At 36.9% G+C, this 72089-nt stretch overlaps 1 protein-coding gene across 3 annotated transcripts; it reads left to right on the forward strand.

Annotated features, from left to right (window-relative positions):
- The first annotated feature begins 18847 nt into the window (after positions 1 to 18847).
- Positions 18848 to 33310, forward strand: LOC149549254 (protein MALE DISCOVERER 2-like). Of its 3 annotated transcripts, none has more exons than XM_089792667.1 (14): positions 18848 to 19270; positions 20059 to 20592; positions 20781 to 20913; positions 22390 to 22461; positions 25529 to 25672; positions 25777 to 25920; positions 26821 to 26916; positions 27044 to 27108; positions 29334 to 29858; positions 31366 to 31556; positions 31782 to 31914; positions 32100 to 32257; positions 32373 to 32591; positions 32695 to 33310. In XM_089792667.1, exons 2-14 carry the CDS (start codon positions 20484 to 20486, stop codon positions 32953 to 32955), a joined length of 2250 nt encoding a protein of 749 aa, XP_089648793.1. In that variant the 5' UTR covers positions 18848 to 19270; positions 20059 to 20483; the 3' UTR covers positions 32956 to 33310. The 3 variants fall into 3 exon arrangements, with proteins under 3 accessions (XP_089648793.1, XP_089648794.1, XP_089648795.1); XM_089792668.1 differs by having other exon boundaries at positions 18855 to 19270; positions 26827 to 26916; XM_089792669.1 differs by lacking the exon at positions 18848 to 19270 and adding an exon at positions 19598 to 19706 and having other exon boundaries at positions 26827 to 26916.
- Positions 33311 to 72089: the final 38779 nt, after the last annotated feature.

Genomic DNA, 72089 nt, shown 5'->3' on the forward strand with positions numbered 1-72089 from the left:
ATGTTCATAACTCCTAATAAATTTAGTCTACATGAATAGCAGGGTTCATTATTTGTATTGTCATCAAATAAGACTTGGAAGGATGAGGACCATTGTTCTTTGAAAGGTAAATGCATACCTATTATTAAGTTGATACTAATTGTTACATCATATTTAAGGTTGCTAAAGGTAAGGTGGACTTCTAATAAGACATAACAAGTGTCAAGGGATATTTGAAATACGAACTATTAATTTTTTTTGTTCCTTGAAAGCACTAAATGAAGTAAATTATGTGGGTGTACTAAGTTATTGTTTAGATGCGTGGGATACATTCGTTGTTAACAATGATGATTTTGATGCACTTTCAATTCCCAGATTTGATTGTGTATAGTTTTTTATCATAAACATTTTGGATCATACTACATTATCCATCATCTTATGTTCTTTTCTCTCTAGCATCCTGATGATGGATTATGTAGTATGATCCGAAATGTTGATGATAAAAAACTATATACAATCAAATCCAAAAATTGAAAGTGCATTATCATGGATTGTGGAAATCTAATAGATCTCATGATGATTTTGATTCTATGCGAGTGTATAGGGTTTGGGGAAAATGATATAATGGAGATTATTTATTGAGTATGCCTCTAATATACTGAATACATTTATGAATCTAAGGGTTTATTTGGGTTAAATGATTGATCCTCATGGTTGATATGTGGATTGAAGGTTAACTCCATGTTTCTTTGCATAACTTTCATTTTTCTTGTAATTATACTACATTTGGGTCATGAATTCAATACAATACTTGACCATCCTTGATGTACATGATTTATCATATTCACATGCTAATCCAAAATAGTGGATCCATTATGTGATCTTTTGTGTTATGTGTTCATTTCTCTTTAACTTTCCTATGTATGGGGCATCTCACCATTGTGATGTACTTGTCTTTTTGGATGTACTTGTCTTTTTTAACATATATATGCTACCTCTACCTTAAAGTCATTGTTCCTAGTAAGGCATACACAATCACCTTAAACTTATAGGCATACACTCTGCTATATACCTACACTTTTCACACTAATCACAAGGTTTGGTTTTTACATTTTGATCACACATCATGATATGTTTTTAGTTAAGTTTTTAAAACACTTTACAAGTTAAAGCTTTTTATAATATTTGTGTTTGATGTGCACCATCTATACCCTTTTGTAGACACTTTTTCCATATTATTTGGAAAACTGAGGTTTTGTTTTATAATCTCTAGATTTTACTCTTATTTAACACACTTTGTTAGACTAATTTGACTCTTATGTTGCTAATGTAACTCGTAGTAAGGATCACCTTAGTAGGCCAAGAAATTGTGTCCCTTTCCTTCTCTTCACACATGGCTCATATAAAGAAGAACCTTACTAGCTCAAGAAGACATATTAAATCTTTTCTCTTGTATGATCCATGTGTGTAACATATTTTGATCATGTTGCCTATTTATCCATATGTGTGTAACATATGTTGATCATGTTGCCTTTTTTCAGTTATGTTGAATAAAAGAGATAATTTTAGTTATGAGGTCTTGTGAGATTTATATGCATGAATCTACCCTTCCATAAACCTATTCAAATTCCCCAATCTACTCATGAGATGCTTACAAATACATCAATATATGAGTGGTTGTCCCAACTAAACCTTGTATCGAACATGGACACCTTCTTTACACATTACTCTAAAATTATAGTGATAGGAAAATGCATGGCACCTTTGAGGTAGCAAGTTGCAGATAATTGAATCTCAATCCATATGCATGGACAACATGTGGAGCTGAAAAAACACAAATTTCTTGGACAGGTATGCATGTTTGTTAGAGATGTATGTAGGTTTTTAATGTTATGGCATTATTTGCATGAGAAAAATGTCTATTAAGCATTGGGTCTATTAATGGGGCTTACAAGAAAAACCAAATTTCTTTGACTTGTTTGCTCAAAGGTACCATGCAATTTTCTTCAACCATTAGAGAATGAAACTCCAAAATAAAATATAAATCCTCACATGAAAATATTCATCCATTAGCATCTTAGTAAGAAACTACCATGCCAAACCACTCCCCTATAAAAAAAAAAAAATTACACATTACATAAACTAATGATGGAAAAAGCTCTTACAAGTCCACTATGTAACTATGTAGGGGAAAACGTGAATCAAGGAAAGCAAGCCTAAGTTCATCACATATACACAAGAAAGGAGGAGAGAGTCCTAGAATTTGATCCCTTCAATCCCAATTCTAAGGTAACTAGGTCAAGTAAGAGTAGTGTCAACCAAGTGATAAAGAAACACTAATGCAAGTCAATATCTAGTCATCATAGAATTAGAGAAGGGATGCAAGAATCCTTGAGACCTTAAATGTAGAAAGAGATATGAAAATAAGATTTTAGATGCAGAAAATAGATGTACTAAATTAATGAAGGAAACTAAAAGACTCACCTTAGGAAGGAGAAACTTTGAAGCTAATATTCTAATTTTTGTGCAACTCTAATCAATGAATAATATAAGCCCCAAACCTGTAATTGCAAGATCTCTAAAACCCAAAAATTGTTTAGTCATTTGGTAGAGTCAACTTTTCTTAGTAGGGATGACTTTACCCTATGAAAGGAAGAACTACGACCCTAAAGTGTTATATGAACCCAATTCTAATTTTACACCTCCAAAGTTCTGCAAAAAGGGTATTGGGATCTACAACCTATTCACATTTCCAAGATCTGCAACCTGCAAGAAAAATGATTTTTTTTTTTTAATGGGGGGGGGGTTTCTTGGTCAAATCCCAGTTTAGGAATTAACCTTGAATTGAAATAATTGAAAAGTTGAAATGTAAAGCAAATGCATGAATTCACCTTACAATACTAGGATTTCTCAAATCAGATGCAATGAGCTCACTTCACCAATTTAATTAGATCAAGAGGAATGAATAATGGGTGTGGAAGATGCAAAAAAGGACCTTGAATGGACTGAGGGAGATATCGAATGCTAGATTAAAAAAAATCCTTCAATTTCTTAAATGCTTGAATCCTTGATCTTCAATGGAGGAATTGTTTGAATGCTTGAGTACTTGAGAAAGTGAATTCTTGAGTTCTTGAGTGCTAGTGTGTGTGTGATTGATAGATGCAAAATGGAGCAAATGGATGGCTTTATAAAGGTGTGAGAATTAAATTTCTCCCATAGGCCTAATAGACATAAAAATCAGCTCCTCAAATCAACTTGGACACGAGACCTAAAGAGCATGCCCAATATAGGGCACAAGTAGGGATGTACTACATCCCTGATTGGCCTATCAAGAATGCATTCTTGATTGGGTAGGGATGCACTATGTCCTTGCTAACCAAGGCCCAAAACCGTCAAGATTCCTTTAAGGTCCCATAATAGGTCCAACATCCTAGAAATTAGGTGTAGAATTTGAGATATACCTATTATGGTGTAGCAAATGGATTTTGAGTGATTGGATGAAGACAAGGGAGGACCTAGGTGGTTAGACCCTTCCTTCAACTTTACTCTATGAAAATAGGAGTGTTAAAGAGGATCTATTAGGTCCTACCCTAATTCTTCCTAGGAGAAATGAGAAGAAAAGGTAATAAACGGGGAGAGACACAAATGAATGATGATCTTACATTAAATAGGTGTTAAACCATCATTAAATTGAAATGCTTCCAATTTAAGATGATACATTTAGCCCCATCTTTAGCGACAATGTGGAATCAATCCAAACTCTTGGTAATGTAGAGCACAAGACATAAGATAAATCCTATCGTGATTAAGGAGACATGTATGAAGGATTTTGTAGAAGAGTTTATGCAAAATTTTCATGTGAATGTAACTCAAGTTCATGGAAAGATTTTTCAAGTCAACATAATAATAATTTGTCAATTGTCAAGAATTTTAGCTGAAGGTGAAATTATCACAAAGAGGACATCAAACTTGGAAGAACTTGTTGACCAGTTCTACAATGAGCAAGACGATGAGAGCATCCAAAAATGGTTTAAATTAATGGTAATACAAAGGGTATTAACAAATTTTCATTGCCAGAATCCTAGAAAACTTTAATGGTTTGGTAAATGAAGTATTTTACATGTGATGGGTAGTATGCTATGATACTAGGCCCTAGTTTGAAAATATTATGCCATATCCACTATGGAGAGCAAAGGCCAGAGATGGGGATAAATCTTCTAGAGTTTCTATTTCATCAATTGCCAACAATATTCCAAAATGCTATGACAAAAAGAAGAGGTATGGTATCATGTGCTCATGCACTTAATTTTGACATTTCATTTTCTACATAATAGTGAAGGAAGGGAATCTTGGTTCATATTTTAACTAAAAATAGAATTTTATAAAATTAAGTGGTTATAAGTGTCATTTTTCATCACTAGTCTTGACAAAAATCATGCCCAATATTCAATAAATAAAATTTTATGCATAAATTATCACTTGTATGATATAAATTGTGATTAATTTTATTTATAGCTTTTTTATGGATGAGGTCTGAATTTCCTTCTAGTATCCTATGGCATTTTCCAAAGTGGATCAATTTTCTAAATGTGTAAGGTGGAGACTCATTTCAGACAACTTGTAGTAGATGAACATCATCCCATGCAATATGTTTGACAAAAAAATTGAGCAATTCTAGGTAATTTTAAATAGACATGAGCAAAAATATATATAACAATTTTGTCATGGTAAGATAATTACAATATTAAAAAAAAATTATTGTCTTTGACATAATGTACTATCTTGTATTTTGTAGTGCATTTGCATTTACAAAACAATGGAGTGGAGAAAAACACTAGGAACAACTTTCACAAATTGTAAAAGAAAATTAAACCTATCCTACACATTTTCTCCACGCCCACCTTTGCAATATTTGGTAGAGACTCCAATTGCTCTAAAACTATTATTTATGTTGTGGTGGGGATCATTAAAAATAAATATAATTAATCTTTAATCTACTATATTTTTCATCTTCAAATATTCATCGTCCCTTACATCCCACCCTCTATCAAAATTAGCATGTCAACACTAAGTCTATAACTCAAATTCTGAATGAAAAATAGTGTTATTAATCAATAAGTACGTTGCCTTCCCTAAATACAATATTACTCAGGTTGAGAAGTTTTGTAATCATCATCAATGGATTTGCAAACTCGTTAATTAATGAAGTCAATAACTCTAAAAGAGGACAGATCAATCTTTTATATATGGTTGTGTTTACAAAGGATATGTTCATAATTGATGCCATAGCAAGTAATTTGATACATTTGTCTTATTTTGTAGGTAACAATCACCATTCTCTCTCTATTAATGGTGCTTTTGGAGCTGTCTGAAGCTATTTCTTTTTCATTTTGATTTAATGCTATTTGCAAAAAAATTGCATTGCACCCTACATAATCTGATCTTATCATCGTATAAAGCAAGAGAGGATTATGTGAAGGTATGATGAAGGGCCAAACCACCCATACCAACTCACAACCAAAAATGCAATAATATGGAGACAAGAGAGATGACAAAATGCTTCATGAAAATTCCATTAATACTTGAAATTCATTAGAAGAGATTACATTTGAAGAGCTTACAATTCAAAAACTTGATTACAAATGATAATAAGCCTTTCTTAAATAGGCACTTACCACCCAAGGCATGATTTATCCACAACATTCTAGAATCTCCACAACCTTCTACAATATCTACAACCTTCTAGAATTTCCACCTAAATACAACTAAGCACCACTATGTGGCCCAATTAGAAAATTACATTTCTTTTGTGGATCACAACAAATATTAAATGCATGATGCCACCTACACACCTCAATTAATGGAATAACAGCTATTTTTATTATTTTTCTATGCATGATGCCACCTACACACCTCTATTAATAGAATAACAGCTATTTTTATTATTTTCCTATGCATGATGCCACCTACACACCTCAATTAATGGAATAACAACTATTTATATTATTTTTCTATTTATGCCACCCATGCACCTTGAAAATAGAGATTCTTCTTTTCTCCACTTTTCCTATTTTCTATTTTTAATTATTTTCCTTCCATTTTCGTCACTTTCTCTCTCCTCCACAAATTTTTTTTTTTTTTTTTTTTTTTTCTTTTTTTTTTTTTTTCTAATAATTTAATTTTCCCATGCAAGATGCTCCTGCATCAGACTCCCCCGGTAAATAGAAAAGTGTGTCCCACACTTTGATGTCAAAAGAGAGATATAGAACCATCTTCATCTTCACCACAAGCTTCCACCTCAATAGGGACAAGAAAACCAACATGCAAATCTTCGACATTTTTTTTTTTTTTTTTTTTTTTTTTTGCTGATGCATGATGCTCCTGCATCCAACTCCCATGGTAGGAAAAATTTTGTGAATATGGATTCACAAAATGAAGTAGCCACTGTTGACAGATTTTTTTCCTCTTCCTCCAACACATAGCTGGAACAAGTATTCGGTGCCGATATATTTCCTTCTTTCTTCTTTTCCAACAACTAGCTGGAACAATTGTTTGCTGCTGAAAATGCTCCCTCGCAATGAACTCTATCCAAGTATAACTCTCATCCTCATCCAATCTTGTTGAATTAATCACACCTGTACTAAATCCAGCAACACCATACCAATCTTCCTTTGCATCACAAACAAGATCCTCATGCAAACCATCATTAATATCTTTTAAACTCATATCAAAGACAACATCCCATGATTCATAAAAATTTACCTCTTTGACATATTCATTTGTGCTTGCCTCTTTCATGTCGTCAACAATGCATGTAACTACTTCACTTGCTTGATCTCCAACGAAGGCACTATATTCTTCCTCCATTGCTGCAATCTTAAAATCATCTTGATCTATTTCAGGTTCATTAATCTTGCCATCTTCATTCTCTTCCTCTTCTCTTTCATCTTCTTCAACTTTAGGTTCGCAAATGATTTCCTCTTCATCCACTTGCTCTTCCACTGGATCATCTTTCTTTTCCACATCCAAGGAATTATCAACATCTCTTTTCTGGTGACATGCTCTTCTCTTCTGCAACTCAGCTTCTAATTCATTCACTTGCTTCTGCAAATCAACTAGCAATAATTGTTGATTTCTTGCTCTAAATTTCTCAAGTCGAGGAATCCTCAGAATCCATCCAATCACAAAAGTCATCTTCTTCTTTCTCTTCTGCATAATCAAGTCTTCAGAAGACAAATCTCATGCAACACAAGAACCTTGTGCAAACTGCCTCACACTCGGCGATCTATCTACACAATCAAGAACTTCTTCACAAACTTCACCCAACTCAAGGTCCTGGTGCAAACTGCCTCACATTCGGCGATCTGTCCGCACGCTCAGGAACTCCTGCTCTGATACATTTCCAAGCTATTTTAAGTTCATCCAAATGCATTATTTTTAAGCTAATTATAATTTTATTTATAATGTTACATGCTTTTTGAACACTTAGAACATTCCACAATAGAAATCAAATCTCTCTACTTCTGAGTTTTGGGTGTGACAAAATCCAATTTATGCATGTACATTTTTCCAAAACATATCATGCCACATTTTCTCTGAGTTATCTTTATTACTCCTAATTATTTCTTAGCTACAACCAAACTTTTAACAATGATCTCAGCACTCAAGATAACACAGAGTTCAAATCCACTCAAGGGAAGTTAGTCACATCTTTTTTGCACCCTTTTGTTGGCCCTTAACAATACTATTGTCGTGGTAAATGGCTTAAATAATTATCCACAACACTTTATCTATATGTTGCCCCATGAATGAAATGTTCACATGATTGAATGAATGAATGTCCTCTTTTCCTTTCATGTAACTATTGTTTGCTCTTTTAAGCCACTTGATTTACATCACAAAAATACAAAACACAAATTTAGGACACTCTATTGGCCCAATTATATTGATCAAAGACCTTTTTGAATCAATTATTTTTAAAAATAAAATAAAATCAAAAATTCATCACATGTACTCTATAGCCTTGTATTAATCTCCTAATGATATTCCAATTCCAATAGTCTCGACACATGTCCTCTATATCCTTGTATTAGAAATCATATCAAATCCACATATGTAATTTATTTGTAAATGTGATGGTATAGGACTTTTATCATAAAAAACATTGAAGTTCGTTGTGTAAGTATATTTTAGAGGAACCAAAGGGATGAATAAACAGAGAAGGATGGATCCTTGTATTATAATACACAACTTTACTAACATTTTTCATGTCCAACTAATAAAGTCCTTTTGTATTGTGTTATTGGGTCAGGAAGAAGTGTCTTTCTTATCTAAAGTTATATTTTTACTAATTTTAATGTTTGGTGACATGTCATTAAGTAAATGCATAGCATCATCTTGTCTCAAAATATGTTTATGATTAAGATAAGCTCTAGGGGAATAAGAAGGATCCACAATGATAGATGTTTTAAGAGTTTGATTGACAATGTTTAAAGTGTATCCCTATTGAACCAAAGTAGCATTGTGGGAAGATTGTTCATCATTAGTTTTCAATGTATACTCTAGGAGACATACAAGCATTATTCATCTCATCATAATTCATCAAAGGATTATCAAAGGTACCATATAAAACATTCATTATATCTGATGAAGTGTTCTCCCCTTAATACCACAATCACACAACATAAATAGAGAAACAATAAAATTTTGCAAAAATAGAAAATGGGCTTCTTATTATCTCCAAAAGTATGGAATTAGAAATTTTATAAATACATGCCAAGCCACATGTGTGTTTTCCTTACAATATTCTATAAGAAAAAGCTACAAACAACTACCCAGAACTACCTTAGATAACCCTACAAGCCTTCCTTATCCAAGCAATTTTCCACCACCTAGAAAGGTTCTAGAAATTTATTTGAACCCCTTAAGGTTGAATAACCCTAAAATTAATTTAATTTCCATATTTATTATATAGAGTTGGTTCAAACTAGTTTCAAATTATAATTTCAGGTAGCCCAATTTTAGAAGGTCATAACTTTTTTAACTATATACTCGATTGACTATTATAACCACTTTTTAGAAATGACACTTCCTAATCTAAAATGCCTAATTGTGAAAGCGTTTGTCAAATGGGCTTTGACCTAGTTTTAGAGCCTCTAAAGCCTTCAAAATTGAGCTTAAAGCTTCTATACCAAAAATTCCCAATAACTTCACCAATACATATTATATGAAACTAAAACTCAATTGGCAAGCTAATATATCTAAAATGAACCCCCACCTATGGAATACGAATATTCTGAGCTTGTATAACCAACTTACTAAAAATAGTAACTTTCTGCAAGTAGAAACTCTGCACTAAAATAACCCTTATCGAAATGATAAAAACAATTTTTTTTGGGGGTAATGCAAGATTTCTCTAACATTCAAGATGCTCCTGCATCAACATCTTGTATGAGATCCAAATATTCGATAAACATCTTTACAAATAACATCATGTAACAACATGAAATCTTTTAGAAATGAAGTAAGTATTAGAACCATCTTTGAAATCCTCATTATGCAACAAATTAAAGTGATACAAGTTAATGTAACCAATATGAAGTCAATAAGCCACCTTTCAACATAAGATTTTGATTGTGGTAACTAATGATAAATGTAATCACATGTGAAAGTATAAACCAATTAGATTGTGTAAGTTCCATAATGAAAATATATTATAAAAACTCTCTGTCAAATTTATGTTAAATGCAAGTGACATCATGTTCACCAAAATGAGAAGGATGATATACTGATGTTTAGAAGTCTAAACATGCAAACTAGGAATCAGTTTCAACCCCTTCATTTATTAGAGAACAATCAACTAGACTCAACTTTAGTCATTTATGAGAGTTTGGCACATTTGGTTGATTGTACTATTTTTTGATTTGATATGATTCAATAAGTTGAAGACAAGAAATGATGCAAGAACTAGGTAAAGAACTAGGAAATTGACTAGAATTAGCATAACCATAAAGTTATACAACTAGAACCTGTAATTACAATATAGCTTTCAAAGTGTCAATATGCTAGAAATTAAAGTCCACAAGATAACTAAGAGGGGGGGAGAGGGGTGAATTAGTTATCCAATCAAAACAACTTTTATTAACCTTATTAAATTTGAAACATGTAATCAACAAGTGCAATAACCACAAGAAGATAACCATACACAATAACACTAGATTTTTTAACTAGGGAAACCCTTGATTAGAGAGAAAACCTCAGTGGGGATGGTACCCACAAAATGATGTAGTAATATATAAGTTCCTTGCAAAATGATGGACCTTGTTAGGAGTAAATGAAATACATTCAATGTATATCAGTCATGTTAGGAGACTTTGAATCCTTATAGGAGATTCCAACCTTGTTAGGACTTATGTCAATCCTATTAGGAGTTGTGGAAGGAAGAAGGACCCATTGTCCAAATAGCTTCAGGAGCAAGACCACCGAACTCACTGTCCAACTAGCTTTGTATTATTCCTTTCAAAATAATACTAAATAATCAACAGGCCTTTAGCACTCTTTTTCCAAATCTGATCACTTTGCTCTTTCACTATGCCTCTACTACACTAAACACTTCTCAGATCTCAATACTAGATCCACATACTTACATCACACAAATCCCTTAGATTGCTCACTTGCATGTAATTCACACTTACAATTCACTTACATTCACTTACATCATTCTTATCATCATTATTACTTAACCACAAGGAAAAAAACTCTCCTTTATACCAAGTCCTCAATTTAATTTATTGAGTTGGCCTTGACGCTTTTTCAAATTAGAATTACAATAGGACCTCATTAAGATAAAATAGTACATGTTACATTATATCTTTTCATAATTACATAACACTTTTGACTCATAGTCTTCAAAAAATTTCACATGTGCAACCTGAGACTTTGCCCACTCAACCAAGTTGTCATCGTGATGTCTTCTACCTCTATCTATCTGTGCTTAACCAGATTCTATCCATGTTAGGAGATATAATCTAATTACCACAAATCACTTCTCAGGAACTTTGTCTATGTACTCTCTTTAGTAAATATCAAATAACTGTCACCTATCATTTGACTTTATGCATGTGCTCATCGCCTCATTATTAAGATACTTTATAGAACATCTAGTTAAGTGCACATAACCTCATCTTCAATTGTCTCACCACACAATCTCTATCTCTATCTACTCCCCTTTTATTCTTTACAGAATTACTAGTATGTCAACATTAATAACAAACATTGCCATGAATGCAACGTATAATCATGCTAACAATCTCCCAAATGCTTTAGCAATGCTATGATACTCCCCAATAAGAATATCATTAGATTTCATGCTAACAATCTCCCCCTTTAGCATTGATCGCAACATAGATGAAAAACATCTAAGTTCTAAGAATACCAAACATGTAACTTTGTCGATGTACTCTTTCTTTTCAAATCATCTTCATCAATCAAATCTGAATCTCATGAACGACTCTCCATTAGTTTTTTTTTCTCCCCCATAGGTATGCTTCCCTTATTAACATCAATGCTCTTTACTTTGTCTCCATATTCTCCCTCTTATCAAGTACATCTTATCCCCCATTTCAATGTGCCATGAGATATTTTTCATGTACATCTTCTCCCCCATTGACATCAATGACAAAGGCATCATTATGTCAATTTTGCTACAAAAATATTTTATCAAGCTCAAGTGTCCAAAGACACTATTAAATACCAACTACCAAGAGTCCTTTCATAACTCATCTCAAACATAGATACTCCCCCATAGAGGAAGTGTCCATCATCTAGTCCAAATGAATAATGATGCTTTATACCACTAGACTAATGCAATCTCTACATCATCTACTCAAAAGTAGGTAGGGACATAACCCCAAGCATACCTCTCAAATATTCAAATGCATCCTTCAAAAAAGGCTTTGTAAATATCTCTACTATTGGATCCTTTGTACTGATATACTCTAGTCGGATCTCTTTCTCTCTCAAAACATGATACTTAATAGATATGTGCTTTGTCTTAAAATGTAACACATGTTTCTTAGACATACTCATTGTACTTTTGTTATCATAATGTATTATAATAGGCTCTATAAGCTTAACTCCAATATCCTTCAACATATGCTTCATCCACATGATCTGATTGCAATTATTATTGCTACTACATACTTTGTTTCAATTGTGCTTTGTGAAATACAATCTCGTTTCTTGCTTAGCTAAGAAACCAAACTTCCTCCTAAGAAAAATGCTCTAGCACCTATACTTTTTCTATCATCCATATTGCCTGCCCAATTTGCATCAGTATATGCACATAAGGTAAATTCATTTGATCTGTCATTCCATAATCCAAAATTAGGTGTACCCTTCAAATATATGAAAATCTTCTTTGCTGCTGCATAATGTGATTCTTTAGGATCAACTTGAAATCTTGCAACAATGCCTACTACATTTTCTATATCTAGTCTTGTATGAGTCAAATATTGCAAACCTCAAATCATAGATCTATACTTATTTTGCTCAATAGTAGGTGTCTTGTCTTTTGTAGATAACTTATTGCTAGTTACCATAAGTGTATCAATAGTTTTACAACTTTCCAAACCAAATATTTTCAACAAGTATTTCAATACTTATTTTTTGATAAGAAAATACCATCACTGTTCTACACAATTTGCAAACCCAAGAAATACTTCATCTCACCAATCATGCTCATCTTAAATTCCTTCTTCATTTCACCAGCAAATTTTTTACTTACTTCATCATCACCTCCGAATGTTACAATATGTCATCCACAAACACTTCAACAATTAGCAAATCATTCTCAATTTCCTTCAAATATAGGTTACTATCTATAGTACCTTTAGCGAATCCAAATTTTGCCAAATATTTATCCAATCTCGCATATCAGGCTCTAGGTGTTTGTTTTAATCCATATCATGAATTCTTCAACTTGTAGATCATATCTCCTCCTTTTGTTAAAGGGAATCCTTCAAGTTTCTCAATGTAAACTTCTTCTTTAAGTTCTCCATTTAGAATGTTAATTTCACATCCATCTAATACACTTTGAATTTCCTATTAGCCGCATATGCCAAAAATATTCTAACTACTTCTATTCTAGCAATGGGTGCAAATGTTTACTCATAATCAATGCCTTCTTGTTGTGAATAACCTTTACAAACCAGTCTTGCTTTATTTATCACAACCTCACCTTGTTCATTCATCTTATTTGTGAAAACCCACTTAGTTCCTATAACATTTTTGTCCTTAGGTCTAGGAACCAATTCCCATGTATCATTCTTCTCAATTTGATCTAATTATTCTCTCATAACTTGAATCCAAAACTCATCTTTACTAGCTTCATCCACACTTTTAGGCTCTACTTGAGAAATTAAACATAGTTCTCATCATTACTCTTTTGTCCTTGCTACCAATAATCTGATCAATTGGATGTTTCTTTATTAGATTCCTATTAGGTGTTAATGTCTCAACTCTTACTTTAGCTCTAGGTTAACTCCTTGGTTTTTCTCTTTGTTCCACAATTTGTATGTCATTCTACAATTCTGAGTCATTTTTATAAAATACCTGAACATTCTCTTGGTTAGCCTTTGGATTATTTTCTTTATCACAATCATAATCAAGTATTCTTTCATGAATTCCAAAATTCTCATCAACTCTAGCATTTGTGCTTCAACAATACTATTAGTTCTTTGATTAAAATATTTGTATGCTTTACTCTTCGATGAATAACCAAGAAACATACCTTCATCACATCTCGCATCAAACTTACCAATATCATCTTCTCTCTTAATGTAACACTTACTTCCAAAAATTCTGAAATACTTAATTGAGGGTGCATGTCCAAACCAAAGCTCATAAGGGGTCTTACTAGTACCTTGTCTGATATGAACTTTGTTAATTGTATATACTATTGTGTTAACCGCTTCGCTCCAAACTGTCTTTCAAACATTGTTCTCAAACATTGTAGCTCTTGTTACCTTTGTTACTAGTCTGTTTCTCCTTTCTGCTATACCATTATGCTCAGGTGTCTTAGAAAGTTGTCACTTAATGTCATTTACTTCACAAAAACTAGTAAACTCATTTGAAGTAAACTTTCCACCTCTATCATATCTTAAACACTTAATCTTCAATCCAAATTCATTTTCAACTATGTTCTTAAACACCTTGAACTTCTCAAATGCTTCAAATTTCTCTTTAAGTAATGCTACCCACATCATCCTAGTAAAATCATCAACAATAATTACGAAGTACCTTTCACCATAGAATGATCTTGTCTTTATAGGACCACTCAAGTCTCTGTGTACTATCTCCAACTTTGCTAATGTAGTAAACTTCTTGCTTGAAAAAAAACTTTTCTTCTACTTTTCCATAACACATTCCTTGCATACTGTGTTAGTAGGCTTCACTATTATAGGCAAATCTCTAACAATAAGTGTAGTTCTCACTTTCACAATGTTATCAAAATTTATACGAAAAACCTCTTGTGTCATAACCAACTGTTATCTACTTTAGCAACCAAGCATGTCATCTATGTAGGGTTCAACTGTAAAACATTACCTCTTGATCTTGTGCTAATACCAATTAACTTACCATCTTTATCCTTGATAATACATGTTCTCTCTGTGAACTGCAACTGATATCCTTGGTCAACTAGCTGTCAAACACTTAGAAGATTATGTTTTAAACCATCAGCATAATAAACATCATCAGTGCCAGTATTACCATCAAGAGTAATAGATCCTATTCCCTTTGCATTGTTTCCAACTCTAGCAATTCCTCCATCACAACTGTTGAACTCAACAAATTTATTCATATCACTAGTCATATGATGTGAACAACCACTATCTATGATCCAATCAGATTTCTTCTTTTCAAATTGTGACACTAATGCCTTTTCTTCTCTAACTTCTTCTTTTTCAGCACTTTCATCTTTAATTGCAACAAATCCTAGTTCATCACTTTCATTATCACTTAAATACTCAAGAATCTTTCCACACTAGCTTCTAGATCTTCATTATTTGCATAAAGACATTCTCTAGGCCTCCTAGACTTGAAATTCCTTTTGTACTTCTTTACTCTCTTAGGGAATTTAGAAGAAAAATGACCATACTCATTACAAGTCCAACATTTAAAGACTTTCTTACCTTTAGGTTCTCTTTTCACAAGTAGGGCAATTCCTTCTTCAATCTTTCTATCTTCCTTTTTTGTTGCTAGCATAATCTCCACTAATACTCACGCTCCTTGTCAATGTAGGTCGAACACTTAGTGTACTCGATGTAGTCTCAATTCTAGGAAAATCTTCACTTTGTCTTAGGCTTATCTCTATTGATGCATCTTCCAAGAAAGGTCTCCCTTGTGGACTTCTATGCGCAAGGTATAACTTGTTCAATCATCTACATTGTCTACTTATATGCAAGTGTCAAAGTTTTCAAGATCTTCCATACAATTTCATCTTCATCATTTGTTCCATCACAAGCCTTAATTCCTGCAATAAATTTTGATATTCTACCCAAATAACTTCTTATAGATTCATCTTCCATCATTTTAGCTTCTTGAAATAAACATATCCAATTCTGCAATCTAACCTTCTTAGCATGCTTATCACTTTCATTAGTAAATTCCAAAGCTTTCCAAATTTCATATAATAATCTTAAAGATTTTACATATTTGTACTGATTTTCAAGAAGTGTTGTCAAAAGTGCTTCCCTAGCAAGCGTGTTACACATGAATAATTCTCTATGTCTTTCAGTACAATCTTAAAGCTTTTCTTCTTCAATCACTAATTTCTCATTCTTCATAATCAACCAATATCTTGGACCCATGCATAACAAATGTGTCTTCATCTTTTCTTTCCAACTGTCATAGTTGGTTCCATCAAATTTCAAACTATCCTTTTTGAAATGACTCTCCATAGATCTCCTTAATTTGTTAAGCTTTTCCTTAAAGGACTTGATGCTTTGATACCAACTGTTATAGAGAAAAGCCCACCAAGACAACTGAGAGGGTGGGGGGGTGTTGAATCAATTATCCAATCAAAAAAACTTTTATTAACTTTATTAAATCTAAAACATGTAATCAATAAGTGCAATAACCACAAGAAGATATACATACACAATATCACTAGGTTTGTTAACTAGGGAGACCCTTGATTATAGGGAAAACCCCAGTGGGGATGGTACCCACACAATGATGTACTAAAATATAAGTTCCTTGCAAAAGGATGGACCCTGTTAGGAGTCAATGAAATACATTCAGTACATATCAGTCCTTGTTAGGAGACTTTGAATCCCTGTGAGGAGATTCTAACCCTTTTAGGAGTTGTGGAAGGTAGAAGGACCCACTATCCAAATAGCTTCAGGGGTAAGACCATTGAACTCATTGTCCAACTGGCCTTTGTTATATTTCTTTCAGAAAAATACCAAATGATCAAATGTCCACTAGCATTGTCTGCCAAATATAACCACTTCACTCTTTCACTATGCCTCTACTATACCAAACATTTCTTAGATCTCAATACTAGATCCGCATACTCGCATCACACAAAACCCCTTAGATCGCTCACTCGCATGTAATTCACACTTACAATTCGCTTACATTCACTTACATCATTCTTATCATTATTATTACTTAACCACAAGGAAAACAACTTTCCTTTATACCAAGTCTTCACATTAATTTATTGAGTCGACTTGAGGCTTTCTCAAATTATAATTACAATAGGACCTCATTAAGATAAAACAATACATGTTGCATTACATCTTTTCATAACTACATAACATTGTTGACTCACAATCTTCACAAATCTTCACACGTGCAACCTTGGACTTTGCGCACTCAACCACATCATCATCATGATGTCTTCTACCTTTTTTAGCCACACTTAACCAGATTTTGTCCCTATTAGGAGATATAATCGAATTACTAGAAATTGCTTCTCAAGAACTCTGTCTGTATATTGTCTTTAGTAAACCTCAAATAACTGTCACCAGTCGTTGATTTTCTACATGCACTCATAGCCTCATCATCAAGACACTTCATATAACATCTAACTAAGTGTGCATAACCTCATCTTCAATTGTCTAACCACATAATCTCAATCTCTGTTTGTTGTTCTATTACTCTTCACAGAATTACCAGTATGTTGACATTAATGACAAACATTGCCATGAATACAACATATAATCATGCGTTACAATCTCCCAAATGCTCCAACAATGCTAGGATACTCCCCCATAGGAATATCATCAACATTCATGCTAACACAATCACAAGAGTTAGGATCCCTAGACTTGAAGGTGTCTTTGTTAGTTGAAAACTGTGAATCATAGATCAAGATCCTTACTAGATTATTCTCCCAAAATCATGTCAACAAGGTGTCAATTGACACAATGACTCTCCTTAGACTAAGAAATTTTGCCTAGTCAAAATCTAGTACTGTATATGTTAGTTTTCTCTCTACAACTCTATAACTTTTGGCCATCAAACTAGAACTCAGACATAGAAAAGATGGGAAGTGTTTTGTTGTATAGTGGCTTGCCTAAGTCAAACCCTAGGTAGGAATTAACATCCATTGCAACAATGATGATTATGAAGAGAGCTTACTCTTGGTAAAGTAAAGGTTGAAAATCTTAAGAAAATGTTAAAATGATATTACCTTAAGCTTGATAATGGTGGTGATGTAATGATCTTCGGACAAGAACCTCAAGGGGTTGATACAATTAAATGTCATGAAAAGCCATAAAAGACTTAATCATGACAACACACTTACATATAGGTTGTTGTAGCTTGCTGCTCCATAATGTTTAGATTTGAAGAAACTTGCTGAATAATGCTCTCTCTAGGAAGTGAACTTAATAATGCTTAGGTTTTATGATGAAAATGAATAAAGATGACAAGTTTATACATGGATCACAAGGTATTTCATATTTTAGGTAAGCTTCCAAGGGTCATATCTCAATATTGAGATCAAATAACAAATTGTGGGAACTCACACTACATCATGTTTTGATTTGGATCCATTTCTGGAGGGACTAAGACACTAGGTACCTTAGTCCACCCAAAAAAGGATGAAATGAGGGCAAATGTAGATGTGAGAGTCCCAAGTCATATGACCTATCATCAAATGAGCATATAGTGACAATCGATAGTGACAAAGCCAAAAATAGGCTTGCAATGAGCTAGGCGAAGGCATATTAAAGCAATGACCCAAAATGAATCTTTACTATATTAAAATAGATTTATTGTCCAAAGTTAGTTTTAGATCGATATAATAAAACATAAATTCTTTCACTAAAATTAAAAAACCTAAAAGTATGATGAAGCCAAATTAAATTTTGGTAACACGATGGAGTTCTCCTAGCTTTTCACAACTTACCAAAAAACTAACACTTCGCTTAGATACTCTACTCTCACCATCTTGTCATAATCCACTAAGATAATAACATCTGTTGGTAGAAAACAAGGTGTTAATGAGTTGGATTAAAATTGTATGAACTTTGGAATCATTAAACAGTTAAAAGAGTTCTTTCCAAGTGCTTCACGACAACACTTCTTCAAATAAAAAAATAAAATAATCAAAGAAGGCTAAATCAAAGGTCAATGAACCATAAATCTGTGCAACTGAGTATAGGAATTTAAAAAAGGCCAGAAAAGGGAGAAAATAATTTAAAAAACTTAAAGAGAAAAATAGTTTAATTGATACGCGTCCTTTTTTCATGGCACCATTCGTCGCCCGCGTAATCGGCAGGCCCGACGTCGACGGGTTCAGGGAGGTCGGAAATTTTAAAAACATCTGGAGATAAAAGGGGAAAAGGGGAATCTTGTTCCCCGGAATTCACAGGAGGCGGCGATGAAAAATGAAAGTCAGAGAATGCAATCGAAAAGGGCGAGGAATGCTTCAAAGGGAGGGAGAATATTGTGACGATGACGATAATGTCGTTTCCTGGAAGCTGCTTAACCTCACTTATCACTACTTCTGATCACCTAACTTGTGGGAATCGAATTTATATACTGTGGACCATTCAAGAACACGGTTTTGGCAATTTTCAGCTCACATTTGGGCGTCTCGCACAGGTTTCTTTACTCTTGTTGAACAAGGAAAAAATTTGCGCGTAGAGGTTTCACGCGAGTTTGAAGAAGCAGGATTTTGTGCAATTACGTCTAGTGGATTTGGTGCTGAGCCTTCTTTATGCCGTCTGTGACCGGATTCCTGAAAAATTTCGGCTTGACTTTATTTTCTTGATCGGTAAGATTTTTGTTTCTTTTTCAAGATTAGAGGGTCTAAAATGATTTTACCAGAAACTGTCGCGATGAGTTATGTCCAAGTTTTCTGTGGATCAGAGCCTTTCAAGTGGGTGTGATGTTCTTGTTGAGTTTCTATTTGGTTTTGGACAAGATTCGCGTAGAGTGGTGGTTTGAATCGGGGCTTTCATGAATGAGGTCATTGCTTTTTTTTAAGCTTAGTTTTTATGGCCCTTTAGATTAAGTGTCTGAATCGATGCTTCCATGGTTGTTGGAACTCTAAATCAACATCTTGTCGCTGGCAGTAGATTGTAAATGGATGTTTAAATAGTGTAACTTGATGCCATTGAATCAAATGCTATAGTCATTGGTTCGTGATAGTGAGTATAGTTTGACACGGAGTGTTTCGCTTCAAGCTGGAGTTAATTGCTTTCGTCCGCGTAAAAAATATAGGCCTTTTGTAGTGTTTGAGTTTTTTGAATCTTTACCTTATTTAGGCAATCTTATGCGGTCGGATATTGCAGCGGCAATCTTTGATTGAATCTTTATTTTCACTAAATTGTGGTTCCATCTCACAATTAAATTAAAGATTTCCGAATCTGGGATTCCGCTATATTATATGCAGCTTTCAGATTTATATCTAAATTTTCGCTTTCGACTGTGGCATTATTTCTGATCATGCCCAGGGCGCTCCTGCAGTTTGCGGTTGTTTTGCTAAGTTTCGATTATTAACGCGCAGGTAGAGCATGTGGATTTAAATAATTACTAATTTTTTTTGCATTTCTTGGACAGGAATGCGATCTTTAGCAGAGCCTTCGTATAGATCCCTTGGGCAGCACAGATATGGTGTAATGGTGTATTAATTTTGTGATATCAAACGAAGATTTTGAAGCAACAAGCTTTCATCCTGTTTATTGAGTTGTACTGGATTATATATGGGAGATCTCAGATTTGGATATTGGATATATTATAACAGCTTCGAGTTTGCGGCACTTCCTCGGCTGAAACATATCTAGAGGATAGAGAATGTGAAGAAGACCGGGAAAAATAAAGTAGTGCTTCCTGTGCTTCCTGTTCTTATATAAAGGCATCAGACGCACCGCAGCACTCCTATAACAGTGAAGCCAACTGGTTTTAAGGAATCGTTGAGGTCTTGTTTACTATAGAGGCATTTACAGATTCCAACAGGTAGGCGTGGAGATTATTCAAACAAGAAAATGGAATGTATATGGAGAAGTTCTTTCAGATTTCAGCTTTGCCAAGTATTTTATATGGCGGTACTATTGCATTTGGCTGTTCAGAAATGTTGGTCTCTGAATTTTGAAGGTATGCTATATATAACAAAGGCGCACTTTTGGCTGACTGTTATTATTTTAGGATAGGAAATCAGTAGTACTTCTTCAAGAAGGCATCTGGCACGAGTTTGCTGTAATTTAACAATGTTTTTATTAATGGCCTCTTAGCTCCTAGCTTTCCTCTTGCATGAAAAACTCATCAGAGGATAATGGATGCAGGCCTAGCATTGTTGGCATTTCGGGGTCGTTTGGACAGGGATCCATACACCGCCTTGTCAGATTGGAATCCTTATGATGAAGATCCTTGCAAGTGGTATGGAGTGCATTGTGTGGATGGGAAAGTCGTCTCCCTGTAAGTTCATATAAAAAACTTAATCAGCTGAACATTATTTGTACTGTAGTTACAATCGCAAGTACCTAATTACTATCATTCATAAAGAATATCATTTCATAATTTCCACAGATTTTAGCATTCAGGACCTCTCTTCACGTGGAGTTCAATAATAAAATTTTGCAGTTGATTCCATTGAGAATTAAGATTACCGTGCTTCTTAAAGCTGGTAGGAAACATCATGGTGTGATATATCTTCCATTGCATGCATCAGAGTCCATCCCAGAATTCAAAACAAACTTTTTTTAGGAGCTTCAATAAATGCTCACAGAAGGGCGAGAATTGTCAAAGAATGCAAAGTTGAAACTCTTGCTCTTTAGTTGTTCACCCATTTGTGTGATTTAATATTGCTTTCATTTTTACGCAGATTGAGCCACTTCACTGCTTTTTTTTCTGAATTATATAGATCATTTTCTTAAGAGCTCAAATTGATTCTTTGCAGAGGGGTCTTAGAATTACTTTAGGATGCTTTTTAGAAAGGTTTATTCTTCAGTTCTTCATTGATTTATGTGATTTAAGGAATTTTATCAAAGCAGACTGGGCTATTTCACTGTTTTCTGGCAGAATTTGGTTTGGTTGGTACTGTTCTAATCCCTGAATAATTTTAAGATAAGTGTGACTATGGATGCCACAGACTGGTACTCTATTATTACTTTTGGTTTACTTTTCAGATCTAGGGATAAATATTTTTGAACTTGGAATATTAACTAGAGCACGGAGGTTGGTTCTATGTCCTTTTATTGGGATGCGTTGGGCTGTTCTTTTGTAAAACCTGGAAGGCATCCTTTCTAGATCTTTACTCTCCTGACCAAATAGTCCATTTTAGGATTAGGGATCTTATCATGTATTCTCCTTTTGAGATGAAACTTGAAAGTTCTATAAGAATCACAGTGGTCAGCTTTACACTACTTACAATTTTGTATATGCAGAAGTATTGATTTCATATGTTTTCATTACATCCCCTTTGGAATTGTGGTGTCTGAAAAACAATCTTGAACAAAATCCTGCTCAAAGATTCAAAGATTTGGTCACCAGAGTATATTGGCCATTTGGTCACCAGCACACTTTGTGAAACCCATGTTTTATAGGATTCTGTCGTTACAGGAGCACGAGTCTCTTGTCACGGCTGACATCTCTTAGAAGTGCTTTTGGAGATTGTTTGTCTTTGGTGCATATAGAAATAGTACCAGGTAGAGAGTTCCATTAATAAATAGATTCTCATTAAATAATGTTTTTGTTGTCTTTGTAAAAGAAAATTGGATTCATTATTAATTTCTACTTGCAATAGCTGATGAAAATACTAGATTTCAAGTATTAATGAAGTCCAAACCTGTTCTTCAATGGATGTATGAAGTTTGTTTATGATAGTGCAAATGAAAACCTTATGCCAAGCTAGTTTTGTACATGACTGTCATGTATTAATCTCTGTGGTTGCAGTGAGTTGCCAGAGCTATCACTTCAAGGAATTTTGGCTCCTGAGCTTGGGCAGCTCATCCACCTTCAAAAGCTGTAAGCACTTGAGAAACTGACTGAATTTTAATCTGCTTTCTGGAGTAATTATTTTTTTGTCTTCAAGCTTTTGGTTTGCTTAAAAAAAAAGTAGGCAAATTTGTACAATCATTTGTGATTCCTTTTCATGGGTAAAACATTATAATAATTGTCTTTTTCTTGAATTGTATTATTCGTTGGAAATTCATTAGCTTATGCCCTAGTGTACTTTTTTCTCCCAATGTTTTTGTAAACCATGTATGTGTAGGTGTGTACATGTGTAGATGCACTCGCCTACCCAGGCACACACACACATTTGATAAATCATACATAGAATAATGACCTGTTGATAAAACGTAAGAGAACTGCATTTTGTCCTTTAAGAGCACGAGTTTAGCCAAGGACCAAAAGGCAATATAAATATTAGCTGTGATGAAATGCTAAAAATGCTTTTCGTCTTGTAAGGGCAAGGGGGCAACCAAGAACCAGAAGGCAGCATTAGACACACTTTTGTGGGCAAAGAGAAATATGTTAAGTTCTGCTCAAATTGAGCTAGTGAAACTTTGGCCACTTGGTTTGAGACTTGTAGGGTCCCAATACCATGTAAAGATCATTTGCTTCAGAAAAATAAACATGCATTGAAATCAAATTTCATCTTATTGGACTATTCATGCACCCCTTGGCACATTTCTGGAGGCATGCTATTGCAATTAGTACAGACTATAGAGCTACCAAAAATTCACATCCGATTCCATGCTGGTTATACTGGTACCAATGATCTAAACTTTGTTTCATCGGCAATCACACTTATCATGGCAAATATACAAGAATAGAATAAGTCAAATATAAAAATGGTTGCAATCTTAAAATTGTTTTAAATAAACAAAGTGGACTTATTGATGGTGAATAAATCTTGCACAGGCCAAATATACAGCTGGACTATGATGTTGAATAATACAAGTACAGATCAAAGTACAACGGGACCGTGCCATCCTATCCTCTCATTACACCCTTACATATTAGGAAGTCACAAAGTCTGGAATTATTATTTTCGTTTTAAATGTCTTTTGTATTAGAGATCATATACAGAACAGGTACAATATAATTTTCTGATGTTAGAAATACCTCTTTATCATACTGAGGTCCTTCAAGTTTTATGTAATCATTCCATTTACATATAAGTCATGCACATTGTGTCAATGTATAATAAAGGAACAATTGATTTGCAATATCTTTCAATTTTACATTTAAAATATTCAAAATGTAGCAAATGAAATGACTTATCCCAACAGAAGCACAAATGAAATGATTTACCCCAAACAGAAACACAAATGAGAGGCTGTGCCTGGTTTGCAAACAGCAGAGTGTAATCATAAAGGAGAACCTGATATGTTTGAAAGCTTAAAAAAATGCTTTAGAACTTAGAAACATAATAGTCAACAAAATGTTCTGTTGATATTAGGCATTAAATGCCAAGGTGAAAGGTAGGATGTATTACAGAATCTGCAGAACAGATTAGAGCTGAATCTGGGACCCAGAATTTATTTTCCCTTTGAAGATTTAGCCTCTTTAATAGATTAACTAAAATATCTGTCATCTGCGCATCGTCAAAAGTATACTGCAAAATAGCACAATCTCTAGCAGAAGGGTACAAAGATGATGTAAAGTTAAACAATGCCAAGAGACAACACCTTTGCCGCAAAATATATGAAATGAAGTCCCTTTCAAAGTCACTACTGTTGTTCAACACTTGCTGTTTAAATATATTAAAAGACAAAATGGTGAGTTTGATTACTTAAAGCAAGAAATACAGAATTGAGCAGTGACACAAATGTGGGCACCAATCAACAGAGGCAGAAACAAACAGTGAAATACCTTTAGAAACTTGATTCCATTCTTTTCATTTTAGATTAAATTGTACATAAAATGGTTACAGATAGAATTTTAGACATTTGTATAAAGCAGAGGAGATCAAGTTATAGAGGCCTTGGTTGTTGATTGAGCAGCATGGAGATGCCAAGATGATCTGACATGTTCCTCAAAATCATGAAAGCATGCCCCATGGCGAGGCAGAATGTCTGTTTTGTAATATCCCCTTTTGTAAATGCCCTAATGTTTGCCCTAAATCACAAATCCCAGCAGAACAAGTAGAATATCAACATCATGTACCTGGTTGAGATCCTGCAACATGTTAGGAAATCATCAAAACATAATCCACAATATATTTTCCTTATTAATTATTACTTATTAGAGACAGTATATAATAAAAACATAGATCATTTCAACTAGGGTTAGGTACTTTAATTTACTCATTAGATATATATAATTCCTTTTGGCCTCTGGTGGCCTTTGCCATCCATATGAGGGGCTGTACCTAGTGCAAAATTTATAGCCTGTCAACCCTCCACCGTAGGCCCAAGAGTGGATACATCCATCTTGGCCTCATGTGGCCCTTGCCATCCATATGAGGGCATGTACCTACTGAGGAATCCATAGCGAATCAACCCTCTACCCTGGGCCCAAGAGTGGATACCATCCCTCTTGGCCTCATGTGGCCCTTGCCATCCATATGAGGGGGTGAACCTAGTGAGGAATCATTAGCAATAAATCATAAATAAGATTCACTATGCTGCTTATTATAAGAAATGATACTTAACACCAATTTGTAGATAAATATTCAGATTCTCAATACTTGAGTAATATAGGAATAAGAATCCTTTTGCATTGCATGTTGGTAACAAATTTAGATATTTAGTGACCATTTTATTTAATTAGTCTGCTCAGCATAATAAAATCGAAAAGGGTATAATGTTATGTAACATGGTTTGGTTTATGAATAGTCTTTAAGTATTTTCATTCAATGATTGTTAAAGTGTGCAAAGTAGGCTAACAGAGATTAGATTTTCAAAAACTAGTATTAGTCAAATTCTGTGTTTTGCAATTATAGAAGAGTTAAGTGCATAGTTGAAAATAGCATTTCTTTAGTTATAGAGGAGAAGCTTACCAAATTTATGTTTTATATATAATGATTGATTTTATACGCTGATGTTTATCAAAACATTTACACTGTTTTTTTGTCATGACACAGTATACTATTCCGTAACAATTTTTATGGGACCATTCCAAAAGAGCTTGGAGAATTAGAAAACCTGGAGGAGTTAGATTTAGGTCACAATTGTTTGTTTGGGAAGATCCCATCTGAAATTGGAAATATATGGACCCTTAGAAGCCTGTAAGTTGGTGGCTAACATCAATTGTGATATAATTTTGCAAGTAGACATTGTTACATGATCTCACAGCATTTTGAATTGTGGTTGTTTTTTATTGTATTTGCAGTCTTCTGAGTAACAATGAACTTGAAGGCACAATTCCACCTGAGCTTGGCAATCTTAACTTACTCAGTGAGTTACATCTAGAGAGAAACCAATTATCTGGAGTTATACCGGGATTTCACCAAAGAAACCAAAAACTTGGCAAAAGGTATGAAGTTGTTGCAGGATATGCAATCCCTATCTTGAAAATTTTGCGTTCATGAAGTAGATATTGTAAGCTGTAAACATTTTGTGATACATTTGTCCATGCCACTAATGAGCTTCTACTTGTCTGAATGGTCAAACTTTTACCTATTCTCAATATACTGATTCATATATCTTAATCTAACAGAAATAGAGCTGGGCAAAGTCTTTTGCATTAAGTAGTCAAAGGAATATATTTGTGTTAACATGGCATGTATAAGCAGATTTGTTGCTTTTGTAAATCTCAATTTTATTTATACCATGAAGCGTATTCCCTTATTAAAAACCTTCCCTTCACATAGGGATGAGGCATTATCTTGAGTCAACCACAGGGTCCCCTGACCAATAGGTTTTTCTGAGGCCTCATTTGGTTAAATGGTTTATTAATATTTAATACCCTTTAATTAATTGGATATCTTCTTGATTGGTTGGTTAAGCAATTTTTTCCCATATGTTGAAGTATGATGTGCTTTGAAAAATCTAGGAAATTATATTTTAGAAGACTACGGTGCTCAGGTTTTCTCTCAGATTGGATTTGTTGTTAGATATCTGATTTTTAAGGTTTTGTGCAACTATATACTGAAAACACATTTTTGTGGTGCACAAGCTTTAACAATCTGCAAGAATGTGCTAACTTTGCTTTGTAGTTTCTGTTTTTCTGTTTATGTCTTGTGGTTAACACTCACCCTTACAAATTGCATATTTTGTACACTTTAGGCTTAGAATGTCCAAATAACTCTAATTGGTAGTAAGGATTTGGGAATGACGAAATGAGATTTATGCTATTCTCAGGAAAAACAGTGCCGTGAGTGCAGTTAGTTGAGTATCAACACAATTCAGTTAATGATGTTTTATGGTTTTGTAGCATCAGTCTGTGTGACCTGAAGCACCTTAAGAAAGTTGATTTTTCATTCAACTACATTGGAGGGGAGGTTCCTGCTTGCCTAGATCACTTAGGCTGGTGAGCATTCAAAGCTTTTTGTCAAAGTCTTACTGGTTTGATAGTAGATAGATATTTCTTTGTCAAATGATACTTGTGGAATAATTTCCTGGGCAAGTACTGTTCTTACACAATTTTCTATTTTCAGCTCAAGTTTCAAATGGAATTGCTTCTACACTCAAACATCAAAGCAGCGCCCTCAGCAAGAATGTGGTATGTACAGTGATTTCCTATTATACTGTTCTGTGGTTTGTGCTTACCTTTGGATTGCATCATGTTCAAAAGTCAAAGTACTTGAAACTCTTGTGAAGAAACAATTAGTTAATCAAGCATGTGTAAGTAGAATCAAACTTAACTTCTTTTGAGGGTGCAAGAGGAATACCTAATGTACCAATGACGTGGGATCATTGGTCTCCATTAAAACAACGTTAAGAAGAATGTTTATTCAACTGATCTAACTCTTGTGTAAATTTCTTTCTTGAATTGAACATCCTTTTGCATTGTAGCTTCTTAAGTTAAATTAAATTTTTTTTCTTCAATTGAAAATCCAGTTTGCATTGTTCCATTTTATGTACACTCGGTATAGAGTATTATACCTAGTTGTAGCTAATGCAATAAATATTATGAAACATATTGTTTGGTTTATTTCAATTGCTTCCATGAAAATGCATGCAAAGGAAATGTAGTATGCCTTATAGTAATAGTTCAGGAATGTTTCAATCATGTCTAAATTCTGGAGTGACCCGCAGCAACTGGAAACTGAGTTGGCTTGTAAAGGGCCAGCTAAATATCTAAAACACCACTAACTTAAATGGCCTGCATGACTAAGTTAACACAAACAGGTCGAGCAAGTTATCATTTTCATTGTTCAAACATCCACAGAATTGGTAGGGAGGATAGTCTATTCTTATATATATATATTTTAAGAATTTTAAAAATTCTCTCTATGTCGTAGCTTTCTTTAAGTCAACTTGTGGATTTTGAAGCCCTGGCAAATAGATCTCTTGTGCCATATGATATTTTGGGTTTGTTTGTTTCTGCTATCCTGTTTAAGATTCACATTTAAATTGTTCACAAGGACGACATTGGTCAGATTGGATTTATTTTCATTTAAGGGTAGTTCAAAGTTTCTGCTTCATTCAAAAGGTGCGATATATTACAAGAGAAATGAAAATGGAAAACCTGACAAAGGTATATATCTGGCCACAAGAAAGAGATTAAGACCGTTCTAGATGCTTTAGAGAATAACAAGCTGTTATGAGAAACAAAGGGAAGGACTTGAAGTCTAGAGTTGTGAGGCCTGTAAGGATTGGTGGGGTTCTTTCATTAAGGACAAGAGGAAACCAGATGCTGAGCCTATGATTTTTCCTTCGGTTGTGCTTGGATCTTCTTCTAAAAAAGGCCAAGATTTGACTCTTCTTAAATGTTCTTTGGTGAAGTTTGGTTCCAAACTTCAATGATTGTTGTTTTGGCTGGCCCTTTATTCTGAGTTGGTTGTTTGCTTTCTTGGGGACCTTTTGGTTTTAAGGCTATTTGCATTGTAGATTCTGGTCTCATGTTGATTCAAGCTCTTTACTGTTGTACAAGATACAGGTCCTCTCAAATCCCTCTTCTGGTTAATAGTGTTGACTGGGGTTTATGCACTCTTCAACACATAATATTAAATAATATACACTGAATATCTTATTCTCTCGTGAAAGGAGACCCTATCTAATGACACAAATACTATTGCACCAAGGTTCTAGAAGTGAGTTCTTGGCTGCTTTGGATAATATAGTGAATCTATGTGATTTCACTGGTATCACAAGGGGACTTACACGTGAAAGTCGAGATTATGTTCCTGCAAGATTTCTCAGAGAATCCCAAGATCTAAAATCTCAATATCATCAGTTTTAGAAATAAAAGTGTATGCATTTTGACTTGAGTTCATTCCAAAATATACTCTATTTTAACCAAATAACGGTTAATTCAAATTGTATCAATACGTACATAAACATGCCAAATCCTGAACTAATATATCGAGTGTGAGTTACTTATTCTGTACTTATCCTAGAATTATGTCCTACTTATTCAAGAGTGACATGAAGGCCTGGGTGATGGCTGTGTATTTTCTCAAATCTATAAGCATTTTTCAAAATTGACACGTGGTAGAAAATGAAGACTCCGTAGAGACAAGGATATGGTGACAAAAAAATTGTATTAAATTTAGTATGAATTTTTAATCATGATACTTATTTTGGAATTGTTTGGATTCGTTTTAGCTTGGAGTAGAAATTGCTTATGTAAGGGGAATGAATGATTTGGTAGAAATTCATTCATTATAGACATGTTACCAATTCCAGCATTATTTAAATTTTTATCTAATATTTCTTTGAATTTTTCTCCTAATGAATGCTCTCACTGAATTGACAAAGACAATGTTTTAATCTGCTCTACAGGTAATAGAGGACTGCATTCACATCAAAGGGAATGGAGATTTACCATAGAAAGATCTGGAGCATTGACAGCTTTGGAAAATAAGCATACCCCAAATCGTAAAGCACTACAAGTGACTCTTTCTAGTGGTAGTGGTAATGGACCTGCTGAGGAAGCAAATGTGCCGTCTTTTTCTCCATCCTCATCCCCATCCCCATCCCCATCCCCATCCCTGGAATCACCATCCTTAACACCCCTTCCTTCACCATCTGAACCTTTGGTTGCACCTTCACAATCACCTTCAATGTCGCCTCATTATTTCTCTTTTGATGAACCAGCACCTCTTCCTTCACCACCTACATCATCTGGTTCATCACCCTCCAGCAGAAAATCAATGACATTTATGTTTCATATTGGGATTCCTGTGGTGGCATCTCTTCTCATAACTTCTGTCATTTTAATATGTATTTTTCGCAACCGCAATGTGGCTACAATAAGGCCTTGGAGAACTGGTATAAGCTGTCAGCTGCAGAAAGCATTTGTTACAGGTCAGTTCAAGTTATTTCCAAGGGTATGATTGTAACTTTTAGTCTATTGAGTATAATTACTATCACATGTGAAAGTGAAAACTTAGATTTTGGTATCATTGGTTCCCTTATATCACCCAAGAATAAAGAATCAAAATTGAAAATTTTCGCTGCACATATAGAGATGACAAATTCTTATTTTCTCAGAAGCAGTTTTGGCAAGTGGAAGATTATGTACCCACGCCGTTCTTGGTTATTATTTGTAAATTTATTGTAGCACGGTGGAAAACTTAAAATTAAGGCTGTCTTTATCTTTATTATGTTGGAATTCAATTTTAAACACTTTCTTTATGGGCACCATCAAGCTCCTGATTTCTAACAAGTATTCACAACCCGGGATCATCTTCAGTATGGCAGAGTCTTGCATGTTTAGTGATTTGTGCTATTAAGTCTGAGCCATTTATTGTGGGACTAGTTTTTGGCATTGCAAAATTATAAAAATATCCATGGCCCTCTGCAGCAGTTGTTTTTGGGGTGTTTTGTGGCTTTGGTGACTAAATCTAGTGATTACATATTGAAATATTGGATAGTTTGATTTATATGTCATAGGGTGATAGCTGCAACAAATTTCTTAATGCATCTTTATGATCTTTGTTTAGGACTGCTATTGTTAGTTTTAGCCTTTGAACATTTGATTACTATAAGAATCTCAACTAAACTGGTTTTTTCCTCTCATGGATTAATATGCTGCATTTTATATGCTTTTATGATTTTGCATTAGTACCCCTTCCTAAAATAACTTTGAAGTATCTCGGTGATAAATGGGAATCCTTTATTTGAACTGATATTTTCCCGATGAAGTCTCATAGTGGTGATTTAAGAGGATAGTTAGATTTACTGATGTTTGTCTGCTCATCATCGATCGGAAGAAACCCAAAAAAATACATGAAGTTTTGGTCTCTGTTATGTTTGTTTCCAGAAGAGGCTAGTGCCTCTATCTATACCTTAATGATTATTCCATGATAGCTTTCTTTCAAACAAAATTCAGCCATTTCCTTATCATTGTTCAAGATGCCTTTCTCCTGTTTCACTTATTTAAAACATTAGCTAACCTTTATGTTTGTTTCCAGAAGAGGCTAGTGCCTTTATCTATACCTTATGAGTATTCCATGATAGCTTTCTTGCAAATAAAATTCAGCCATTTCCCAATCATTGTTCAAGATGCCTTTCTCCTGTTTCACTTATTTAAAGCATTGGCTTATGTATGTTTCCAGAAGAGGCTAGTGCCTTTATCTATTCCTTATGATTATTCCATGATAGCTTTCTTGCTAACAAAATTCAGTCGTTTTCCTATCATTGTTTGAGATGCTTTGCTCCTGTTTCCCTAATTTAAAACATTAGTTAAACATGTCATTCAAGGGTGCTTGTGTTGCACTGTGCAACTTTGCATTAACAAGTCTTACTTTTTAAAAGTTAAATCATAATCTAGGTGAAGATTAAATGATGGTATGGATTCTCTCTTCTACAGGCGTTCCTAAACTAAACCGACAAGATTTAGAAGCAGCTTGTGAAGAGTTCAGTAATGTCATTGGTTCCTCACCTGATGGGATGATATTCAAAGGGACTCTTTCTAATGGTGTTGAAATTGCTGTAACATCTACCACAATATCATCTGCAAAGGATTGGTCACCTCGCTCAGAATATTATTTCAGGCAAAAGGTATCAACATGCTTCGTGGATTGAAAAAAATCTCTTTGCCCTGTCTCCTTTTTTCTGCTTATATTTTTATCTTTATGCCATCTACTACCTGAATAATACCTCAATTTTTAACACTTAATGCGATAAATTGTATGAAGAGCAATATCTTTCGCTGGTCCATTCGTTTAAGATTGCGTGTCTATTCTGAAAGTTCTAGTTTAATCCTTTCCCTTATGGTTACTGCAGATTGAGATACTTTCTAAGATCAACCACAAAAACTTTGTTAATCTTGTTGGGTATTGTGAGGAAGAGGAGCCATTTATAAGAATGATGGTTTTTGAATATGCTCCAAATGGTACCCTGTTTGAACATCTTCACAGTAAGTACTTCTTACTAAAGCATCATTGCAATTTGTTTGGTGCCGCAGTTGTAAAACTTTGTTTGATTAGTATAACTAAATGTTTAGATTATCTCCATGCCCTCTTTTAATGTTCTCTAAACATAAGTTCAAAGAATATTTGAAATTCATGCAAACCAAAATTTGAAATTTTATTTTTTCAACAGATAAAGAAGCTGAACATTTGGATTGGGCAGCAAGAATGAGAATTATAATGGGTGTAGCATACTGTCTTCAATATATGCATCATGACCTGAATCCCCCTGTTACTCATCCTAGCCTACATTCTAATGCAATCTACTTAACTGATGATTACGCATCTAAGGTATGTGAAGTTTGGCAGCATGATATGCTATGTTAAGCCTATATGCTAAATTGTGTGTGTGTGTAAAGTGGTGGTATCACAAATCCTCTTTAACATTTGAGAATGTTTCTTTCAGCTTTCAGACCTTGATTTGTGGAAAGAGGCTGCCTTTAAGGATGAACAAATGAAGTTATCTAGTGACAATGAAGGTCTTAATAGCTATGATGATATAGAGCTCTCGGACAGGCATTCACTAGATAGTGACAGCAACGTATTTTGCTTTGGAGTTCTATTGCTTGAAATTATTTCTGGAAAGCTCCCTTATACCCAAGATCAAGGCCTGCTCGTCAACTGGGTATAGTCTTCATTTTTTGTATTTAGCAAGTATATTCCTTCAAATAAAAAGTGTTAAAAATCTTTATTTAATTGTTTCTGATTAATTTACCTAGTATTTGCAGGCTATGGAATACCTTCTGAACAAAGACATGATGAATGACATGATAGATCCTTCGTTGACATCTTTCCAGAACAATGAGTTACAATTAATATGTGAGATTGCAAAGTCTTGTATTCACCCAGACCCTCAAGAGAGACCAACGATGAAGGAAATTGTTTTGAAATTAAGAGATGTTCTATCAATCTCACCAAATGCAGCAAGTCCAAAATTATCCCCCCTGTGGTGGGCAGAACTTGAAATTCTTTCCCAAGATGGTAGCTAAGAATATCTTTTAGATCACAATCCCTGTAGTTTGTGAAGTCAAGACGTGTGCTTAACATATGTAAAGAAGGATTTCATTGAGCTTTCTAGTTTTCTTATACTGTTTTATGCCTATCTAGTTGTTGTATTGCTCAAGGATTCTTGTTGCAATAAGCAAGGCTAGCTTTTATCGAAATTGTCCTGTATAGTCTTATATTGCGCTACCCTACCAATTTTTCAATGATTAATTCCATTTACAAGTTGGAAAACCTTACTAGAAGGTTTCCTGGGCTCTGACATATGTAGTTACTCTATAGTATCAATATGGTACATATTTGTAATCATTTTTGGTAATGTGAATGAAGATATTCATATTAGCTGTGTGCTTGCTCTTTCAACACATTTCTATATGAGGGCTTGGTGTTGGCTCTTTTGAAAAATCAACCTTTCTATTAATCAGAAGGCTACTGCTTTTGTGTAACTTAATATGTAAACTATTTAAAGGTACCCCGACATGCAGAGGCTCATAAGGACACCTGCTACTCTTTGTAAATTAGTCTCAATATTTGAGTAAATTTTTACAAACGAGCATGAGAAGTTGCAAGAAAAGCAGTTTTTGGAGCTTATGGCTAACTAGTAAGACGTGCGTGCTTTCAATGCAGTAATCTATGTCACAGATCATTTATCATTCTATTATTTTGATGCCAGCTGGATTGCAATGGGTGATTGCCAAACTATTTGTTGGCCACATATTTTAGCATGATAAGTTTGGAGAAGGATAATTTCCTTAATAACATCTTGCAAGGAACTCCCTGATTATAAAATGACCCAATCGTCAAAGGCAAAATCTATTGCTCTATTTATCCCTTGATTTATCTTCTTACACAAGTCCCAGAACTGCCTCAGTTATGCATATTGTGTGATGATTCTGTAAACTATTTTTCATTGCTGTTAAAAGTTTTATTGTAGTTTCACTTTTTGTGATGGTTGTTATGATGTATTATATTAGTATTGCATGCGAAGAAGTAGCTTCATTCAACAAGTAGATAGCAATTATGGCAAGCATTGATATTAATGTGGTTGTATAGTTTCTACTTGTTTTGCACTCGAAACTTTATTTTAAATACAATTAGACAGCCTTACATAAATTCTAAGCGATTACAGTAGGTGTTATAGCTGCTGACGTTGAAGATGGAACAGTAATTAGTGTAACTGATGGTTCCGTAAGGCATAAACTAATAACGAAAGAATCCGTAGGGATACGAAATTACAGTGAGTCTAAAATTTAAGATAAACAAGAGCTTCTTGGGAGATGGAGTCCTGCCTTTAGTTTAGAATGAGAAAATGTTATATTTTTTGAAAAGACATTTTGCAATTGGAGTGTTAATTGTAAGTCAATGCAAGTGTTCAATCAGGCTGCAGATGCAAAGAGAGATCATATACAACTCTAAAGTTACCAAGAACATTTTTGTATAAAACAAAATTTAACATGTATATCAACAAATCATAATTATTAGTACTGTAATATCTGTATGAGAAATTGAGAATGCATCTGCAATGAGTGCACAATTTTATGAAATGACATTACTATCTACAATATCATTGACATGTATAGTGCAAGTGAATAATTTGCACCAAAATCAAAGAGAAATTTATGTTATAGTTTAAATTACATCTTTAACAAAAATAATAATAATCAAACTCAATACTATAGATCTTAAAAACTTAAAATATGTTTGTCACCAACATCTAGAAATAAATTTAATTTCAAAATTTTAGAAAACTGTCACAATTTAACTACACTCAAAATCTACATCCATTTCAATTCATTTAAAGTCTTATTCCTTTAATTTTGAGATAATTTGGTTTAATCATGAAGTTGTGTGTGTTTAACATAATAATATTATAAATAATAAAAAAATTAAAAATTAAAATATACCATCTTGAAATAAAATAGATTTAACCAATTCATAAATAATTTTAAATCAACAAAATATTATTTAAGAAATGTAAAATATTATAAATTGAAGAGTTTGAAAAATTATAATAAAATAAATCTTAAAGAATTTAAAAAATCTGAAATATATCATTTTCAATAAAATAAATTTAACTAATTGTTAGATAATTTTAAACTATTAAACTAATATATTAATTGTTCAAACTAACAAAATAACAAATCTTAAATAAAAGAACATAAATTTATTAGCATAGTTCAACGAAAAAGATTTTTCCTCATTTGTAAATACAGATGTTTCTCACTGCAGTCTGTTAAACCCATTCTAATCTTGTTGTTGTTAGACACGTAAAAGACAATCTCTGACAATATTAAATGCATTTTAATCTTCCTGACTTTTGGAAAAAGGATTAATGCCCAAGAAATTCACCTCTAACTTATTACAAATTCAATTTTTTTTTAAAAACTAAAAGAGGGGTAAAATTTTTATTGAATATCAAAGAGAGCTGAACAACACAAAAAACAAAGAGAACTACATAGCTTTATCCCGATCCACAAGTTGAACCAGCATCTGAGATAAATCAAGGGGAAGCATCCTATGATCAAGAATATTCCAAGCTGGCCCCTACTACGAGGCCCATTTAGCCAGACAATCAGCCACACCGTTCCACTTACGAGGGATATGCATAAAAGACACAGAATTCAGAGAATTGCATAACTGAATGATTTGCTGAATAACTAGACCCAAATGCCAATCCACATGCACAAGGTTCCTATTATGCAATAAGTTCACAACCACCTGCGAGTCAGTCTCACAAATGATTCTTTTCCAGCCATGTTGACAACACTGTTCCACTACAACCAAGATAGCTAGGGCTTCCATGAGGTTATTAGTATGGCGACCCTTGTATATAGAAAACAGAAATTGAATATCACCAGAACTATCTCGCCCAACTCCCTCAATCCCAGCCGGACCAGGATTTCCCTGAGAAGAACCATCAGTGTTAATTTTAAGAGTGCTCACCTCAGGAGGAGACCAACGTCCCTGACGATTAACACGCTGAGAGTGTTGCTTAGCTCTATTCCTAGAGCGGGTGTGGGGGACCGAGGGAGTGCAACCCTGAAGAGGAAAGGAGAGATGAGAGTAAATACCAGCATTAGTAGGATCCAAACCCCCACCGTTGTCACATTTAGCTAGGAGTGTTTCTTGAAGAGAATTAAGAATTTCCCCCCACAAGTGCTTGATCTCAAACTGCAAATCATGAAAGATCCTCCTATTCCTCTCAGGCCAAACATGCCATAAAATAAGGGAAGGGCCGATAGTCCAAGTGTAATGGTCACCCCTGGATGTCCCAAAAAACTAAACCAATTTGCTGAAAGGAATTTTGTCAAACAGTTTGCATTCAACCTCTTATTTCTCCGTTTAATGTTTTAAACCCCTTATAACTCCAGAAATCAAACGTTTATTTGTTTGTTGTGTTTTGTGCATGGAATTGGTATCATACAACATAAACAAGAAAGAAACTACAATAATATGCAAAGTTGAAATGAATTGCTGCTAATAAAATGTTATTTTCAGAATTCATAAAACCAAATACATGGCAGATTTATCAACTCACTAATTACTTCAGTAGTATTGACATAATACTCCAGCCCATGCTTTCGAACTTGCTGCTACAGTGCTTTGCCCTTCAATCAGTCCACTACCTTCGTAATATCATTCCCTCAAAGCGGCATAAGCGTCGGAAAAGTAGTGAAGAAGATATGAGCAAAATACCAAATCTGCCTGTAGCTGGAAATGCAACTAAATTGCCTGATAATGAAGCCAATAACAAAGAATTCCAAAGGCCAAACCCCAAGGGGATGACGTCTAGAATGTTACAAGAGAGGATAGACGTCCTCAAATGCCAAGAACGGAGCTGCAACTCACACACCAATTTCTTCTCATATTCAACCTGGCTAATGAAACCACAAATGCTTCCTTTTATTCTATTTCCAAGGGTCCGCTCAACTCATATGGGCAATGTGGGATAAAAGATGTGCAGTATATAAAACATATATTAAAATGCCCCTCATGTCTCCCTTGGGTACACATCCCCATAAAATAAATATTAAAGTAACACTTTAATATTTTACAATTAAATTAGACGTTACTTTAATAAAACTTCAGGCATTAAAATGTATTAGCAATCGGACTCCGAATAATGCGAGTGATAGCTCATCAGAAAGCTCTCACTGAGGAGTATCAAATCCAATCACCAAAATTGACCTGCACTGTGTCCCACCGACTTACTAAAAATAGTAAGTATGCCTGAAATTGAGTAAATCAACTTCGTTTTGGCCCAAACTGGAAATGACTAGGCCAAAACACTCCAGTATCCCATTAAACCCTTCGTTAGCCCTCGGGACCATGTAGAACAAGGCTAACACACACACACTTGGTCAACTGCTAAAATGGGGACATTACAGTCTGCCCCCCTTGAAATTGCTTGTCCTCAAGTAATCTCAGTCCAGCCTGCTGAATAACTTGCTCACTCTCCCATGTAGAATCTTCCTCCGGCAGGTCTCTCCATCTGACCAAATACTCCTTCACTATCCTGTTTCTAAGCTTCCTCTCTCTGGTGTCCAGAATAGCCTCGGGTACTAACACAAGCTTCCCCTCCTCATCCAAAGGGGGTAAATTTGCAGAAGGCACTACATTCTGACCAATGGCTTTCTTAAGCCTAGACACATGAAACACATTGTGCACTCGATTGCCCTCTGGAAGCTCAAGCTCATAGGCGACTTTGCCCACTTTGCGAATCACCCTATAGGGACCATAAAATCTAGGTTTCAACTTTTCAGCTCCGCTCTTCTTGAGCGATGACTGTCTATATGGTTGTAGCCTCAAGTAAACCATATCCCCTACCTCGAAGCTACGCTCTATTTAGTGCTGATCAGCATACAATTTCTGTTGATTCTGGGCTTGTTGTATATTCTCTTTGAGCACTTTCAGGATGTCCTGACTATCCTGCAATAAGTTTTTGGCTTTGGGCACTCTACTGTCCCCCAAAACTAAATCCATGAAGCTAGGTGCTTCATAACCATAGAGTGCCATGAAAGGAGTCATCTTGATGGACATATGATAAGTGGTGTTATAACAATACTCTCCCATATGCAACCATCTGATCCAAGCCTTTTGTTCTGCAGTTACATAGTTCCTCAAATATCCTTCCACCCATTTATTCACAATCTCTGTTTGCCCATCTGTTTGTGGATGATAACTAGTGCTAGGTGTAAGATCTATACCACACAACCTAAACAACTCTTGCCAAAAAATAGTCATAAACTTATTATCTGGTCACTGACAATGAATCCGGGTAGCCCATGTAACCTGAATATCTCTCTAAAGAAAAGATCTGCCACCTGTGCTGCTGTGTAAGTGGACAGAATAGCAAAGAAGTGAGCAAACTTCGTCAAGCGGTCCACCACCACATAGATGCAATCTCTTCCCTGCACTCGTGGTAAACCAGTGATGAAGTCCATCGAAATACTTTCCCATTTCCTATCAGGAATGGGCAAGGGCTGTAATAAACCTACACGAAATGTGTGCTCTTTCTTATTCTGTTGACAAACCACACACTCCCTGACATACCTCTGAACATCATCCTTGAGCCCTTTCCATGAAAACCGCTCTTGGATCTGCCTATAAGTCTTGAAGACCCCCGGATGTCCAGCTGTGGGTGCATCATGAAATGCCTTCAGTATCGCCTCTCTCAAATGTGATGACGGAATCAAATAAACCCTGTCTTGAACTCTGATCAATCCATCTATCACCTCATAGTGATCATCCTGTATGGTACCTGAAATCAATCGAGAAGCCCAAGCATCTTCGACATACTCTGCTATAATCCAATCTCTCCAATCTCCTGAAATCTCTGCCAGAGCACATAAGTGAGGTCTTTGAGATAAGGCATCAACCACCACATTTTTCTTACCTTTGACAAACTCTATGTCAAAGTCATAAGCCTGCGATTTAGTCACCCATTTTTGTTGCCAGTCATTAAGATCATGCTGGCTCATGAAGTATTTAATACTGCTGTGATCAGTCTTGATCACAAAACGTCCACCTACGAAATATGATCAAAATTTGGCCAATGCATGCATTATGGCCAACATCTCCCAGTCATAGACAGAATAACTCTTCTCAACTCCCCGGAGCTTCCTACTCTCGAATGCAATGGGATGCTTCTCCTGCATCAATACTGCTCCAATCCCATCACCTGATGCATCACAATGAAGCTCAAAAGGCTTCGTGAAATTCGGTAGAGCTAGAACTGGACATGAAGACATTACCTGCTTGAAATGCTCAAAAAACCTCTGTGCTGCCCCTGTCCACACGAAGGCTCCTTTCCTGGTAAGATTTGTCAAGAGTGTAGCAATCTGTGAGAATCCCTTAACAAACCTCCTATAAAAACCACATAAACCAAAGAATCTCTTAAGTTGTGTAAGGTTTGTGGGAGTAGGCCACTCTACAATAGCTCTAATCTTTTCGGGATCAACCCGAACACCATCTGCACTAATGATATGCCCAAGGTAAAGGAGCTCAATCATGCCAAACTCACATTTAGATTCCTTGGCATACAATGACTCTCTCTCTAGAATAGATAACACCTCCTCCAGATGATGTAAGTGCTCCTCCCAAGTCTTACTGAAGACCAAGATGTCATCAAAGAAGATCAAGACAAATCTCCTTAGCTGCTTCCTAAATACCTGGTTCATACAACTTTGAAATGTAGCAGGTGCATTGGTTAGACCAAATGGCATAACCATGAACTCAAAGTGGCCATAGTGACATCGAAAGGCTATTTTCTCAATGTCCTTTGCTCTCATCTTGATTTGATGGTATCCGGATCGTAAATCAATTTTGGTGAAGAAGCATGCCCCATGCAACTCATCAATCAGCTCATTAATCCTAGGAATGGGATACCTGTTTTTAATTGTTTTCTTATTCAGTGCCCTATAATCAACACACATGCGCATCGTCCCATCCTTCTTCTTTACCAATACTATTGCTGAAGCAAAGGGGCTCTTACTAGGCCTGATATGCCCCATCTCCAACAAATCCTTAATCGCCTTCTCTATCTCATCCTTGTGTTTCTTAGGATGACGATAAGGAGTAATCATAACTGGTTTGGCTCCCTCCTCGAGCTCAATAACATGTTCCATCCCTCTGTCAGGAGGAAACCCATGAGGAATATCGCTAAATACTTTAGCATGTCTATCAAGTATCTTCTGGATATTTGGTGGATGACTCTTTTCTTGTGGCTCTGGTGAAGTTGGCATAATGTAGCACTCTACCGCCCACTCTATGTCATCATGACGAAAAAGTCTCTGCATTCTCCTCAAGGACACTACTCTGCAACCTCCATCTGAAAGACCTCTAAGTACCACAATTTTGCCCTCATGCTGGAATCTCATCTCCAATTTCGCTAGGTTCAGTGTGAACTCCACTAGTGAAGCCATCCATGTCATGCCGAGGATGACATCATAATCTCCCATGTCCACAACATAGAACTCATCCTTCAACTCGTAGCCATCTCCAAACTTTATGTGAAGATTAGATATCTTCCGAGTGCATAATAATTTATCACCGTTAGCCACCATGACTCTAAACCCATCACGCTCCTCTATCTGTAACCCTCTCCTGGCTACCAACTATGCATCTATGAAGTTATGTGTAGCCCCAGTTTCAATAAGAGATATCACTTTCTGCCCCTGGATAGTACCCCTGACCTTAAATGTGATTGCCTTTTGGGCCCCTGTCAAGCGTGTCAACGATCTATCATCCTTAGGAATGTTGCTCTCCTCTATAGTGTTACCCTCATTTGAATCGGAGTGCTGATCCTCCCCCTCTAACTCTGAATCTTCTACTGAAAAATACTCCATTTGATTTTCCTTAGCCTTGAGAGAACATTTATGAGATAAGTCCCAAGGCTCTCTACAATGGAAGCATAGCTTCTTCTTTTGAAGTTCATTCAAGGTTTCATTGTCTAGTCCTTTTGATCCTTCTTTGGGTTTGCTATAGTCTTTTTGAAACAATTTTTTGTCTTTGTCCTTGCGGTAGGAAGAATCTGTTGAATGGTTTTTTCCTTTGTATATCGAAGGGGCTAAATCTCGTGCCTTTTTAGTTGCTTCAGCTAAGGTGAGTGGATCATGTCCCTTCACCCAACCTCGTAATGGATCAGCAAGACCATCACAAAATAACATGACCAATCTCCTAGGAGAGATATCAGTAACAAGTATAGACAAGCACTGAAACTCAGCAATGTAAGCATCCACAGAACCTGACTGTTTTAACTATGCTAGTTCCTTGAAATGTAACTCGGGATCCCTAGTGTCAAATCTCTCAATCAATGTTTTAGTGAATTCCTCATAGGATGTAATCTGATTATGCCCCAAAGTCACCATGCCATGATGCCACCATTCATGTGCAACGCCATCCAAGTGCATAGCCGCATACTTGATAGCCTCCTCCTCAGGCATAGGATTTCGCTGCAAGTATGTATCTACCTTCTGTACCCAAGCTCGTGCAGTCATCTTCCCTGAAGCATCATAATAAGGTAAGGAAAGTTTTCCAACTTTCTTTCTCAGCTCAAAGTTTTGATTCCTCCCTCCTGCTCTAGGCATGTGTCTCATCCTCAAGTCCATATAATCTCTGAGGAAAATATCCGCCTGAAACTCCGATCCACTAGCCTCCCAGTCCCTCCTGAACTGATCCTATAACTCGGTAATTTGGGGTTCATTTACTGGTTGAACCGGATCTCTGGGTGGGAAGGTGGGTAGAAGAGGTCTCGAGCTCACAGTCCGCGCTGGGTGTGCAACGTGTCTAAAGTTATCAGCCTCATTCCCATTGTTACCGTGTCCATTATTACCATTAATGTTATTCTTAGGACCATTGTTGTTGCCTTGGCCTCCATGGTTATTGTTTCCCCCATTGTTATTGTTTCTGTTTTCGGCATCACCTGGATTAATATTGACACCCATCTGTCTAGCCATGAGCTGCAACATCATGTCCATTCGCCTATTCTGCTCCTACTACATACGCTGCCCCTGCTCTAATGTATCCAGTAATTGTCTGAACATTACGTCCCCCTGATCTGGATCGAAATTCCCGCCTCCGCCTAATCCTGTATTCCTGTCATCTCGATCACCCATATTGTTTTCCTGATCAAAGAATATCTCCTCTGTGTCTGTATGGCTAGATTCAATGTCCCCCTGCACGGATGTACTAGACTATTTGCTTTGCAAGTCTGAAATCCTATTTTGTCTTGCTCTGGTATCGCGAAAATTATAAGGCCCCTGTCGCATGCTTAAACATAAATTCTTAGCCTGTGTTTTTTTTAATTTCTAATTTTAGTGTTTTGACATTTCGTCAAACACTTTTCCCTCTATCCGACTGTTGATACCACTGTAATGGTCACCCCTAGATGTCCCAAAAAAAAAACCAATTTGCTGAAAGAAATTTTGTCAAACAGTTTGCATTCAACCTCTTATTTCTCCATTTAATGTTTTAAACCCCTTATAACTCCAGAAATCAAACGTTTATTTGTTTTTTGTGTTTTGTGCATGAAATTGATATCATACAACATAAATAAGAAAGAAACTACAATAATATGCAAAGTGGAAATGAACTGTTGCTAATAAAATGTTATTTTTAGAATTCATAAAACCAAATACATGGTAGATTTATCAACTCACTAATTACTTCAGCAGTATTGAACTTGCTGCTATAGTGCTTTGTGTTAGGATAAACCACGGACAGAAATAAAAACTACATGCAAATATAACCAATAACAGAAAATAATAGAACACATAGAAATGAACACAAGGCACCAAGATTTAACGTGGTTCACCCAATCCCTGGGCTACGTCCACCAAACAGCAAGTCCGATCTTATTACAATCCAGTGATTACAACCTGATTACAATCCGTAATGCCTTACAGCCCAATACCGCCGCAAGAACCAATTTCGTATCACCACATATCAAAAATACCCAACCCTAAGCCCTTTTTATACAAGTATTAAACCGCTTTAGGGTTATAACAGTACTTTCCTGATCAGTCACCACAATCTAACAATCTCCCACTTGGGGACTGATCAGGCTCCACACTAAACAACAATCTCCCACTTGGAGACTGATCCTGTAGCAATACAACTACCGCATGGGGCTCCCACTGGATCAAACCACCCTGGACTCTGCTGTTCTTTTATTCACATTTAGTCTAAAAGACCAACTGAAGCTGAAGAGGAGTTCAGCTTCTCCCTTGTGACAACCTTTGTCAACATATCTGCTGGATTTTCATTGGTATGTATCTTCTCCAGCTTTAACTGTCCATCCTCCAAAACTGACCGAATGAAATGGTACCGCAACTGTATGTGTTTGGTCTTAGAATGCAGAGCTGAATTCTTAGCAAGATGAATGGCACTCTGACTATCTGTGAACAAAAAATTATCCTTCTGAGGATGTCCCAATTCTTCCAAGAAGAACTGAAGCCATATCATCTCTTTGGCGGCCTCTGTAGCAGCAACATACTCTGCCTCTGTAGTGGAGAGAGCATTAATCTTCTGGAGCCTAGAAACCTAGCTCACGGCTGCCCCACCAACAGTAAAGACATAACCTGTAGTACTCCGCCTGGTATCAATATCCCCAGCCAAATCTGAGTCAACATAGCCCTGTAAATCAGTAGTAGAGCCCCCAAAGTGTAAACACTTATTGGATGTTCCTCTCAAATATCTGAGAATCCACTTGACAGCATTCCAATGCTCAAAACCTGGATGACTCATATACCTGCTAACGACTCCCACTGCATGTGCAATATTTAGCCTAGTGCATACCATAGCATACATCAAACTTCCTACAGCTGAAGCATAGGGTACCTTGGACATCTTATCCTCCTCTTCCTGTGTCTTGGGACACATCTCCTTAGTCAATTTCAAATGACCAGGTAAAGGTGTGCTGACAGCTTTAGCATTCTCCATAGAGAAACGTTGCAACACCTTCTCAACATAATCAGCTTGAGATAGCGTCAATGTTCTGTTCTTCCTATCTCTACAAATCTTCATACCAAGGATTTGTTTTGCTGCCCCCAAATCCTTCATAGCAAATGCATGTGCTAATTGGCGTTTCAGCCCCTTAATATGATCCATGTTAGACCCAGCTATAAGCATATCATCAACATATAAACATAAAATAATGTAGCTATCATCATCCAACCTCTTAAAATAAACACAGTAATCTGAATGACACCTATTATATCCATGCTCATGCATAAAACTGTCAAATTTCAGATACCATTGCCGAGGTGCTTGCTTCAGGCCATATAAACTTTTCTTCAATTTGCACACTAAGTTCTCCTTACCTTTGACCTCAAAACCCTGTGGCTAAGCCATATATATTTCTTCATCCAAATCACCATGAAGAAAGGCTGTTTTAACATCCATCTGCTCTAAATGCAAATCTTCAGTAGCCACAAGACTTAAAACAGTACGAATAGAAGTCATTTTAACAACAGGAGAAAATATTTCATCAAAATCAATTCCTTTTTTCTGTGCAAATCCTTTTACAACTAACCTGGCCTTAAATCTTTTCTGACCTCCTTCCTCTTCTTTCAACCTGTAAACCCATTTATTCTGTAAAACCTTTTTACCTGCAAGCAACTTGCACAAATCCCATGTCTTATTTTTCAGCAAAGAGTCCATTTCATCTTTCATTGCAGACTCCCACTGAATCTTAGTATCCACCTGCACAGCTTCATCATAACTTTCAGGTTCACCAGCATCAGTAAGTAAAATAGAATACAAAGAGGGAGAAAACCTTTGTGGAGGTCTAATTGGCCTTGTTGACCGTCTAACATTCACTAGTGTATGTGGTATTTGTTGTTGCAGTTGTTGCACATCATGAGGAATGGCTGGAACATCAGCTTTTGGAGTATCATCCAGCACTACATAATCATCTTCTTTCTTCTCATGTTGCTGCAACAGATCTTTGTACAACACTTTTTCATTGAATATGACATCCCGGCTTCTTATAATTTTATGATTTTCAAAATCCCAAAGCCTATAACCAAATTCATTAATGCCATATCCAACAAAGACACATTTCTTTGATTTAGCTTCTAGCTTGGTTCTATTTTCAGAGTCTATATGAGCAAAAGCTTCACAACCGAAGGTCTTGAGAAAAGAATAACTCACCTTCTTACCAGTCCATGCTTCCTCTGGAATACCACAGCCCAAAGGAGTAGAGGGACCTCTATTAATCAAATATACTGCAGTATTGACAGCCTCCGCCCACATGTGTAAGGGCAACCCAACATGCAACCTCATGCTCCTTGCGCGCTCCATTATAGTCCTGTTCATGCGTTCAGCCACTCCATTTTCCTGTGGAGTCCTTGGAACAGTTTTTTGTCTACGAATACCATTAGTGGAGCAATAATCTTCAAATTCATGACTGCAATACTCACCACCATTATCAGATATGAGACATTTTAATTTCTTACCAGTCTCATTTTCAACCAAGCATTTCCATTTCTTAAAAGTTTGAAATACATCAGATTTTTGTTTAAGGAAATAAACCCATACTTTTCTAGTTGCGTCATCAATAAATGTAACATAATAATGAGAGCCACCAAGGGAAGATACCTGAGCCGGTCCCCATACATCTGTATGCACAAGTTCTAATTTCTCCTTTTTGTTTTCCTTCCCTATCTTTACAAAACTCACTCTCTTTTGTTTTCCATACACACAACTTTCACAGAAATCCATATTCACACATTTTAGACCTGGTAAAACTTTCCTTGAATGAAGTACTTTCATACCTTTCTCACTCATGTGCCCAAGTCTATTGTGCCACAACGCTGTATCAGAATCCACAGCAGCTATTTGTTCTCCCTGCTCATCTGCAGTAATTGTTCCTGAATATTCATTTTTCTCTGAAACAATCAAAGTAGAAGGAACAATATGACCTGTACAAAGATATAAGGTGCCTACTTTCACACCTTTTGCTACTACAAGGGAACCTTTTGAAACCTTCCAATTTTTATCATTAAAAGTAACTACACAACCCTCATCACCGAGTTGCCCTACTGAAATTAAATTTCTACTTAGTTTTGGAACATGTCTTACCTCATGTAGTAGCCAATGATTCCCATTCTACAACTTAATCTTAATTTTTCCCTTTCCAACAATCTGACAGGGTTCATTATCCCCCAAATAAACAAGCCCAAAATCCCCTTGGACATAATCAATGAAATAACCTCTATGAGGTGTAGCATGAAAAGAAGCACCAGAATCTAAAACCCATGAATCATCAACACTCTCTAAAGACAGAAGCAAAGCATCCTCTTCGGATTTGTTACTTACCACATTTGCCTCTTTGTCTCCATCTGATTTATCTCCTTCATTTTTCTTTCGAGTCCAGCAATCTTTCTTTTTGTGCCCTGGTTTTCCACAGTACCAGCAATCATTTGGTCCTCTCGATTGAGACCTCCTCCCCTTTGACTTTCCTCTTGATTTCCCGCGATTTCCAGAGTTACTTCCTCTTTCAGTCATTCTGCCCCTGCTTTGTGCATTTAAAGCACTTCCTGATGTAGATCCACCTGAGGATTTTCTACGAGTTTCCTCACTTAAAATAACACCGATCACATCATCATATTTTAGGGTACTAGATCCAGGAACAGAATTACTCACCGCCATTACCAAGCCATTCCAGCTTTCAGGCAAAGAACACAAAATCAAGAGAGCCCTAATTTCTTCATCAAAATTGATACCCACAGAAGATAATTGACTAGTAATAGTATTAAACTCATTTAAATGATCTGCAACAGATCCACCTTCTGCCATTTTCATATTAAATAAACGCTTCATGAGAAATACCTTATTTGAAGCGGAGGGCTTTTCATACAGTGTTGCTAGGGTTTTCATCAAATCTTCTGTCGTCTTTGCTTTTGTAATATTAAATGCCACCGATGGTGCCAAGCATAACCGAATGCTTCCAAGTGCCTTTCTGTCCAAAAGATCCCATTCAGCCTCTGACATAGTTCCCTGATTCTTGGCTTTTCCTTCCAACGGCTTCCACAAATCCTTCTGATATAAATAGTCTTCCATTTGCATCTTCCATAACTGGAAGTTCTGCCCATTAAACCTATCAACCCTCAGCTTACCATCATCTGCCATTGCTCCCACTCAACCGTGAGACTCCCACTTAACCGTGAGACTTTCCTGCAGAGGATAACTGAGAAACAACTAGGCTCTGATACCACTTGTTAGGATAAACCACAGACAGAAATAAAAACTACATGCAAATATAACCAATAACAGAAAATAATAGAACACATAGAAATGAACACAAGGCACCAAGATTTAACGTGGTTCACCCAATCCCTAGGCTACGTCCACCAAACAGCAAGTCCGATCTTATTACAATCCAGTGATTACAACCTGATTACAATCCGTAATCCCTTACACCCCAATACCGCCGCAAGAACCAATTTCGTATCACCACATATCAAAAATACCCAACCCTAAGCCCTTTTTATACAAGTATTAAACCGCTTTAGGGTTATAATAGTACTTTCCTGATCAGTCACCACAATCTAACAATCTCCCACTTGGGGACTGATCAGGCTCCACACTAAACAACACTTTGTCCTTCAATCAGTCCACTACCTTCGTAATATCATTCCCTCAAAGCGGCATAAGCGTTGGAAAAGTAGTGAAGAAGATATGAGAAAAATACCAAATCTGCTTGTAGCTAGAAATACAACTAAATTGCCTAATAATGAAGCCAATAACAAAGAATTCCAAAGGCCAAACCCCAAGGGAATGACGTCTAGAATGTTACAAGAGAGGATAGATGTCCTCAAATGCCAAGAACAGAGCTGCAACTCACACACCAATTTCTTCTCATATTCAACCTGGCTAATGAAGCCACAAATGCTTCCTTTTATTCTATTTCCAAGGGTCCGCTCAACTCATATGGGCAATGTGGGATAAAAGATGTGTAGTATATAAAACATATATTAAAATACCCCTTATGTCTCCCTTGGGTACACATCCCCATAAAATAAATATTAAAGTAACACTTTAATATTTTAGAATTAAATTAGACGTTACTTTAATAAAACTTCAGGCATTAAAATGTATTAGCAATCAGACTCCGAATAATGCGAGTGATAGCTCATCGAAAAGCTCTCACCGAGGAGTATCAAATCCAATCACCAAAATTGACCTGCACTGTGTCCTGCCGACTTACTAAAAATAGTAAGTATGCCTAAAACTGAGTAAATCAACTTCGTTTTGGCCCAAACTGGAAATGACTAGGCCAAAACACTCCAGGATCCCATTAAACCCTTCGTTAGCCCTCAAGACCATGTAGAACAAGGCTAACGCACACACACTTGGTCAACTGCTAAAATGGGGACATTACACCAGACAACCTAAAGAAAAGAAGTCTTGGAAGGGGGATGGCCCAAACGGTCCCAGAATTCAAACAAAGAGGAAACATGCCAACACGAGCATCCCCACACACTCCACCAGAAGTGCCAAATCTGTTTGGCAAAGGGGCACTGGAAAAAAAGGTGAGAAACACTCTCATCACTATTGCGGCAGGGAACACAGATGGAAGGCCCCTGGAAGCCTCGCTTGCAGAGATTATCCCAAGTAAGACAATGATTGTAAACCGAAATCTAGAGGAAAAAGTTACACTTAGGCCATGAAAAACTATTCCAAACTTTCTTTCACCAAGGGACCTCCACCTCACCAAAAAGTTGCTTTGTTAGCGCAAGGTACCCAAATGAAACAGAATACTTGCCAGAAGAAGCACCTCCCCAAGCCAAAACATCAGGTTCCTGCAACGAGTTGCACTCCCTAGAAGCCAATATTTGAGATAGTTCCAATTGATCTCCCAGTGAGCCACCTAGAGGCCAATCAGAAGAATTCTTCCATCTATAACCCGCAACAAGGCTTAGGTTAAAAGCCTCCTTATAATGAGCCACCTTATTCCATCCACCAGAAAGGAAAGAATCACAAAGAGCCTACAAGTGAGGATGAGAGGAAAGGAGAGGAGGATACCCATTCAAAGAATCACTCCAAAATAGAGCCTCAATGCCTTTGTTGTAGATCCAAAATAAACTTCTCTTCACCAAGTGAGCACCAATCTTGAGGGCATTCCACACCACAGAGCCTCTTCCCTCAAGAAAAAATTTGGAAATATCTGAAGGTTCAACACAAGGTAAATACTTGTGTGACAAGATACGGGCCCAAAGCTGAGACTAAGTAGTACACCAACGCCAATAGATCTTGATAGCAAGAGCTTGACTGCACAAGATAGCAGACTGAAGGCCAAGGCCTCCTTCCTTTTTTGGCCTGCAAATAGTATCCCAATTGATGAGGCTCCATTTGGTATGTTGCAAATTGCCACTCCAAATAAATTGGTGGGAGAGGGCATCAAATTCCCTAAGAAAATACACCGGTGTAGCCTGAACCATGCTTCTATATATGGGAAGAGTTTGAATTATAGGTGGAAGGAGTGTCAACCTACCAGCAGTAGAGAGCCACCCATGAGTCCAATGATTGACCCTCTAATGAAGTTTGTCAAGCAAGCTTTGGCAGAAAAGCCTAGGCTATCTACCCACCACAATAGGGACCCCCAAGTAAGTTAGAGGGAGAGACGTAATTTGAAATCTTAGGATATTAGCAATCCTCCGCTGGATCGGTTCAGGAGTGTTGAAGAAAAAAAATAGAGGACTTGTGGTCATTAATTTTTTGCCCAGAGACAGCCAAATAAGTATCCAAGGTGAGCCGAAAGGCTTTAGCTTCTCGAATATGAGCTTTTCCAGCAAGGGCAGTATCATCAAAAATTGGAGGTGAGAAAGAGTAGGCAAACCATTTCCCCCTTGCCATCCGTGAATCAAATTTTGGGAAACATGAAACTTGATAAGTCTACCAAGTCCCTCAGCCATAATGATAAACAAATAAGGAGAGATGGGATCTCCCTGACGAAGACCTCTAGAAGCCCCAAAAAGCTCCGTCAGTTCACCATTAAGGAGGACCGAGAAGGAAGGAGTAGTAACATAGCTAAGAACCTATCTAACCCAATCTTGACTAAAGCCAAAAGCTAGAAGAACTTTCCGCAAGAAATCCCAATTGACTCTATCATAAGCCTTAGCCATATCAAGCTTAATAAACATAACACATTCCTTGGAAGTACACATAGAGTGAATAGCTTCAGAAGAAATAACCACCCCATCCAAAATTTGTTTTCCTACCACAAAACTCCCTTGTTCCTCATAGATAACCATGGGAAGGAAAACTTTAAGCTTCTCTACAAGGAGCTTAGTGATGATTTTATAGACCACATTACAAAGAGAAATGGGCCTAAAAAAGTCTAGCTGATTAGCCTCTTCCTTCTTCGAAATATGGACTAAGAAAGTAGCATTCAAGGCCCGAAGAATTTTTTTGTTTGAATAGGATTCCTAAACCACATCCAAAAGGTCATGATTGATAATAACCCAAAATTCTTGAAAGAATTCAACAGGGAAGCCATTAGGCCCTGAAGCTTTTCCCTTTCGCAAGCTGAAGACCACCCCCTCCAAGTCAGACATACTAACTGGCCTCATAAGAGAATCATTCATCTCCTTGGTCACAACAGAGGGAATACAAGACAAGATAGTATTCTCCTCAATCTCAGTTGGAGGTAAATCATCTGAAAAGAGAGCAGAGTAAAACTGAATAGCTTTCCTGGAAATAGCTTGAGAAGAAGTCAGACAAGTCCCATCAGAAGTAACAAGAGAAGAAATGTAACTCCTATTATGTCGAGCTTGTACAGATTTATGGAAAAATGCAATTTTCTTGTCCCCTTCCTGAAGCTAGTCAACTCGAGCCTTCTGTTTCCAATAAAGTTCTTCTCTAAGATCCCACTCAGCTAAATCAGTAGAAGCTCGAGATTTTGCAATGCCAAGAGCTTCTAAAAAACCCAGATCTCGAATCTGCCTGGTAATAACATCAGGATGATCCTGAACCCTCTTTTTCATAATATGGAGATTACCAAAACAATTCTTGTTCCAATGCTTCAACTTCCTTTTAACATATTGGAGTTTTTTAGAGAAGCAAAACATAGCAGTGCTATAGGCAGGGCCTCCTTGTCTCTACCAGTGAGCCATTAAGTCATGAAGAGAAGAGTCTCGAAGCCACATCAGTTGGAACTTAAAGGGAGGCTTCTTGGGGACAACAACATAACTAGCTATGAGCTTAATAGGCCAGTGGTCAGAACCTCTCCAATCAAGAATTTCAGAAGAGAGGGAAAGAGAACTAGAATTCCAAAAGAAAGAAACAATTAACCTGTCCAAGCATTCTGAGATAGCATCATTTTCAACCCTTTGATTGTTCCAAGTAAAGAGCCCATTGAGAGGTTTGACATCAGAGAGATGTAAAAGATCAATATTTTGTCAAAGAAGCTCAGAAGAAGGAACCAAGTGAGCTAGCCCACCCCTCTTCTCCTCTATACTGAGAATAGAGTTGAAGTCTCTAGCTACAATCCAAGGCAAGAAAGGATGACAGCTTCTGACATGCTTAATATGATCCTAGAGCTTACACTTACTAGGGAAATCAATAGGAGAATACACATTAGTAACAAGAATCATCTCTCCAATTTCTAGAGAGGAAGCAACCATTGAAAGAGCCGAGAGGCAAGAGACCTAGTAAAGTGGCATAACTTTTCCTGGATCCCAACAGATGGTAAGACCACCAGAGCTCCCCAAAGCACCAACACACTGACATTGGCCTAGAAGCCAAATGTTAGGAGCACATCTAAACATGGAGTCCATTGAAAGCTTGGTCTCTTAGATACAAAGGATATTCGGAGAATGCTCAACCACTAGCTCATGAATAGCTTTTTCTCTAGGGATGCTATTCAACCCCCTCACGTTCCATGAGAGAATAATCATTGAGTAGAGTGGGGAAAATGCTCATCCAAGGTCTTGACAACCCCAGACTCTACCAATAAATCTCCTGTAAGTTTAATTTTTTCCTGATCCTGCTTTCGCCCAACTCTTGAGGGAGTAGCAAAAGAGACTTTCTTAAATGGTCTTTTCATTAGGCCCAAAGTAAGAGAAGATTCCTTACCTTTACCAAAGGCAAATGCATCTTTAACCAAATATACTAGAAGAACATCCTTTTCTTGTGGAGTAGGAGAAACCACAAGGGCACCAGACTCAGGGCCAATAGAAGTCTCTGACATATGCTGAACTAGAACATCCTGGTTTCCACTAAGAGTAGAACTCCTCCCCTCTGAACCAGTAGTTTCACACTGAGCCTTTGCAGGAATACCTTCCTCTATAACCATATTGTCAAGAACCTCAAAATGATTAAATGCTGAGCCCACTTGTCGATCTAGATGAGATCGCTTCTGACCCCATCCCTTAGCACGATTTCGAGCTGGGATAAAACCATCCTTATCGGGACTAGTAGTACTAGATGGCCTTGGCCCTTGACTTGAAGTGTTCATTTGAGCTTTCCCTTTACCTGCACTATCAGTCTGAACAGTTCCTTTTCCACTAACATTTTGACCATTCCCCTTACCATCAGTAGCCATCCTTCGGCCAGAAAACCCAATAGGGGTACCGTTGCCTTTGGAGGTTTGAGGGCATTGACGCTATAAATGGCCATATACATGACAAATGCGGCAACGAAAGGGAATAGATTCATAGTCTAGCTGGTGGATCCAAGAAGAAGAGCAAAGACAAATTTCTAGAGAATCTGGCAAAGGATTATTTAAATCAATTTCAACACAAATATGGGCATAGGAAATAACCTTTTTGTCTAGAGATTGATGGGCTATAGCAGTCAGCTTTCCAAATACAGAGGCAATCTGTCACAAGATATCCTCACACTAGAACTCCAAAGGAAGTCGCGGCAGGCGGACCCAAATAGGATTCTCTCGAAGGAAGATCCTCAACAAAATTGAACCCTGGATGGCAGGGTTTGACAAAAAGACCTACATTGTCATAAAAATAGGGGCCTCCCTCAAAGACCCGGTTCCAATTTGACATGCAAGAGAAACTCACCAAAAAGTAGCTATTCCTAGCCAACATAATATCCATATCACCTTTTGCCTGCCATGTATGACGAATCCAAGCTTCCAGAGCTGCCAGGGAAATCTGAATACTAAGAAACTTGCATATCAATGCATGTGTGGTCAAATAGTCCACATCCTCCATTACTGCTTCTGGAGGAATAAACAGCACAGACCGATCTTGGCTATGCAAAAAACAACCATTAACTTTATTTAACTTCTAGCGCTCGCTAACATAAAATGGCTTCTTCTCCTGTAACCTCGCCCCGAGAGAAGATCCATCGCAACTAGAGGCTCCAGAAAGAATGAGACTTGTGGAAACCCCACTCACAGCCATAAAAGCCAAGCAAACAAACTTTGAAATATAGATGTTGAAAAAAGCTCTTAAAATCTATTTTCCACAACAAACGCAAACCCTGCACAACAATAATCGTCTAGAATATTGAATCTACAAAAGGTTACACCAGATTGAAGAGAAATGGGGCGCTCTCCCTATGCATGCACAACCTAGCGGCAACAAAACCCTCACACAGGATCGCTTCCAGTTCCTATCCTCCCTTCATCGCAGTTCCAAACATCCACTCCAAAAAGCCTTTAAATACCTGATTTACAAATTCAAAATTTGATTGTGATAATTGAATTTTAAAATACAAGCTAAAAAAACCTTTGCCTCTAACATTTAATTTTTCATGAAAATTAATGCAGGGGGTTCTATTGGGAACACTAGTTCCTTGCCTTATATAAGGCAAGGACTAACAAATCTAAAGCTTAATAACACAAAACCATGCAAAATAGAAAATCAAACTTCTAACAACTAAAAAGTAAAATATGAAAATATAGGGACATCACACAAGTTTTCAAGAGAACTTCAGATGAAGGTGCCAATGTGAGGGGAAATCCAAAATGTTATGTCTTAGTTAACACTTTCATTGTATGCTATTCTTATACAATTTTTTCCTATGCAAATTAAAATAATCTAATTTCTAACCTTGTGGCATTTTCATCTAACTATCCACAACCTTTAAGAACCCTAGCATAAGCCCAAAATGTTTTATGTTGGCTGCCTTGATCTTTTATCATGTTTGTAGGTGACTTGCTCTTTCTGATTGAAAATATGTCATCTATTATGAATCCTTTGCCACAGTGTTACAAATTCAATTGTATTGACACTGATTTGGCGAGTCAACTCAACTAGTAATTGTTGTATCCCACATGCACCAATATTAGTATTGAGTCATTTCCCCTAGTCAATAATTGCTACACAAATGGTTCAATAAATAGAAATTCATATTATAAATAAGATGTAACCAAATACTGCTAGATTTCTAATTTGAATATGTTCTAAGTTGCACAAATTTAAATAAACTTCTATCTATAGAAGCACTATAAGTCATTCAAAATTTATAAGATATTTTATTTAAGTACAAATATGTATAGCTATTAGTGCCTATTATGTTACAATAAAAATGACTACAAACTTCATGTGTTGTCAATTGCACATTTTCTCACATATCACCTAAGGTTTTCATGTAGTTACTCCAATTGCAAGTAGTATCCACACATAAAATGAATGGTGCAAGACTCCTTAATAAACAATACAACTAAAATGACTACAAACATGTATAGCTATTGGTGCCTATTATGTTACAATAAAAATGACTACAAACTTCATGTGTTGTCAATTGCACATTTTCTCACATGCCATATGATGTTTTCATGTAGTTACCAATTGCAAGTAGTACCCACATAAAATGAATGGTGCAAGACTCAATAAACAAATATAAAATAAAATGGAGAACTAAACTCATTGAAGGCATCCTAGAAATTGAACAAATATAAATAAAATAAAGAATTAAACTCATTGAAGGCATCTTAGAAACTAGACATAAAGGGCAAGCAAAAGCAATACAAAATGATCAATTATTTCTTACATGTATTGAAATTCAAAATGAACAATCACAATTGATATCATTTTTAATATTTTAATTTTAATTTTTTTATAAGAATAATTTTTCAATGTCATTTTTGATGCTTGGACTTCCAAATGGTCACAACTTATCATCTGGTTGTTCGATTATATTGTTATTTGATAAGTGGACTCTTTAGGAGAAGGCATCTATATTGCTGAAAGATCTTTTCTAATCTGGTGGTTGTTGTGACATTTGTTTGGGAGCCAGAATGTTCATTTAGGCCCCTATAATCATATTTATCCTTTCGAGGTTTTAGAAAGTGAGTTTAAAAAATATCTTTGAAGCTATGTATCTGATTTTGAAGATTAGTTGGTGATAGCTTTAAGGAAAAGATTATTTTTTTAGAAGTTGTTTTCAAAATTATAAAAAATGAATTTTGTGAAAATTTGCCAAAAATGGTAAATTTTGAATGAAATTAAATCAATGTTTCCTCTCTTTATAATGTAGAGGAGTTGGATGCGTAATGAACATTTCTAAATATGGAAACATTCTTGTGTTTTATTTCTATCTTCTTACATGATTCTTGTTTTTGGTTAAAATTGGGTTGCATCAATTTTTATTACAAATTCTCTCTCCTTAAATTGGTTGTCGTATGCAAGATTTAGAGCATAAGAATGCAAACTTTGAATATTCTTGATTGAAGGGTGCCTATTCACATTGGTACATTAAAATACAAATTAATTAATGATCTTTTTTTTTTATGATAGTCCCTTTCTATTAAGATTATAATATAAAAGTACATATTCACAAAAAAGGGTCAAGGGGTATAAGATCACCCCACAAAAGTCTAGATGACACTCTGGCTAGAAACCACAAGTAACTATTCATAAAAAAATAGTATAAACCTCAGGTATAAAGAGCAGTGTTAGCAAAGGGAGGCGAGTCTTGATGTTCATCATAAACCCGACATATCAATGAGGTTTGGAGGAGGGTCTAGAATAGACCATTCATTATCTTCTTTTTATTTTTCATCTTCCTCCTGTATATGAGCAATGTTAGTATGCTAATAGAAACCAAATTTAAATAAAGCTTCTACAAACTAAACAAAATTCATAAACTTCAAGATAGACTAAGATGAGCTCTCAATTGAGAATATGAGCCATTAATGGGCTCTCTCAATGAGAAGCTCTCTTGTTGAGTAGCTTTGTCTAAATAGATAGGATGTATGCTCAAGCTTATGCTTCAAAAAGGGCTTCAAATGGAGTTGAAATTTGGGTGTAAGTGTATGGTTTTGATGTAAAATGGCTTCTTAAAATGGCATTATGAATTTACTTTATGGATTGTGTTGTTTTTCAAAGGGGAAGGATCCAATTTATAGGCAAGAGGCTTGAGGGATTGAGGGCTAAGATGCAAGGATGGGAAAAAGCTCATGGAGGGCTCAGATTGCATGAGAGGAGAGCACATGGATTGTGCTTCCTTACAGCCAATCAAGGAGTGACACATGTCATAGGGTGAGAGGATGGAGGACAAGGGAGGATGAGTCAAAAAAGGAGGCTCAAGGGATAAAATATTCATAAAGACCCTCATAATGGCTTGTAAGAGCAATAAAAGGGCTTGGAAGAGTCATTTATGGCCTAGTGGGCTTCATAAAGTTTTATGGTTGGGATATTTTGAGGGAGATGAGGAGAATTTTGACTTGGGCTTGATTAGGAAGGTTTTAAGCTTGCTTAGGATTGTGCAAATGATTAGAGGATGGATTAGGATGGTTTAGGATTAGCTTAGGGATAGGCAAGTGGATGGCATTTAATGAGGGTGGGTGAAGGAGGAGATATTTGTTAACTTTGGCTTGGGTTAGTAAGTCTTAACCCATTTTTAAGGAATGTGACAAGGTTAGGAGGGGATTAGGATTAGGTTTAAAGACATCTTCTAGAAGAGTCTAGACTTTGGATGAGGATAAAGACTTTCTAGAATAGTCTAGAATTTCTTAGGATGAGGATGAAGACTTTCTAGAAGAGTCTACAACTTCTTAGGATGAGGATAAATTAGATTTTTAGGAAATAAATAAAGTTTTATTTATTTCAAAGGTTTGGGTTGAGGAGATATTTATTAAAAGTTTTTTAATAAACATGAGGATTAATATTTAAATATTTTGAGTTGGGATTAGGGGTAGGAAATGATGGGATTAGCCTTTAATCAAAATTAAAGAAAGATTAGAAGATTTTGGAAGAGGTTAGTGGTCTTAAGGAAATTGGCCAAGTTTTGGGCAAAAAATAATTTATTTATTTATTTTGGGTTTTTTGGTCAATTTATTAATTAAATAATTAATAAAATTAATAAATAAGGAAATAATGCTTAAATAAGATTTAAACATTTTTGGGAGGGATTCCTTAATTAAATATTTTTAATTAAGATAAAGGGATTTAATGGCATAAAAATAAATAAATTAATTAAATAATTAATTAATTAATAAATGATGATGTCATTAGAAATTTTTCAAAAAATAAAAATACTTTATTTTCTAAAGGTTTTTAGGTGTCTACATTTTATCCCTCTTTGATGTGATGCCGCAAGTGGCATGGCATCAAAGATAAGAAATAAGATGCCCAAGGCTAGAGCAGAAGAGGAGAGAATGGACTGCAAGATGCCCCCTCAAGAAGGCGGCGGGGAGAGAAAGCGAAGCTCGACGACTTCTTGAAAAGTACAAGAATATGAGATGAGCAAGAAGACTCAGATTTTCTTAAGAGAAGAGGTTTAGTTAGCTCAAACTCTCACTACGGGAGAATGATAAAGGGAGAATCAGAGGCACAAGAGGAAGCAAGCTTAAGATCCCAGGGATTGCAGAGGATGAAGGAGCAGAGCACTATAAAAAGAATCCAGGATGGGGAGATGGATGAGGGGATTAAAAAGCTGATACAACAGGATTTCAAAGAGTCAAATTGGCGGAAGATGGGTTTCGGAGATCCCTAGGACTAGGATTGTGGATCTCGAAAGATGAGGCTTGGTGGATTGATTTGGATTGGTGGATCCCTAAGACTAGGATTGTGGATCCCTAAAGCTAAAGGTGAGGAGTGATTCAAAGAGATACTTATGCATAAACTAGGGTAGGAGAGACAGATACTAGATATGGATGGGGGATAATGGAGATGAAGGAAAACCATTGAAGCTTTTTGAGCGGGGGGATACTTCAAAGAGAAGTACCACCATGTAGTTGAGCACTAGATTTGCTATAGGATTGTTGGTTAATTGCCAAGGTTACCAAGAACATCAAGGCCTTTTCACCAACTGTCTAGAGGACTGATGAACTGACTCAAAACAAACACGCAAGGATTTCCTCAGTATCACACATGAATCCCAGAGGAAACAGTGTGGAAACAACACTGGGTAACCCACAAGCAGAAAAGAAAACAAGCAAAAGACATGATCAAGACCTTACGCTCTGATTGCCCCATTTGTAGTATACCATGATATGGAATATTGTGGCAACCTTGAGGAGGGAACAAGGAGATTGCTTGGAAAAGATATTTCAAGACCCAACAGGGAAGAGTTCAAATCAAAAGAAAGCAAAAATCCAAAAGAGAACCTTTTGCCAACGAGATGGGTAGGACGAGGTACTAACGGACCAAGATCAGACATGAGGAAAGCTATATCCTGCAAGGACCTATCAAAGAGCACCTAAGCTAGTGGATTTGGATGAGTGATGCAGCTGGCAAGCTGAACTAAGAAAGATAACACTTTGGTGATAGGAAATCTAGCTAAAGGATGCATTGGAATAGCTAACCAAGATGTGCGATGGTTGCAAGATGCTGATCAAGGACAAACTGACACAAACGCTGGATAGATACAATGGTACTAAGCTAAAGAGGATGTACAAGCTGATGGACCAAGATATGTTACAAATGTACAAGTTTGTTCATGTTTTGGTTTTTGTGAGATGGAAATATTTGTGAAGGATGGGATGTCTATAATAGGTGATAGGTGGATAGGTAGATGGTTTGCAAAAAGCTTAAGTGAAAATGGGGTTTTTTGTGTGCATGTGATAGTATACAAGCTAGGATACAAGATTATTTACAGGCTGGAATATGGTACAAACTTTGAACAAGATTTGGATATACAAGGTATGGTACAAGATTTACAAGGTATAATACAAGCTGTACAGGAGGTATTTACAAGCTCCATTAGATTTTGGATATTTGGATGAAACACCAAGGGAACAAGCAGGTATTTTATGGGATGGTGGGTGAATGGATGAGGGATAGGATAGTGATAGATAATGGATTAGTCTTAGTACACAAGGCACCAGAATTACCAGGTTTTCACCAAGGTACCTATCCAAGGCGCTTGAATTGCCAAGTTTTCACCATTGGACGCTTATTTCTCTTTACTATTTTTTTTTGTACTTTTCAAAAGCTGGGTATACCAAGGATCTTCAAGCATAGAACTTTTTGAGATGAATGATGTTAGTAGGATCATTCAAGAGTTCTCCTTCCGATTTAGATAGCTGATAGGCTCCGGAGCCAAAGGAAGTAGTGACAACATAAGGACCAAGCCATGTAGGTTCAAACTTGCCTTTCTTTTCTCGATCTGCTTGGACTTTCATGTTTTCTTTGAGGACCATGTCACCTGGCTGAAAGTGTCGTGGAAGCACCTTCTTGTTGAAATTCCTTTTGAGATGAGTTTGATAGACTATGAGATGATCATAGGCTTGTTGTCGCTTCTCATCTAAGAGATCTAGCTGGGTGAGTCGAGCTACTATGTATTCTTCATCTGATATTTGCCCTTGCAAAGATATGCGCAAGGAGGGAAGTTCAACCTCTATAGGTAGTACTGCTTCGGCACCATAGACTAGGGAGTATGGAGTTGTGCCTGTGGATGTACGGAAGGAAGTTCGATAGGCCCATAGGGCTGGATTTATTTGTAGGTGCCAATCATGGCCGAAATCATTGACAACTTTCTTTAGGATTTTGAGGAGGGTTTTGTTAGTTGCCTTTGCCTGGCCGTTACCTTGTGGTAAATATGGGCTAGAAAAGTGGTGATGGATGCGGAGGGAAGTGCATAATTCTTCCATGTTGAGATTTTCAAAGTTACCTCCATGGTCGATGAAGATGGTGGATGGGATGCCGAAGTGGCAAACAATGTGGTACAAGATGAACTTGGAGACCTGAACTCCTATAGCTGAGACTAGGGGGACTGCTTCCATCCATTTAGTGAAATAGTCTATAGCTTTTATTATCCATTTATGTCCATCAGATGAGAGGGGTGTGATAGTTCCAACTAGATCAAGGCCCCAACAAGAAAAAGGCCAACGTGGTGCAATAGGCTGTAGATCCTGTGCTGGAGCGTGCACAAGATTTGCATGCTGCTGACATGGGAGACACTTTCTGACAAAGTCATAGGAATCTTCTTCAATGGTAGGCCAATAGTAGCCTGCTCTAAGGATTTGTCGCACTAGGACAATACCACTCATGTGGGCACTGCAAAGTCCAGAGTGTACTTCCTTTAACACCATCGCGGCCTCATTTTGGTCTAAACATCGAGAGAGAGTATTGTGATAACCCTGATGATATAGGGTATTGGCTATGATAACATAGCGGGATGATTTTTGGATGAGGTTCTGGCGTTGGGTACGTGTGAGGTGAGGGGATATGATACCATCGTTAAGGTAAGCATGAATCTCATGGTACCAAGGGGATTGGGGACCAACCAAGATAAAAACACGGTTTGAATCCTCATTCGCATAGGCGGGTGTGAGGAGCTGCTCCACTAAAAACTCATACTATGTAGCTGCTTGGGGAATTTCCAAGAGTGAGCCTATAGTAGCCATAGCATCTGCTGCTTTGTTCTATATTCGAGGTACTTGTGTAAACTGAAGCTTTGTAAAATGTTGGGTTAGCTGATCAACTAGCTCTTTGTAGGGTAATAGATTTTCATCTTTGGTTTGATATTCATTTAGGGCTTGCTTGATGATGAGCTGAGAATCGCCAAAGATTTGTAGCTCAGCAATGTTCCATTCTGCAGCTATCTTTAATCCTGCTATGAGGGCCTCATATTCAGCTATATTGTTGGTGCTAGGGAATTGTAGCTTGAAGGCTTTTGGAATGTAATCTCCTTGAGGTGTGACCAATAATATTCCTGCCCCTGATCCATGAGATGTGTATGAGCCATCAAAATAAAGTTTCCATGGGGGTTGTTCTTCAATTAGACAAATATGCTCATCTGGAAATTCTATGATCAATGGATAAGCATCTATTAGAGGTGCATCAGCTAGGTGATCTGCTATAGCTTGCCCTTTGATTGCCTTTCTGTCCACATACTGGATGTCAAATTCACTAAGGAGCATAACCCATTTGGCCAAACGGCCTGTAAGTGCTATTCTGGAGAGCATATACTTGAGAGGGTCAATCTTGGAGACTAGTTGGATGGTATGACTTAGCATGTAATGGCGAAGCTTTTGAGTTGAAAAAACAACTGCCAAACAAGCTTTTTCCATAGGAGTGTAATTGAGTTCATAACCAACTAGGGTTCTACTGATGTAGTAGATGGCTCTTTCTCTACTGTAGTCATCAAGCTGTGCTAGAAGTACCCCTAGAGCAGTAGGTGTTGCTGATATGTACAAAATTAGGGGACGACCAGGAATTGGTGGAACCAAGATAGGGGGATTGATGAGATACTGCTTGAGATGGTCGAAGCTGCGCTGACATAAAAGATCCCACTTTAAGTTCTCATCCTTCTTCAGTAAATGTGAAAATGGTGTACACTTATCTGCAAGCTGGGAGATGAAGCATCGAACAGATTGAAGCTTTCCCTGAAGAGAATGAAGCTGTCGCAGTGTCTAGGGAGAAGGCATGTCTAAGATAGCCTTGACCTTCTTGGGGTCAATCTCTATACCTCGTTTAGAAACTATAAAGCCTAGAAGCTTGCCAGATGTGACCCCAAAGACACATTTCTTGGGATTCAGCATGAGATGATATTTTGCTAACCTATCAAAGACTTTCTCCAGGTCAACAAGATGATCCATGAAGGCATGAGACTTGACCAAGATATCATCCACATAATCCTCCAAAATGCTATGGATGAGATCATGAAAAATCGCTGTCATAGCTCTTTGATAGGTAGCCCCAGCATTCTTTAGGCCAAAAGACATCATGTTGTAGCAAAAGGTTCCCCAAGGGGTAGTGAATGCTGTCTTATGCTGATCCTCTTCTGCAATCTTGATTTGATTATACCCAGAAAATCCATCCATGAGGGACAAAATTTCATGTCTAGTTGTAAGATCTACAATCATATCTATGTTGGGCAAGGGAAAATCATCTTTTGGACAAGCTTTGTTAAGATCTCTAAAATCAGTGCAGATTCTAATGTCACCAGAAGGCTTAGTGATGGGGACCATGTTGGAGATCCACTCTGAATAGTTGATAGGTCGGATAACCTTAGCAGCTAACATTCTTTCTAACTCAGCTTTGACCAGTAATGCCATCTTGGGGTGCATTTTTCTAAGCTTTTGTCTGATGGGCTTGATCTGTGGATTGACTGCAAGATGATGAACTACAAGCTTTGGATCAAGCCCTGGCATGTCCTGATATGACCATGCAAATCGGCCAATGTTCTCTCTTAAGACCTCAAAGAGGAGATCAGCTTGGTCTTTTGATAGGGATGTAGCAATGTGAACAAGCCTAGGGATCTCTAAATAACCGATGTTGACTTCCCTAGTATCCTCAATTAGAATAGAAGATATCTCTGGTTGATTATCTTGAGGAGGTAATGCTAAATCCTCATGTTCTACTTGTGGCTCTGGATGTTCTTGCTGAGGGGTTCTCTTCGCTGCCTTAGCTAGTCTCAAATTCACCTTAGTTCTAGTTTTGGGTGTATCGAAACTAGGTTGGGGATTTTCTCCAAAATACCCCTTGGGATCTAGCTTGTAGATATAGGCAAAATCTGGCTATGTTTTCTTGTGAGGTGTTTCAGCTCCCATGAATCTTAGAAGCACTTCCTCTAATGTGAACTCATCAATGTGTATGACACTTGGTTGGTCCCAACCTATGAGTTGTGGATGGGCAAGTGGTAGGTCAATGAGGTGGATGGATAGTTCTTGGAGAACAAAGTCTCTGAGGGAGATTTGGTCTAGGATATCGTCGTAGGCTCTCTTTTCAACTTCCTCAGGAATGTCTTTGATTTCGAAAAGGTCATGGTGAATGTTCAAAAAAGCGTGACCATCTGTATTGGTGCCCTTAGTTGTGGGTATGCCAAAGCCAAGACCTGACTTCGATTCCCACTTGTGTGTGTCGATGGGGCACTGCATGCCTCTTTCTTCTAGTCCTAGACCACCACCTTGATAGTTCCATTTATTAGTGATGAGCTTATGTTCTTGGGGATACTTCTGGCTGAAGTGATCAAGGTGTGCCTGATTCCTTTGAGGTGCATCCTTATGTAACCAATTGTTGATATCTGGGGTGAGCTCCTCATGAAGAGGGATTTTCGAGGATACAAAGGTTGTTGGGCCAAACTGTTTGTATCGAGGAGGTGGAATCTCCTTAGCTTTGTGATATGTCGATTGTCCATGGGCATGTGGATCAAGTGGGAGTGCCCCGACAACAAATGCATCCGACAGACTATACTCTCCATAGCCCTTGTTATTGATCTTCACGGTAGATAGGGTAGAGGCGAGGATGGTTTCTGGGTCATTACAAGTGTGGGATGAGCTGGCGATGGATGTGCCGATATCAATTCCAGGGCAATGGTTTGTATATGAAGCTTCAACTGCATTGCAGTAAGCAAAGGGTTCTGGATCGGCATGGATGGTTACCTCAGTGCCTTGATTCGGAAATTTGATGCACTGATGGTAAGTGGATGGAACAGCTTTCATGGCATGAATCCATGGGCGATCGAGGAGGATGTTGAATGGTAGGTTTAGATCAATAACATGGCAGAGTGTTTCTTGGATGACTAGCCCAACCTTGATTGGCAGCAAAATAGTTCCTTCTGTGGTTCTTTCCAAGTTTTCATAAGCTTTGATGGTGATAACCTCACTAATGATATCTGCCTCAGTATACCCAGCTTGTTTTATGAATTTTAGGGTGCAAATATTCAAGGCTGATCCATTATCTATCATTACTCTTTTCACAGAAAAATTGGATACCATGATGGCTATGTGAAGTGGAAGGGTGTGATCTGGCTCGACCACGGGTATGTCGGTGGGTTTGAACGATAGGGCACATGAGGATGAAAGGTGTCCAACAAGATTGCAAAAATCAGTAGCATTGATATCAGAAGGGACATGAGATTCTATGAGAGCACTGTCAAGGATGTTCTTGTATACAGGACTAGTGCGAAGAAGGTCTAAAATGGAGATTTGGGCTAGCATGTTCCCAAGGTGTTCCAAGATATTGTACTGGCTTTTTGATGGAGCTGATGGTGCTAGTGAAATGGGTGGGCCTGCGATGTTAAATCAGGCTCTTCGAGTGGTGACTACACACTCATTGTTTGGTCTTTGGATATTGATAACATTAACAAAAGGCTCTTTCTCAGATATACAACCTATAAGGCTACCATAGTCTATATAGGATGAAGTGTGGTCATTGTTCTTCCCATGCTGTTGGTTTGGCTGACGGTTGTTGGTGTTGTTGTTGTTGGTTTGGATAGGTGTTTTTCTAGGATTTTGATTGTTGTGAGGAGAAAAAGCATTTTGATAGATCTGTAAGCATGTATTGGGAGAGGTTTGGGCACCAATAGTGATTTCCTTCGGATCAATGAGGTCCTGCACATAGTCTTTCAGTTTCATGCATCTAAGGGTAGTGTGACCTTTTACCCTATGAAATTTGCAGTACTCATTGTCTTTGTACCATGCAGCTTTGGATTGGCTTGGGTCAATTTGCTGGGTAGGAGGAAATTTGATGAGGTTTTCCTTGACTAATTTCTCAAAAATGACATCCAATGGCTCACCAAGGGGTGTATAGTTTCTAGGTGTAGGTTGGAATCTGGGCTTTTGTCCTGCAGCTACATTGATGGCATTAGCTTGATTGCTAGACCCTTGAAAGTTTGGTCTTGAATTATTGTTTTGATAGCTATGGTTATTCTTTTGTTGGTAGTTGATAGCTTGTTGATTGTTTGGTTGATAGGGTCGGTTGGACTGGTTGTGAGAAGGACCAACAATATTCACATGTCTGGTGTCAGTGATGCCATCTGTTGCAACATGCTTGTTTTTGTTCCAATACCTAGACTTGTCATTGGAATGTGATTGATTTTGGTTGGCTTCCTTGTAAATATTGACCACACCATCTTTAATGAGTCCTTGCTCAAGGATCATTCCTTTCTCTTTGATATCTTTGTAGGTCTGCAAACAGTTCATGGTCATGTGGTGAGCCAAGCTAGGATGGGCATTATCAATAAACATTTTCACCAAATGACGCTCTGGCAAGGTGCAAGATATGTGGGTGGTAAGGGTTTTCCATCTTTGCAGATATTCAGGAAGGCTTTCTCCACCTTTTTGCTTGGTGTGGACAAGATCAACTACTGATAGCTCTGTTTCAACAAGATGGGCATATTGGGCTACAAATGCCTCAGATAATTCAACAAAATTTTTAATTGTGCCATAGGGGATTCTATAAAACCATTCAAGAGCTGGTCCAGCCAAGATTTTGGGAAAGAGACGCAAGAGGAAGACGTCATCGTATGCCACTTCTTGGCAGTGCATGTAAAATTATTTGATATGTGTTACAGGGTCTCCTTTTCCTCTAAATTTGTCAAATTTGGGTGTCTCAAAATGCTTGGGGAATGGTGTCATGGTAATGGCTCTATCAAATGGGTAAGGGCACACATTCTCAAACTTGAAAGTTTTTGGATCATTTCCCTCTTGGATGTTCTTCAAAGCTATTTTCATGGCTTCCCATTCTGAATTAATGGGTGATGGCTGGGGTGCCCCCAATGTAGGAATGCCTTGAGGTAGGTATGCACTAGATGGGGTCACTGAGTATGGATGGCTATAAGGGATTTTCTGATAGGGATTGTACATTGTTTGGGCAGCTGCATGGTGGATGACGGTTTGCTGAGGGGGAGGTGGTGCATAGTGCTACATGTGCTGCGAGGGTTGCTGTTGATATCGGATTTGACGTTGGGATTGAGGAACATAAGCTGGCTATGGGATAAATGAATTTCTTTGTGGAGGTAAGGTATACGATGGTTGTGAAGCTTGGGGAAAGGATCGGGGGGCTTGTGGGGTTTGACCAAGGTATGTGGGCTACGCCCCCATTCGGGATGGTACCTGCAAATAATTGGTGGTTGGCTGGATTGGTGGGTTACCTCCTAGAAGTGGCATTGAAAAGTAGTTAGTAATAGGAGGTAATGGATTATTTGGTGGTGGAGGTGGTGGGAATTGAAAGCTAGGAAATGGAATTGATGGGGTTTGATAGCTTGGTGGCTGGATTTGGAAGCTTGGTAGAGTGGTGGCGGGAGCTTGGGTCACTTGAGAGTTGGGCATAACATTGGTAGTAGCTTGTGGGGTTTGATAGCTTTGTGGAGTGAGGGTAGTAGCTTGTGGATTTGTGGCTGATGACACTGAGCTCCCAAGACCTAATGGAAATGATGGGATTGTGCTTTGGGCTGTGATGAACAAGCTGGGGGTGATGAAAGGTTGATTACTTGGACCCATGGGTGGCATCCCTATTGTATATTGTTGAGGTTGGCCAAAGATGCTAGCACTGATTTGGGAGATGGGTGGATTTGGAAGGCTGGGTTGGGGAGCAGCAGCAGCAATAGTGAAGGGCATGAATGGTGAGGTGTTTTGGGTAAAGGGGATTTGGAGCAGAGAGGTATGAACCAAGGATGGAGTGGTGGTGGCTGGGTTGGCTTGCGGCATGGAGATTTCAACTTGGGTGGATGATGGTATATTTGGGTCTGTTGGATCATATGGATTGGCTGGAGGCTCTTCTTTTGGCATATATTGAGGATAATTTGGATCATAAGAGCCTATGGGTGGTGGCAGCTACCCAAACAATGGGTGAGATGGATCTGATAATGGTGGGGGTCTTCCAAAGTCAAAGGTTCCTACATTATCCCTTCAAAAATTAGCCATGATTATCTCTTTGTTCTTGTCTATAATGGCGTTTACCAATATTGCATTTCCTGGTTGGTTCATGAAAGCTTCAATGTCAGTAGATGATGGCATAGCTTTCTCTGGGTTGAAGGATGGTTGAGTGCTCAAGGGGGGTGAGGCTGTTCGATCCAAATGATAGGGCTCCATTGTTTCTTTCTTCTTGGCTAAGCGAGTGATGGGTGGCATGAAAAATGCTCCTAGGGATGAGATGCAACAAATGTTGGTGGATGCAAAAGGGAGGAAGGCTTTTCAATGCAAATGATTTCCTAGGTTGAGGCAAAGCTATATGAAAAAACCTAAGGAAGATTGGGTTGGGGATTCTAACTTTAAAGATATGTTGCCAAAGCACAAAAGGTTTGCTTTCCTATGTGCAAGCTTGGTGGTGATTGTGTCAACTTAAGGATAGACTGATGATCCTTTAGGAAGAACACGAGATTGACCACTTGTGGATCCCAACCTTTAGCTCAAGGTGATGAGGGATAACAAGTGGCAAAGCTAGATTACCCTAGACAAAGCTTTGTCAAAGGGATAACCTTGGTGAGATTGGTAGTTTTGAAAGATTTTAGGAATGGAAAACTTTTAGCAAGGTGACAACAATTTTTGAAGCCTTGGATGTGAAGATTTTGGATTGCTGGCTAGATGGTTTGGTCTTAAATGAGATGGATGAGCTAATAATGCTTAAGGGGATAACCTAAGATGGCTGACTTTTCTACAAAGATGACTCTAAGGTGAAGCTTATCCAAGAAGGTGTGGAGAAACAAGGGTGTCTAATCATAGAAATCATGCCTAGTTGGTAAGGCATAAGCAGGATTAACTCCTGGATGTTGGCTAAATTTGATGGTGCGCTCTAACTAGGCCTCTTGAAGTTCTTCGTCGACAGCTTTATCCTTCGCTTTGTGGAGTTTGGCAATTCGAGGACTTGGTGTTAGTTCTTTTCTCTTGGCTGAAAGTTCTTGGTATGCCTGAGATGGTTTGAGTTTAACTTTGTGGAACTTCTGTTTGGGTTTGGGTTGCTCTGACATCAATTCTTGAATCTGCTTGGCTTTGAGAGACCTTGGTTATTTTGCTTCAACTTGTTCAACTTTTGGAATAGGTAGTGACTACACTAAGTATACCCTAAGCTAGGATTGACCAAGTTTGGCAAACATTCATTCAACAAATAAAAAAGAAAGCAATAGATAGGAACAAGCAGATAGAAGTTTTTGATTCTCAGAATGTGATACTTGCGCTAAGGAGTGTGTATGTTTTACAAATGTTTTGATCAGTCACTTCAAACACATTAACACTCTAGATGGTTGTCTACAAGGCTGACAGTTGGTTTAGCTAGGGAGTCCTCAATATACCCAAAGGTACGTCAGGCCCAAATTCGTAGATGAAACCAACAAGATGTCACACAGCCGAGAGGAGCGGTAACCCACTTCTCCTCTTTCACTTCTCAAGGGTATAAAGTTCCTTGAGGCTTAGCTCGAGTGACAAAAATCTTGATTCCAAGAGAGGTGTCTTTGGATTCAGCTCTCAATTTTCATACTCTGCTAGAATTCTGGAGTTGAGGTCGTCCAAGGGGTGATGAAATCCCCAAGAAGGCCTCCTAAAAAGAAACAAGGTTTTGGATCCTAATCTTATGCACCCAAGATGGCCTCAAAAGACGACAAGGGGAGAGAAGACTTGGATGACCTTGGGCTAAAAAAAAAAACACGCTTGTTCTTTTACCAACTGACTCTTATGTGTGCTAATCTAGACTTCGTAAGCACTCATGTTTAAGAGACAATGTTCAATTCCAACTTGAAGTGCTAACAAAAGTAAATCGATCGAAGAATGCAAACAAGAAGAAGAGTTAGGGTCAACAAAAGAAAAATCGCACGCCCGAAGGCCCTCCATGTCAAGTATCGATTAATTTCCTTTAAAGCATTCAAGATTTGGTGTGATTTTGTTTTAAGCCCAAAGCAAAGATGTGTGAGACTCGATTTGTCAAGCGCGCGCCCAGAGGCCCTCCACGTCAATAGTTGTTCAATTTTAGTGCCCAAACTTGAAGTGTGATTGATTTAATCTAGAGTTTTGGTCATTTAAATTTTTTGATAAAGTTAAAGCAAATGTTCAAAGACCAAGTGAGTGAGTTAGATTGTGGAACATTTAACACCTTTTTCAAGTAGACCCATCCCCATAAATGGTGCTGAGATTGCAACCAATGGTTGAATTGATGGGTGATTAGAAAAGAGGTGAGTCCAAGGAACTACTCAAATTGATTTTTGAAAATTTGTATTTAACTTAACAAAGTTTCTTAAATTTCTAAAAATTAAACTTTACCTAAATTGCATGTGGAAAAGAGATTTGTTTTGTTCAATTTTAGAAGCTCCAAATGAAGTGTTTGATATTGCAATGGTTAATTGATCCTTGGCATTCAAGATTGGATTTGTTGTTTTAATCATGCATTCAAGAAAAATTTGACTTTAATCCATGGCATTCAAGAGTGTGTTTAGCAACATGCATTCAAAGACAAGTGATTAAACATTCAAGTTTTTTACCTTTGAGCATTCAAGATTGAGATTTTGTGTGTTGTTTTACGAACTTTGAAGTGCTCTGTTTTAACCTTAGATCATTCAAGATTGTTTTGGACTCAAAAGTGAAAATGAATCTTTGGACTTTGGTTTTCATTCAATATTTTGTGTTCTAGTTTGCATATTTTAAGCCCAAAAATGATATTCCTAGATTGTTTTGATGCATGAAAAACCTAAGAAACATTCAAGATTTTGCAACAAGACATTTGTTTGGAACAAATAACAAAGCTTTTAGGACAATTTTTGGCAACCATTTAGGATTCTTAGTTTTCATGAGATTTTTAAAAGAACTTTAAAATATTTGCAAATGAGGTTCATTTTATCCTTGATTGATGCTTTGAGTTTGACTTAGATTTTAGTGTGCACTTAGTATTGATTTTGAACCTTTTGAAATGGAAACTTGAAGTTCTTTTTAAATTCCCAAAAATGAAGTGTTCCTAACTTTGTATGAATGCATCTAAAACCTTGATGTTGCAAGGATGAAAATGATTGGATCGGTTTAGTTTCACTTGTTAAAATGCTTTTTTTTTTTGCAAATTTTTAGTTTTTAATGGATTTAAGTATGATTTAGGGGTTCATTTTAAGCACTAAAAAGAAGTGTGTATGATTTTGCTTCCTTAAAAAAAAATGGCCAAGATCTTCCACAAGAAGAAGAAGTAGATGGAATAAGAAGAATATAGACAAGAAGAGGAAGAAGAATTCCAAGTGCTTTGTCCACCTATAAGCTTGAAAAATCTGCAAACACTATGAGATTGACTATGAGTGCCTTTGTCTTCTTCATGCTCATGTGGACCTACAAAACCAATTTATACAATCCTACCAATCACAAAAACAAGCAAAATTAGCCAAAATTAGCAAATGACATACAAAACTTGACTAAAAAAGCTAATGAAGATGACCCATGCAGGGTCCCACCGGGCGTGCCAAAATGTATATGAGAAATGTTAGTATGCTAATAGAAACCAAATTTAAATAAAGCTTCTACAAACTAAACAAAATTCATAAACTTCAAGATAGACTAGGATGAGCTTTCAATTGAGAATATGAGCCATTAATGGGCTCTCTCAATGAGAAGCTCTCTTGTTGAGTAGCTTTGTCTAAATAGATAGGATGTATGCTCAAGCTTATGCTTCAAAAAGGGCTTCAAATGGAGTTGGTATTTGGGTGTGAGTGTATGGTTTTGATGTAAAATGGCTTCTTAAAATGGCATTATGACTTTACTTCATGGATTGTGTTGTTTTGCAAAGGGGAAGGATCCAATTTATAGGCAAGAGGCTTGAGGGATTGAGGGCTAAGATGCAAGGATGGAAAAAAGCTCATGGAGGGCTCAGATTGCATGAAAGGAGAGCACATGGATTGTGCTTCCTTACAGCCAATCAGGGAGTGACACATATCACAGGGTGAGAGGATGGGGGAAAAGGGAAGGATGAGTCAACAAAGGAGGCTCAAGGGATAAAATCTTCATAAAGACCCTCATAATGGCTTGTAAGAGCAATAAAAGGGCTTGGAAGAGTCATTTATGGCCTAGTGGGCTTCATAAAGTTTTATGGTTGGGATATTTTGAAGGAGATGAGAGGAATTTTGACTTGGGCTTGATTAGGAAGGTTTTAAGCTTGCTTAGGATTGTGCAAATGATTAGAGGATGGATTAGGATGGTTTAGGATTAGCTTAGGGATAGGCAAGTGGATGGCATTTAATGAGGGTGGGTGAAAGAGGAGATATTTGTTAACTTTGGCTTGGGTTAGTAAGTCTTAACCCATTTTTAAGGAATGTGACAAGGTTAGGAGGGGATTAGGATTAGGTTTAAAGACATCTTCTAGAAGAGTCTAGACTTTGGATGAGGATAAAGACTTTCTAGAATAGTCTAGAATTTCCTAGGATGAGGATGAAGACTTTCTAGAAGAGTCTACAACTTCTTAGGATGAGGATAAATTAGATTTTTAGGAAATAAATAAAGTTTTATTTATTTCAAGGGTTTGGGTTGAGGAGATATTTATTAAAACTTTTTTAATACACATGAGGATTAATATTTAAATATTTTGAGTTGGGATTAGGGGTAGGAAATGATGGGATTAGCCTTTAATCAAAATTAAAGAAGGATTAGAAGATTTTGGAAGAGGTTAGTGGTCTTAAGGAAATTGGCCAAGTTTTGGGGAAAAAATAATTTTTAAATTTATTTTGGGTTTTTTGGTCAATTTATTAATTAAATAATTAATAAATAAAGAAATAATGCTTAAATAAGATTTAAACATTTTTGGGAGGGACTCCTTAATTAAATATTTTAAATTAAGATAAAGGGATTTAATCGCATAAAAATAAATAAATTAATTAATTAAATAATTAATTAATAAATGATGATGTCATCAGGAATTTTTCAAAAAATAAAAATACTTTATTTTCTAAAGGTTTTTAGGTGTCTACACCTCCCTCTTACAAGGTGAAATGGACAACACCAAGCAAGGAAACCACTCATCATTGGTGGAAGAGGGCCATCTGGTAGCAAATTTAGCAAGAGCAGTACGGGAGCAACTAGAGCCACATT

Source organism: Cupressus sempervirens, chromosome 7 (assembly GCF_028749045.1).
Source record: "Cupressus sempervirens isolate cs-2001-9-10 chromosome 7, ASM2874904v1, whole genome shotgun sequence".
NCBI lineage: Eukaryota > Viridiplantae > Streptophyta > Pinopsida > Cupressales > Cupressaceae > Cupressus > Cupressus sempervirens.

What these genes read in the sequence shown, in the direction of transcription:
- LOC149549254 (XM_089792667.1), top strand. Translation starts at nt 20,484, where the DNA reads ATGGAATGTATATGGAGAAGTTCTTTCAGATTTCAGCTTTGCCAAGTA. An exon ending in CTCATCCACCTTCAAAAGCT is followed by an intron (nt 22,462 to 25,528) that starts GTAAGCACTTGA and finishes GTCATGACACAG; the next exon opens with TATACTATTCCGTAACAATT. An exon ending in GCAGAAAGCATTTGTTACAG is followed by an intron (nt 29,859 to 31,365) that starts GTCAGTTCAAGT and finishes TCTCTTCTACAG; the next exon opens with GCGTTCCTAAACTAAACCGA.